Raw genomic sequence first — 70,916 nt, forward strand, 5'->3', positions numbered from 1 at the left:
TTCCATTATCCCACCGACGACGGCCAACCTCCACCAAGCACCACGGTTTACCAAGATCGTCCGCACCTAGATATAAATGGATACTCCAACATGGACGGTTAGCTTGATCTAACAAATCACCGGATCCGATTAGGATCTGGAAGCAGACAGACTCCACACTGATGCAACGATCTCTCTTTCCGTCGACGATCCCACCCCCCAATGACAACATCAACGATGTGAGTCCTCGAACCTGAACCACACCCATTAAAATCCTCTCTGGTCCGGCCACCTCCATCAAGGACACAACATCTATCATCAATGCAGACGGAAACTAGGCAGCCTCATCCGACGACAGTGCCGCTAGGGCGCGCCACCGGACAGAGGATGAGAATTTTTCGAAACCCTAGCGCTCTTGCCTCTCTCTTTTTGTCGACAAGAATATTCTGTGCTGATTGCCTCCAATTTGAAGATAGAAATATGTAAATTTTGCTTAAATTTAAAATATTTTGCAATTCATTATCCTTAATGTCAAATTTGTTTAGTTGTTTTATTTATTTAATGAGATACGCAATACTTGCTAAAATCATTATCATTTACACTTCATTTATATCTTGACCTCCTAAGATTCAAATTATGGTTCGCCACAGTTGATAAAGAACTATATACAGTTAAGTACCTCGCAAAATTAACTACGAAATGCAAGTAGTTGTAGTTGCATTATTGATGGGATGAAGGTTAATTCTGACTTCTGAGATGGTAGGCGCTTGGAGAAAGACTGAAAGAGGTGGCTCATCATAGCTTAATTTTACTATGGAAGGCACCATTTCATTGCTGTGGTCTGATTCCCCTACCATATATATACTTAGCAATTTGGTGTGAGAAACATAGGTGGGTATGTTATCGTACATGTCATATTACACAACAGTTCTGCATTACTACATGTACACTTATCTAACTGTTTTGCCGTTATGGCCCTAATTTTAAATGATCATATCTGCCATATCTCCTAGTTTTTACCCATATATGTACTTCGAATGACCCAATGTTACTACGATTTCTGTATCCATTTGACTATAGTTTTAGAGACCACAATTTCATCACTAATGCCCAAAACGTTGTCAAAATTTAAATTTTGTCACTGGAAAACTATATACGGCAATGAAGTACGCACAGCTGGCGAGATAACAGTATAAAACCAACGCCCTATTCCGCTAGGGTAATTTACAGATGTTGAGCCATGGAAGGACGTGTATCCCAATTTAGGACAGAGCCCCAGGACCTTGCTACAATATTCGCCCTAATCTAGCTAAATTAGGGTAGAGTAGGGTACTAGGTTGTATAGTTTATTATCGTAAGGTAGAACGCGTGAAGCTTCATGAACCAGGAACTTCAATCCGCAACTTTTGCAAACTCTTGTTTTAATGAGCTAATAATCAGTACTAGTTTCAACTTATACAAGCTCATTAGGGAATCGAGTTGTTAAGGGTGACCACACTACATTTTTACATGGTACTTGTGAGACAGAAATTTTTTTTTCGTACTTAATTACTTATTACTTAAAAGCTTTGAGAATCTTTATGTGATATATATACAGTTCTTATCCAGAGTTCATTCTGAAATTACAGAGTGAAGTTCCAATTTTGACACATTTTTCGGTCAATTTTTTTCACTATAAGCGATTCAATATTTAGGTATGTTATTCAAGATCATCTCTACAAAGTTTCATCCAATTTGACAATGGTTTGAGTTTTCAAAATTGAGATTTACACGAACAGTTCATATCGAACAGTTTTAATTCATTCATTGATTTAATATAATTTCAATACCTTAACGATGTCCGAATTATATGAAATTTTGTAGAGATGATCTTGAATAACATACCTAAATATTAAATCGTTTATGGTTTAAAAAATTACCGAAAATTGTGTCAAAATTGGAACTTCACTCTGTAATTTCAGAGTGAAGTTTCACTTTCGATATGGACTGATATATATATATATATATATATATTCACTAATATAATTACTTAACCGTTGCTATAATATTGTTGCTTTCATTCGTGTAGGTTCTGTTCGGACAACTATTACATTTTATAGTTATTTGGTATCTTGTCTTGTACGTAATGCAAATTAACCTTTTGACTTATTCATTACGTATGATCAAAGCTACGTACAGTCACCTATATAAAGATGCCATTTTTTTCTTTTACTATCTGATGGTCATTTTACCATGTATCATTAAGGATCAAATTGGATTAAAATCGAATTTAATCTTTTCAAAGCATATGTTAAATTTTTTTTGGTCCAACAGCATATGTTAACTTGATAGCAAAATGACAACAATTATTGAACTGTTTTTTAAAGGTAAAAATCAGTGTATTAGATAATTACCTACAAGAGGCAAAAACTAACTACACTTAAATGAGACGAAGTCTCACTTAGGCATCATCATCGTTCAATACAACAACAAAAGAAGCTCGTATTAAGCATAAGTGCATAACACTAGCCTAACACCTAAACCACCGTAACTACATCTCCTAAGACAAAGTGGAAAAAGCTTGTTAAAGGAAATAATGGCATATTTTTTTGTTTTTGCTTTGTAATTGAAGCAAGGGCAAAAACATCATTAAGTTCTGCACCCAACGGAAGTCGTTTAATCAGACTCCAGTTCAGTAAATCCCGTTCTAACTTTGCGCAACCTTAAGAACCTGAAAACCAGCTTACGTAATCATTCCGCTCCCCGTTATCTTCAACGCTCCACACCCCCAACGTGGTGGCCATTAATTAGAGGCATTTTCGGTGCTGCCCAGATCTACGTAACGGCGCCGTCAAACCCTCCGTTTTCAGATTCCCCGTCACTGTTAACGGAGTCTGGACCACCTCGTTGCCCCATTTGCCCTGCCCCCCGCACTTATATACCCTGCCAATCCCAGCCGTCCAACTAGCCCTCACCATCATCGTCATCACCACAGCTCAAACTCCCACTCAAACCTCTCTCTCTAAACAAACGACGACACAAAAGAGCGATAATATCAACACCATCTGTACAGAGATGGCGACTGAGTGATCAACACACGTCATCAGAAATCTTAACTGCAGTAGCGATCGATGGAGGCTAAGGATGCGGAAACCAGCTCAGCCAAGAAGAGGAAGCAGGTCGATGTTGCACAGTTGGTCAAGACCAAACTCGTTCAGCTCAACAAGAAGCGGAGACGTCTTGTTGTAACCGTAACCAAATCACCAGAGGAAACACAGACTATACAGTGTGCTATAAATGGTACTGTACGTGAAGCCAAGGAGGATGATGATAACGCAGTTTGCGCCAGCCCTAATAGCTCCGGCTCCGATCACATTAACGTCGACGAGACCTCTTTTTGCTCAAGTAACGGCTCGAGTGAGCTCGTGGAAGATGGAAGCAACCCCAATCTTGTAGATCTGGAGGTAGGGATTGGAAACGTTTGAATAAAATTAAGTTCGAGCTATAAATTTACTTCTCTCTCTCATCTTCTTGAATGTTTTGATTTTGTTGTCTGGAGGCTTTTATTGCAGTTTTTCGGTTGCTTCAACATCAGCAGTTTCACGTTTTGTGTGGCATCTTTTGCTTAACTGAATTTAATTTTCACAGGCTGACGATGATGATGAGAGTGACGAAGTTGAATCGCAGACGTATAATCCACTCAGAGAAAGGTTTGAATTTAATTTATATAACTCGGGACATCAAACATTTATGACTTTAATTATTCAGGGTTTCTTCACTTTCTTGTATACGATTCAAATATTCAAATATTCAAAATTTCAATTTCAAAAACGCTACCTCCCTCATCCTGAAATGTATTTATATTCGTCGCCTCCAGTGCTTAGATTGCTCAGCTTCTCACTTCGGTACGGTGTGGTTATACTATAGCAGGAGACAGATGGCGCCTTCAAGCAACCTTCAACCTCAACAAACGCCGACGGAACCTCGGCGAGGAGCCACGGCGGAGAAAATCCCTACGGAAATGGAGCTGGAAGAGTTCTTTACGGCGGCCGAGAAACACATCCAAAGTAAATTTTCAGAGAAGTAAGTTTTAGCTTAGAACTAGTTTCTTATCTTTCTTTCTTTCTGTGCTACTTTAAAGTACGAACTCTGCCAAATAGTCTAAGCATCAATTTCTGAACCGAATAATTGCAGATATAACTACGACGTTAGGAAGGACGAGCCGTTGGAAGGACGTTACGAATGGACTCGGTTAAAGCCATAATTCGATTCTCATGCATATTGTAGCCTCTCTATGTACAGCTAGCTAGCTAAAGCTCTTAAGGTTATCAAGAAGGTCGAAGAAGCTGACGAGCTTTGTTCAGAGTACGACTGGTACGACACCGAGTTCCTGCTGCAGAATTTGTAAGAAAGCAGATAGAAGAGAACAAAGAGCTAGCTTAGGTTGAACAGCAATGCTTCTAGAAAAACAATTTCTCTTTGGTGTCTCTTTCTCTATCTGTTACTGTTCTTCTCCCTCTTAGGTACTGCTCTCTGTGTTCATCAACAAACACACACACATTGCGGCCAATAATTTCAGTATGCCTCGTCGTCGATTATTTAATAAATGAGAAAAGAAAAGAAAAATATAATTCATGCAAATTCTTTTGTCTTGCACTAATACTATTATATTTTCCGTATGATTGGTTTATAATAATTGACGGCGTGTGGGTGTCGAGGGCCGAAAAGTTATGATCTTATCTCCTCCTCCATGTGCACCTAGTTTGGCCCCATCGGTTTTTCCAAATCCCGAGTTAAAAATCAAAGTGGATAACTAGTGCAGGGAATATTACTGTTTCTGGAGTAAACTCGATTTGGTGAAAATGAATTGTAGGGGTTCTGGTAACGGTTAAAACTGTTACAGAGAGAGAGAGAGAGAGAGAGAGAGAGAGAGAGAGAGAGAGAGAGAGAGGTCTGAGTTTATATGTTGTGAAGGTGACGATGGAGAAATGAGGAAAATGAGTGTTTTAATGGCACGGATTCTGCCGGAAGGGGGCCGGCTTTCTGTTTTGGTGTCATCATTTATGATTCTTGGAAATTTGTTGGTTCCAATATAGTGTAGGAATGAACCATACTGTTCAGTCCGTCACATAAGTATAGGGCCGGGATCAAAACCTCAAGATTCTTACATGAAATTATCACATTTAGGTATTGGCCAAACAACCGAATCACTCGTGTTAAGGTATGTATAATTTGAAGTGACAAAACCAAATGAGTTTATAGCCAATAATGAATTTCGGGTCCATTGACTTATCCTAACTTTAGATCTAATAATGTAGTTGATAAACACAAATCATTTGGTCACGTATTGGTGTCCGGCTAAACACCACTGTACTAGAGAAGAAGAAGAGTCAGTGGACCTGTGAAGCAAAATAGTGTGGCTGATAGATTGACTCACTTTGTTAGTCAAGATTGTTTTATCGATCTCACGTATTTGAGATGAGGTTTTGGAGTTGATGTCCTCTGTAGAGACTTTTGTAATAATATTATTAATCCGGTTCCACGTGTAATAATATTATTAATCCGGTTCCACGTATTACGTCAGTAGTGAATAAGTGATGGCTCTTTTACTTGAGAATTTGTAACCTAGAGGGGTGTATTCAATCAAGATTTTAAAAGATTTTGTTGTAATCTTGGAAATCCATGGAATAAGCTGGATTGTGCTAATTCCATGGATTGTTGTCATTTCATAAAGAGTCTATCAGATTTGATTAGATTGATTTACTAGCATTCCATTGAATTTTTAAAGTCCATGACTACTGTAATAGCAATAAACAAAACAATATATCAACCAAAACACAAATAGTACAATGATTTTCTTTCATTTGGTGGGTGGGAAAGAAACTATTCGATGTTCATACAAATGCTGAGAAACATTAGAGCTACATGGAGATGGTGATGTCAAATAGCCAGCTACTACGCAAAGTGCGATGATTTTAATCCCTTGAATTATATCAAGATCACATTAATATTTAGGGAAGAGCAGTACGATGAATAAAAAGGGCAAGCTAATCGACTAAATTTTCTAAGCTATTTTTTAAAGGTTTATATCACACAAAGTTACAAAAGATTCTTGTAAATGTAGTCTACCATAATGTCTTTGCCTTCGCTGAAATGAAATCAAGGCTTTGACAAACTTGGCCTCCCCAAAATCAAAATCAGGCTGTAGAGTTGGTATTTGAATCACAGTTTCTGTAATGAATCTGGGAGATTTGAAAAAATCACAATGACTGATATTTGAATGATTTTCCCTGTCATAACAAATCAGTTGCTTTCCAATAAGAGATATAGTTAAAACAAGATTAAGTTAGCTAGATAGATATTGAAAGAATTTAAGCACGTTGTGCATTCATCCTCAACCTTCGAGTGTTCAAATGTAAGAGCTAAAATAAGCCAATGTTGCATCCTACGGGTCATAGATCATGACTCTTTTCATATATATTGTTATACTTGAATTCACTGTCAAGTGTCCAGACATTGTAGGTACAACTCCAATGAGTGAGCACAATTTCCCACTAAAAAGGTAATTGCATGCACTTTGTATGAACCTATAACTATTTGGTCACACCCTCAAAGCTTCATATCATATTAGACATAAATACTTTCAACATATTTCCCAGATAATTTGGTAAGCAAGTGAATGCATTGATCAATACAACCATGGGCAAAGAGACAAAGGCCAACATCACTACTGACTTTGCGTCAGGTAACTAGAACAAGTCTAACAATAGGACTTCACACCAAAAAAGTACTGGAATTAAACAAGCAACAACAATGATGGAGATAAAGCAAAATCATTTATCAACAAGGAATGGCAGTGCAAATCACTCCGTGGCTCAGAGCCTCACCAGAGTTTTCATCGAAGAACCTATCGACTGAGGAGATATGGAGCTCCCATCATGTTTTGAGTACTGAGTGCCTTTCAAAATCATAGCAGAATAAAAGAATAAGATAATATAGGATTGAAATTCTATTGAGGTGAGGTACCATAACACGAAGAACCCATAACATAATAGAAGACCAAAGCTTTGCAAACTTTCTAATAAATCTGGCTATTGTTCTCAACATTTACAATCATAGCAAACAACTCATCCAGGTAAAAATTGATCGCGTTCAGGTCAAGAATGATAAGACCTAACAATGAATTGATCGCTATCATGTCATATTAACAATGAACCCTAAAACCCCAATTCAATATGATTCTGAATTACGGCAAGAAAAATCATGGAAAGAAGGCTTGAATTAACAAAAACAATATGAATGAAGAAATTTTATGGAGTGGAGGAACTACCTACGGGGTCGGTCGAGAAAAGATATCCATGTATGCTCGTCGATCTACTGAGGTGAGAGTCATGTGAAATCTCTTGAGATGTGAGCAGATTTCTGAGGAGCTTAGATACTTATACTCAGGTCTCTAGAATCCTCTAAAATCAGACATTTAATGAAATCTTTGAAATTCAATCAACTTTTGAATACCGTCAGATTTTATAGGAATCTTAAAAATCCATATTGAATACCTATGGACTTTTTAAATACAAAACAATCTCATAGAGTCTCCATTGAATACACCCCCCTTAGTTTGTACAATATTATGGAATTTCATAGCTACTCTACAAATTCAGTAACGAAAAGGAGTATAGTTGTTATGCTAAATTTATGAATGGGATCAATGCCCTGGTAAAAGGTAAATGAGATCAGAGAAAATTATTCCTATGTTGTTCTTTTCTTTCCCCATATACGTACTGAATTACTAATCATTTCAAGGTGCTCGCAGCTTCGAGCGAGCAATTGATTCGGGAACTGATCGTGGACTTGCTCCTAAATGGGGAACGAGCCTATCATTTTATTTAACTAGCCCAATGCTAATCGGTCAAGAGTCCCTCGAGCAATGAAAATGTCAATAATGAAAACAGTAGAATAAATTCGAGAGAATAATTGTAATTTTATTAATAGACGTATAACCTTATATATGGGTATTACATCAAAGATCTCGATGAATCAGGGATAAGATAACATTCTTTAACTAGCTAGGCTATACTAATTAGAACAAGATACACCAAGAATGTATAGGAGATGATTCTGCTACAACACTCTCCCTTGTATCGTGATCCTAATGTGACATAGTTCAATACTGGTGTCTCGGTTCTTATCAAAATAACACTTTTCTTGTTGGAATACTAATAATACAACCCCATATCAATGGAATCTTACAAGTGCCTAAAAATATTCTTGACACCGGTCCAATGACACATAGTTGGTGGAGAACTAAATCTTGCCAACAAGTTCACTGAGAATGCAATGTCTGGACGAGTACATTGAGGTAGATAAAGCAAAGCTCCTATAACACTCAAATATGGGTATTCAGGACCAAGTATCTCTTCATTGTCATCTTTCAGAAGGAGTGGATCTTTCTTGGTATCCAAACTTCTTACGACCATAGGAGTACTAGAAGGATGCATAACTTTGTCCATACATAAGCGTATGAGCATCTTTTGGACATATGCAGACTGGTGTACAAGGATTTCACTAACTCTATGCTCAATTTCCAAACCTAAGCAAAACTGAGACTTTTCCATGTCTTTCATCTCAAATTCTGCTTTCAAGTAGCTTATCGTCTCACCAATCTCATTAAGAGATCCAATTATGTTTATGTCATTGACATAGACAGCTACTATAGCAAAACCAGAACTATTGCGTTTGCTAAACACGCAAGGGCACAATTCATCGTTCTTGTATCCCTTCCCAATCGTTCTTGGACATATGCAGACTGGTGTACAAGGATTTCACTAATTCTATGCTCAATTTTCCAAACCTAAGCAAAACCGAGATTTTCCCATGTTTTTCATCTCAAATTTTACTTTCAAGTAGCTTATCATATCACCAATCTCATTAAGAGATCCAATTATGTTTATGTCATTGACACAGACAGCTACAATAGCAAAACCATAACTATTGCGTTTGATAAACACGGAAGGACGCAATTCATCGTTCTTGTATCCCTTCCTAATCAAGTATTCGCTTAAACATGTATTCCACATTCTACCTGATTGTTTAAGTCCATAAAGTGAGCATTGTAACCTAATGGCATAGGCAATATGTGGCTTACTTAACTTGGGTACTTGAAGTCCATCATGAACCTTCATGTATATCTTTGTACCTTGATCCCTATAAAGATACGCGGTCACCACATCTAATAGCTACATGTCTAGCATTTCATATACCACTAGACTTATCATATATCGGAAGGCAATGATATCCATAACCCGAGAATATGTCTCCTCGTAGTCAACACCAGGGCGTTGAGAGAATCCTTGAGCAACAAGTCACGCTTTATACCGCAAGATTTCACCTTTCTCATCCAGTTTACGAACAAAGACTCATTTATGTCTAACATGCTTAACATTCGGCGGTACTTCAATGGCCGAACCGAAAACTTGCCTTTTATTTAGAGAGTCTAGTTACGTCTGTATTGCTTCCTTTCATTTCAGTCAATATGTTCTTCGTTGACATTCTTCGACGACGCAGTTCCATGTCATCACCATCGATGATTTCTCGAGCGACAGAATAAGCAAACACATCATTTATCCACATGGAATTCATATCCATGACTTTTGGAGCATTTAACTCGCTCAATGAGATTTTTTTTCTCTCTGATATAAACAATGAGTCTGAAGCGTCCCTCAGATCATCATGTGTTGATTCATGGACATAGCTATTATAAGAGATAATCTCGTAGCTCGGTTTATTCGAGTCTATAATGAGTGGATCGGTTCGTACCTTAGTTTTAGCTCTTTTTCTTGGTTGTGAGTCAATGGAACCTTTCGACCTCTCTTTCCTCTTGGGAGGGGCCGAGACCGTCACCGTGCCTTCACCTAGGGTAGGCTCAGCCAAGCCTGGCCCTGGTACAGCGACATCTTGCCGAAGGTCGGGACTTCTAACCTCGTAGGACAGTTTGCAGCAGGTATACTCGATCTCGTCACTTTTGCAATATCTGTAAAGACGTCAGGCATCAAATCTGACACCGTATGTAACTACAAAATATATTGCACTTCAATCTCAGGATGAGATGTGCAAGGACCCCAATGAGACATAGTGGGGGTATTCCACGTCAATTCTCGACGTTTATCTTGAACATAAGTGTTCTTATCTCCCCCTAAATGTGGGAAGTGTGTCTCATCGAAGTAACAATCTGTAATCTAGTAGTAAAAAGACCTCATGTCTGAGAGTCAATGTAGCGGATAATCGTTGGAGAGCTATATCCAACATAAATTGTCATTCGTCTATGTGGACCCATTTTCTTACGCAGTGGAGGCGTTAGGCACATAAACCATGCAACCAAACGTGTGTAAATGTGAAATTCAAACTCATATCCAGTTACCAACTGGTACTCACTAACAAGTTGTTTGGCGGTGGGTCGGAAACGAATTAGTACAGTTGTATGCAAGATTGCATATCCCAAGCAGTTATGGGCAAGTTACAATGCATAACTAAAGCCCGATGAATTCGAGAGAATAACAGTAATTTTATTAATAAACATATGACCTTATAATATGCGTTACATCAAAAATCTCGATGAATTAGGGATAATATAACATTCTTTAACTAGTTATAATATACTAATTAGGACAAGATACACAAAGAATGCATAGGAGATGATTCTCCTACAATAGAGGGATTATAACTAGACACATATGAACCGCATTTGACTGGAAATATTATCAAGTTTATCAAGTTGATGTGGTTTGTTTATTGTTCTCAAGTTGATGTGGTTTGTTTATTGTTCTCAACTTTGCTTCAATCTATTCCTCACCGTAAAATGTTTTGGAAAGTAGATACCCGTGGCTTTCCAATGACATAAAGTTCACAACCTAATCCGATCGGAGAAGTTCACAGTGCTCTGTCGAAGTTGACTGACTTGCAAATTTCCGGACATGACTGTCCTATTTTGCTAAAACGGCCATAACTCAATCAATATAATAACTATGAGCAAATGGTTGGTGTCCCTGGAAAGTAGATACATAGACCTTTCCAACAGTACCAATTTCACCATAGTTCATTGAGCGAGCTGTCTTATAGGTCTCGTTGAAGTTGACCTATGAAACTGGACAGATTCTGATTTGTCACATTCAATGTGTCTTTTGCAAAAAGAATGGGGGAATGGACCAATAAATGACTGATTTTGGTCTGAAGCGGAACCGTACGTATCCTTGACGCTACCAATGTCGACTGCTACACCAAGGCGTACGTTGATGTTGCTGGAGCTGCTGGCAACGTTGGTGTGGATAGGATTTGTGTTGGTTCACTAAGTGTAGAACTAAATCCATGTCAAAAAAGTAATGCAAGTCTAATGACGATGCATAGGCGCATAGTTAATCACATCATAATGAAAGTAATAGTGTCCCAACAACACTTACATATATGAATCTATTGCTCATTGAATCTCTTCATCATCTATACTTAGACGGAATAGAGAATCAAGAATTAGCTTTCATATAAACACATATGGGTATGAGTTCTTGCAACTGATTATACTACGTTCTCTTGAACGTTGCAATCTGATTACATAAGCTCTCCGTAGTCTGGAGGCATTTAAAGTCCCTCGGGCACTCTCATATCTGCGTCCAGATCCCTTTACAGATATTCTATGACCACTATCATATGCTGCAAATCAGTTTTCATGGACACTACTACTGATCAAGTAGCGGAAAGCAATTATGTCCATAATGAGAGAATATAAATCATCGTAGTCAATATTAGGATAATGAGACAATCTTTGCGCCATCAGTCTTGTATATATCGCATGACTTCATCTTTCTCATTACACTTATGAACAATGACCAACATAACAAGTCTAGTTCAGCCTGTATTGATTCTTTCCACTTCGGTCAAGTTGCTCATCGTTGATGCTTTACAACGGAATAAGAGCATAAGTGAATACATCATCAATCATGGGAGATCAATCCATTAAACACGCACGCGCTGTATACGATCAATTTGTGAGATTTCTATTCTTCTCTAACATCAACAAAAGGAGTCTGTAGCGTCCCACATAAACTTAGTTGATACACATGTTTAGAGAATATCTCTTGATGATGAGCGAAATACTTGTGCCTACGCACTTCGCTTCTTTCTAGTTTTGATTCCAGAGAATAATGGTCTCCCCCTCATCTAGGTAGGAGCCAAGACCGAAGCTATGACCCTTACTAGTCCATCTTTGCGTTTGCCGCCCTTGTTTTGTGGTGCAATACCACGAGCGCCGACAACACCACAGAGTACGATGGTGCCATCGTCGGCTTCCTTCCCACTGTCAGGGAGGGTGCCAACGGTGCTAGGACCAGGTCATATGAAATTCTCTCATATTTTGAGAGTTCCAACCTTACCGGCACATCACATCATTTATGTGCGATCTCGTCACTTTCGCAATATCAGTAAAGTCATTGAGCATCGAATCTTTGACTTTTTGGAGGTAGATAATGCGTTGCACATTTGCTCACTTTGAGTAGTGCGGGATCTTAATGAGACATAGTGCCACACCACGACAATTCCTGGCGTTAAAACCGGAATGGGAGCATTCCATATCTCCCCCTAACGACGAAAAGTATGTCTCATCAAAGTGACCATCTGCTAATATCGCAGGATAGAGATCAACGGTTGTAGATTGGAAATAGCGGACAAGTGTTGGTGATTCATAAAACATAACCAACCAGAATACTTAATCGTTTCAAGTAGACCCATTAAGATAACTACAATAGAAGCACATAAACAACTTTAACCAAATAGGCGTTTAATGAAAAGAACGTTGTGATCGTATCCAGTAAACATCTGGTACGCACTAAACGCTTGGCAAATTGTGGGTTTAAAACGAATAAGTGTCGCTGCATGTAACATCATTACATATCTCCATGCAAAAATCGGTAGGTTAGTACCCATAACCAAGTCCGAGCTCTGCTAGATCGTGCAGTGAATGAACATGAGGAATAATATGTTCAACGACGATCCCAGTAGATATGTAAAACGAAATCATCAAAGTCGTAGAGGTGAACTCTCCAACAATATCCAATCAAATAGATTTGAGAGAATGGGAAAGGTGGTGAGCCCTTAGTATGATGATCATAGCTAAAAACTTAGCAAATGCAGCGTTCCTTGTGGAAAGCAAAGCGATGTGTGACCAACGCGTCGATGCTCTTGACCTATACCATAAAAATACCGAAAAAACGTCCGCATTCGGTTGGATATGGTCCACTAATGTCACCTTAAATACTTTGTAAGAATGAAATGTTCTCGGTTAGAGCCTTAGCAAATAAGGACTTCCTTGAAATCTAGCAAGATAACAAGCTTTGTAAAATGAGCGATGGGCATCAGAGATTCTTATGGAGGCATTAGAAAACGCGGGAGGCATCACAAGCTCTTGTGAAGGAGGGGATGCCGCCACCGGCGGCCTTAATGCCATGGAGCCGCCGGGAGGGGCTGGCTCGGCCTCACCGTACATGGCACGGATAAGCACGGGTGAGGTGGTCCTCCAATCGCTTCGTGAACATGAAAAATAGATGATCATGTGAATTTCAAAGAACTCGAATCATCATATTTCGTTCAAAATGACCAAAAAATGATCATGTCAAAACCGAGGAGACAGCAAAACCGAACCCATGATTCAAAGAATCTTGAGTTTCGTAAAGCTACTACTGCATGCAAGCAAAGCTATGTGTGCAGGCTAAAAAAACTACTGTCGAAGCTTGTAAAATCTACTGTCAATGAAATCTGACAGATTTATTCCTCTCAATTCTTAACACAAATATCAAGATGAAAATCCATCATTGGCATGTATGGCCTTTAAAACTTAGTAAGGCACGAAGATACAAAACACAATCTCCGCACGGGATCCGTAAAGTAACTACCTACGCCGTAGGACAGTGTGGGTGGTAACGCAATTAGCAAGACACTCGATTTCACGGCGGGACATGCTCAAAATAAAATTAAGAGAGTCAACAACGCGGTGAACTTCTCTAGACAATACGCGGTAGGATATTGTAAGAGGGGGATTGAAACAAATGGCAATCCCATCGAATGTATCACATGGCAATAGAACTACATTCTTCAACTTAAGAGTTGAAAAAATATGGTATTGGAGCAGTTGAATACCAAACAATTTGGGTGAAAAACAATCCATTTGGTGTGGGTGGTCACCAATAATAATAAAATCGTTTAAGCTATGAAACGACTTGGGGAAAACCGGAAAATTAACCGGAAAACTATGTCAAAAGAACTCAAAACCGGGTGAAATTTGAACTGGGAAAATGTGGCAGTAAAAACTGCGGGAAATATGCCGAAAAAATGACGAGAAACGATGAAAAAATAGTCGAAAACTCGCCGGAACCGGCCGGCGGCAGTCGGAGCTGGCCGGCAAGGAGGCCAGGGCTGTTGTCTGACAGGGGACGCCAGCAGGAACCGGATGGTGGCGCCGGAAACACCGGAAAGTGGTCGGAAGGCGGACAATACGCCGGAAAAATGTTCCGGAAACGCCGGAACAGTAACCGGAAAAAAGACGTGAATTTTGACGTTCCGATGTCCGTTTTCTAAATTTTAATGTCCAAATTCACATTGTAGTACTATTGGGGTCCCATGTAACCTAAAAGCGGCCAATTTAAAAACCACGTGAGTTCCAAACGTTGATCATTCATGCTAGGTTTAAGACAAATAAAATTCTCACGAGTTCATCTAAGAAAGACGAGAAATTTTATTGAATATGTCAATATTTAATACAACACAAACAAGCTTCCAATTCCAAACTAAAGCTAAAGTCGAGCAAGAATCATGGCAATGCCAACGTCATACTTGAAAAATAGTAAGTAAAAAACATAATCAAAATAGATTGACTAATTAAAAGTCCGTAGCAACAAAATCTTGCATATCGGATTGGGCGGAGCCTTACCTTGAGGTTAAAAAATGTGCTTACTTGAGAATGGAAGAATGTTACGTTTCCATCTCCAAAATTCCCTCAAGAAATAAATACAAGTGTCAAAAATGACATGTGTTTCTCAGATGTGGAGCATGCTTCAAGGTCAACTCTGGTAATACAACTTCATAGACGTTTATTGAATCAGTTTAAGTGTGTCCCATAGAATGTGTTATTTTTGGGATCTTTTGTCAGCAAATAGTGCTGCTTCAGAGTACTGAATTTCAACTCAAATAAATGAGTACGTAGACCTTGAGATTATCGTTTATAGACATGAGTTTAAGATAACTCAAACATTCAAATAACAGTCGTGATGGCGACGCATCCATGAGAAAACGAGGGTTGTATAGGTTTCGAATAATCGAAACTAATCAAGTATGTAACCGAAATTAGAAGGGTTGTGATGTATATGGTCACAAAATAATCGATGCATATCGGCGATACTCATGATCGCACCCAAAACTGCGGTACACTCAGGCGACCACACGAAATTGATATATTCCCTTTTAAATAATAACGTGACTCCCCCAGGACCGTCACACGAAAAACGTCGACCAAGAGGGGAATCATATCCCTCTTTGGTCTCATCGGCGTAATAAGATAGCCGGAAAAGAAGACATGAAAAAGGCTAATAGCGCTCGATAATTTATATATATATGTTCAAAAGCAGCAACTTTAAGAAAAATATACTTGTTGGTCTGCCCAAATATACCGCATATAATTAAATTTCTCTGCAAATCGATCGTCATGCATGAAGTTGCTTGATGAATTCATTTTCGATCTTCGTCCGATGACATAAAAATCTTGAGAGGATACGATCGAAATCGTATGTAGATGACAAAAGTATCATCCATCTCGGCATGAATGTCATCACCATAATACGACGAGCAATGATTTTACCTATACGAGCACATGAAATATCGTTAGAAATAAAAACGTGCCAATGAACATTTAAATAATGAAATAGAAAAAAGGAAAAGGAAAATAAAATATAGTATGAAGCCGAAAGGGCTATTGTGCTCGGCATGCCATAGGCCCAAAAAGGTAGAGAAGACGGGAGTAGCTTTTCTTGAGCGAAGAGTTTGCTTGTGAAGTTCACGTTTCTTGCGTAGATATGCGGGATGAGCAATTTTGAATCCTTTCATGCGGGGTCTTGCGGGAAAAAAAGTTGTTTTTGCGGAGGAGACCCTGCGGGGTTGCGTGCGGAGCTGGCTGCAGGGGCTGCGTGCGTGCGTGCAGGGACTGCGATGCGGGGGCTGCAGGGGTCGCGTGTAGGGCTTGCAGGGCTGCGGGAGTAGCAGCCGGGGGGGGGGGGGGCTGCAGCAACGGCGAGGAGATGCCGGAGGTCGGAGACGACGGCGGCCGGCGGAGGAGAAGAGAAGAAAAAAATATTTCTTGGGCTCTAAAAGTTCAGGGTTTTAGGGCAAAGTGCGTGATAACGTGTTTTAGGATGAAATAATTGTGTATTATTGAATGATAAGGGGGCCTATATATAGGCATTACAAAACCACAATCCCGTAGGATTCGGAGTCCTAATCTATTACGGAGATGCTAATCTATTTCCTAACAGGAAACCTATTATGCTAAGACACACAATAAGAGTAGAATAGTAATTCTCCCGGAACAATATGTATATAACTATATAAATAATAATAATAATAATAATAATAATAATCTCACTATATCCCTTTCTCTATTTGAAGAAAATGGTCTATACAAACTCACTATATATATATATATATATATATATATATATATATATATACTAGGACATATGTTAAATATATACTATCACATCAAATATAATTGAATGAGAGAAGTGAGAGCCAATAATAATTTTAATTAAAATGTATAATTAAATTATCATAACTAAGCCCATTTCTTAATTATGAAAAAAACTTATAAACTTGAAATAAGAATCTAATACAAAATTATAGTACATAAACATATAATAAAAATCTCAAATCTTAAAATACAATTTAGGGCTAAAAATATAGCCTTATGGGTGGAAGACGGTTGATGTCACATTGATGAATAGTTCAACTTTTCAGGGTTAGAATTTTAATCTTAAACCTATTTTAGCCTTTTCGGTTGGAGATGGTCTTAGTGCTGCTACGGTTGTTTGAAATTTAAAATTTCAAAGTTTCTCAAAATATATGATTCATTGGACTCAAATCAAAGCTCATAAGATAAGAAACAACTTTGTAGTTTAAATCTTCTCTAAAATGTCGACGGTTTAGTGGAAAAACTTGAATTTATCGAAAATAATTAAAAAACAGGAGAGAGAAATAAACTTGTCGGTTAGTAACGTGATAGCATGATAATTTTTGAGAAATCAGTGGTATTTTAGACATTTAAACATCAATTAATTAGTTAGTTTAGGAACCACATAATTTTTGACATGAGCTTATGTCCTTATTTGTTTACATTTTTTATGGGGTGAGTTTTTTGTTTTTCTATCTTAATTTTATTTGGTAGTACAATATCATTTTCTAATATATTTTCAAGATGAATAACACAAAAGTTCTTCTACACTCAAAGTTTTGGTATTTTGTCATGTTAACATCAATTTTCAACTGTTAAATTTTAATTTTTAATGATAGTCAACGGTCATAATGTCAACACGTTAAAATACCGATATTTTAAGCATATAAGACGTTGTCATAATTAACATGTAAAACCTATAGTCTTTTTATAATATATAAAAAAGATAAACATGGGAAAGAGAAAAATAAACTAAAACCCAAGGTATTAGCTAGCTTCCAGGTCAATTGGTTGAATCAACAACTCGTTTAGTCAAATCCATATCTTTCACATGGCAAATAAATATATATGAAGGGTGTATGTACAGATTTATCATCAAAATTAGCAACTAATGGAATTTAGATCAAAACCAAATTTAAAACATATCCACATTAGAGGATGTGCGGTGGGTATCCTTTATTTGCTTGTCAAGTAGTCTTATAAATTTGAGCTTACGATCTTATACACTCGATAAGATCATTTGTATAAACTATATGTAAACTTAAATATTTTTATCAGGAAAAAAAATAAAATATGGGGAGTCATAATCTTGTGCACTATTACAAAGTTCCCATTAGCACCTCCTTAAACAGTTGATCTGTGTGAAATTACTCCTTGAACAGTATATCAGTGTGAAATTGCACCCCTCATTATTAGGGGTGGCAATGGTATATAAAACCATCATAACCAATTAGTATACCAACTGTACTACATACGTTGGTATACCAAATACTCGGTATATGGTATATGGTACAGTATACCGTACCAACATTAAAAATACGGTAGATAAGTGGTATAGATTTTCCATATACCATGGTATATCGTACATACCAATTTATATTATATTAAATTATTTAATTAAAAAATATATTTTTAAATTTCAACCGTATATTTATTAAAAAATAAATCCAAATCGTATAAATCTACTAACCTTAATCTAATTTCTCTGAGTTTCTTTCTCAAGTACACTCTTTTTCTCGTCTTCAATTTCTCTATTTAATTATGAATGAATCGATTCAATCGAATTCTCAAGTACAAATGCTTAGACGTATCAGTAGCATCATCACTGCTTACAACATGTCAACATATATTGCATTTAAACCTAACATTTATTTTTTCAATTGTTTTGAGAATTCATAAGTACTTTAACAGTTTGACTATTCAGACTTTTGCCTTTCTATTTATAACTTTGTATTTGATAATTTGGTTGAAGTTATATAAGACTTTGGAATTTTATTGCTATTTTACTTATTTGGATTAAGTCTTTAAATTTTTAAGCCTTAAATATGTTGGTACAAGCTCATTACCAACCGTACCAACCGAGTACCAACCGTACCACTTAATTGGTATACCAACGTTATTAGTTGGTATAAATTGTGGATTTTTCATACCAAATATATATTTATTGATATATGATATTGGAATATTAAGACTGGTATACCAACCAATCCGGCCATACTCATTATCCACCCCCAAGACATCAGTGGCAAATGGAAACAATATAACACTGTTAGAACAAGTCGGTGGGTCCAATTTACTAATATCAGTGTGTACGGAGTAACAGTAAATGACAGATGTATATATATATATATAATTGTAAATACGCATGAAAGGGGCCTCTTATTTGCATTATTACGCAAGGAGCACGTGGGCTGAGACTGATCCACTATATAACAAGGTCCGTAGGTAACCGTCGGATTAAAATAAGTGATCTAACGTCAAACAAAGCTCCCCCACCTCCTCAATCCCCCAAACTCTCTCTAGTTCTGTAGAATCATCTGTGAAACATTTTTTCACGAAACCTATATCTATTTCTCTTCTCTCCTCCCTTCTCTCTCGAATGGGGTCGCGCAAAGAGTTTATTCAACACTCACATCTAGGTCTCATCATTTAGCCCGCGGCGACTTTCAAACCCAATAAATTTTTATCTGGTCCGTGAGAAAACCCGTTAAACTCCGCTAAACTCTGCTTCTGTGGATAGAGGGCCGGACTTAGTTTAGAGGTGTGAAACCCGGCCCAGTCCGTGAGTCCGGCATGCCAAAAGCCCGTAAGGCCCGGTCCGTAAAAATCCGTCAAGAAATAAAATATTATACATGCATATAATATATTATATATAAATCAATTATATGTCTTTTTTGTTAATAATTATACATAAAATATTATATATGTTAATAATACTAGATTTAAATTTTTATATATATATTTTTTGAAATGATATTTATTTATATTATAACTTTATACTAGATTTAAAATAAAATTGTAGCATTATGAAGCAACTATATGAAGTAAATTTATCGGGATTAATCGACATCAACTGATGTTATCGGTACTAATATTTAAGGACTCTGTTAAAACTTCATCTAGTACTGTTGACGTTGACACATCAGTGACCTCGTCTCACAGTCAGAATTTCCGGTAAACTGAAAAAACAACTAATATGCCCTAAGAAATGACCCTTGACCAGTATGTGTACGTTGAAAACCGTTTGCATATATGGAAATCATCTAATTTTTACCACCGATCGTGCGCGGTTGCACCGAGGACACTCATTTGAAAAAGCCTGGGTCAATGAGGTCTTAATATGTCAAAATGCATTTTTTTTGTTGACCGTAGGTACGGACGGTCAAACTATGTCTAAAACGGACAAAATTTTTACAAGACCCTAAATATATATACATATCACATATGCTGGTGTCGATCGACCGTATTTAAAATCAAAGTTGTCAATCGCCGAAGTGTCCACTAATGTATCATAACCTTTATACTAGGTTTTAAAAAAACATCGCATTATGAAGTGACTATATGAAGGAAACTTCTCAGAATTAATCGACACCAGCCGATGTGATTGGTACTTATATTTAGTGACCCTGTAAACATTTCATTCAATTCGGACCTCGTTTGACCGTTAGAATTTTTAGTAAACCGAAAACACCACTAATATGCCCTAAGAGATAACCCATTACAAAGATGCGAACGTCGAAAGTTGTTTGCATATCTGAAATCACCTAATTTTTGTTACCTATCGTGCGCGGTCGCACTGAAGAAACTCATATGGAAAAACCTCGGTCAATAGGGTTTCAATATGTCAAAATGCATCTTTTTTTGTTGACCGTAGGTACGAACGGTCAAACCATGTCCAAAACGAACGAAATTTTTACGAGATTCCTAAATATATATAGTGATCACATTTGCTGGTGTCGATTGACCATATTTCGAATTGGAGCTGTCGATCGCCTAAGTGTCCACTAATGTTTCATGACCTTTATATTCGTTTTAGAATAAAACTATCGCATTATGAGGCGACTATATGAAAGAAACTTCTCGGGATCAATCGACACCAGCCGATGTGATCGCTATATATATTTAGTGACAATGTAAAAATTTCATCTAATTCAGACCTCATTTGACCGTCAGAATTTCCAGTAAATCAAAAACACCGCTAATATGTCATAAGGGAAGACTTATTACCAAGATGCGAACACCAAAAACTGTTTGTATATATGAAATTACTTAATTTTTGTTACCGATCGTGCGCGGTCGCACCGATGAAACCCATTTGGCAAAACCCTAGTCAATATGAGTTTTAATATGTCAAAACATCTTTTTTTGTTGACCGTAGGTACGGACGGTCAAACCATGTCCAAAACGGATGAAATTTTTACAGGTTCCCTAAATATATATACCGATCATATCTGCTGGTGTCGATTGACCATATTTCGAACTGGAGTCGTCGATCGCCGAAGTGTCTACTAATGTATCATAACTTTTATATTAGGTTTATAATAAAACTATCGCATTATGAAGTGACTATATGAAGGAAACTTCTCGAAATCGATTGACATCATCCGATGCAATCAGTATATATATTTAGTGACCATATTTAGAATGTTTTATAATAATTCTTTTATTGTTCCAATCCCTTAAATAAGAGTATTATGTTTTTTTTTCTAATATAAGTCTGTAATATTCGGCCCGCAAAAACTAACTTTAGATGAACGAGGTTAAATCTTTATATTTGTGAAAATATCCGGTCCGACCCGTCATTTATTTATATATAATAAGACCCGGCTGGAACTCGCCACTCATGGGCCGGACCGGGCTGCCCGTTGACGAGCCCCAGCAACACCCGATCCTTGAACCCTCGACAACAGTTGAACCCAATCCAGATTTCTCTCTCCCCGTACAGTTCAAACTTCAGATCTTGTTGTCTTCTAGATCGGTTGCCTGCTCCAGAGCAGCCAACACAGCGGCCGCCGGAACCAAAAAGCTCTCTTGCGTTTTCAATAAAACAAGTCCCTTGATCATCTCTTTCTCTCACTCTCGCAGCAATCAGTTAGCAAGAGAGAGGTCATGGCTATGAAATTAGAAATAGGGTTTCCGTACTGGAGATCCCTCCGTCGTAATTTTAGCTTTCGATCAGCTTATTACTATTTCGTCAATACCTATATCTATTCTCCTCTCTCTTCTCTCCTCCTTTATCTCTCGAATGGGGTCACGCAAATGGATCTCTTGTAGCAAATAAGTTCAGGCTGGGACGAAAGATCGGTCTCCCAAATGGTGATTCTGATATATTATGTTCCATGTCTCAAATTAGGATTTGGGTATTTCATTGAGGTGCTTAATTAAGCTGGTGTATTGTAGGTACGAGCCTAGCACCAAGGAGATGTAGTGAAGGAGCTCCTGGTTTTTACCACCAAGGGAGCACTTACATGAAGAATCGGCTATGGTCAAGGCTACTTAGGTAACAATAAACTTCAGTTCTCTTTTATATCATCTTTTGTTGATTTTAGTTATCTTTATTCTTGTCAAAGTTTGAAATAGAATACTTTCGTTGACATATACATACAAACTTGTAATGCTTCTTGTTTACTAGCAATTGTGATCCTGCATGTTCCCTCTATATGAATTTTCTATATTTACATCTTTTCTTAATTTATGTCATCGTACTCACACTAGAATTGGAATCGAGTTGCTGTTATTTGAAAGTTGATTGACTTGGTGTTTGCATGAATAAAAGACATGACATCTAGTCAATTTCAAATTCATGGTACAATTCCTACCCTAAGTTTGGTTTTCCCTGGACAGCCATTTAGAAATTTGCTTGTTTGTTGTCAGTTGTCACCTGATTTATGACAGTTGCTTTGCTAAACTAACTGACTATGTTTTTCACTTAAAGATGATGAATTTCAGAGTCAGCTTCAATCTGAGAATCAATTTTGATCATGTTGCATGTTGTGGTTGTTTGTAATTTGCTTATTCTATCAGTACGGGAGCAACATGTGTGGACATGGTATGTCCTCATCAACATGCTAGAACAGTATCAGTTCTGTCCTCACTGTCAAGGGAGTACTAACTGATTAGGACATCTGTTCTGTTTGTATTGTTGCTATTATATTTTTGACTTGCAATCTTACTGTAGGTGATAATTATATGGTGGGGTGGTCTAATGAGAGGTGCCATGTCTATAATGCTTGCTTATAATCAGGCAAGTTGTGGGGCAAAATTATTTCTTTAGATATGTTGTAGGTTTAAAAATTAAAACTACTCAAGTATGTTAAGGGAGGAAACAAATGAGCAATCTTGTTAGTTACAGTATCGTCTAATCAGCATCTACTGTATACCAACGTGTAGGTCGCATCTTCATGGGAGAGGGTTGAATAGAATCTGGTGCCCTCACTCATTGATGTTCTCTAGCATTATCTCTTTTATGGAATTCAGGAAGTCTCTATGCTCTGCTAGACCAGCTTTTATGTGTATCCACCTGCTGGTAAGTAAAGTGCTGCCTTTTGTTTCCATAGAAACTATTGATCAGGTCTGTGGAACAAACCTTGTAATAAACACGATCAATGATATAGTAGAAACTGAGATTGTGTATAGCCACTTGATCCCACTTAGATTTTATAGGCAAGTGTTATATGTAAAACTAGAGAATTTCCCTTGCTTTTAGCATATCTGTTTGAAAGTTGTGTGTTAATGAAATGGTCATACTTGTACCACGTTCATGATTGCATGCTGAATTTTTAACAAATATCATTTGCAATATAATTTAATTATCTAAGAAAAGTGGTGTTTCAAAGACAGCTGGAGACCTGGGAAGAGTTTTATCATTTCTTCATTTCTTATGTTTAGATTTTGAGGGTTATGTATATTTGTTATTGTTTTAGATTCTGGTTGTATTGTATAACACTGTAAGAATTTAGAGAGGTGCCTATTGGCACCTTTTTTTTAAAAATAAATCATTGTTACTTTGCCAATGATGACAGTGTCATTTTTGAAGCACAATCACACTGATGTTAGTGGCTAGGCACTGTTTTTGATGGAACCTGTTATGGTTAAAGCATGCCACTGTAAAATTATTAGTGTAATACCCCATTAGCACCTCTTACATAGGGCACTGATAATTTATTAGTGGCTGCAGGGTTGCTAATGAGATTACACGCTGATATCAGTATGTATTGCTCCCATTTACCCCCAATAGATACTGATTTGCATCAGTGTGCATTGGGGAACTTTGTAGTAGTGGTGGTTGTTCGTCATAATCTTTAAAGAGGCTCTAGATGAAGTGAGCAATACTGTGTGTCACCTTGTTGCAACAAATTCGTGGCATATCTGAAACATGCAAGAACAGCTTGATCGAGAAGAATTACTGTGCAAAAGCAAGGTTCATGTGAAACCCAGAATTGAGGATGTTTGTCTGTTATTCCAAGAGCTACCATGAGTATCTTTCCATATCTTCTAGAAAATGTTGTTGTCCATGACCTTACGCGTTGTACTTTTTCTCTCCAACCATTTTGGAGAATAATTTGTCTCACAATCGTACTTAATTGACTGATTAGTATAAGTAATTAACAAAATCTGTTTTCTGGAAAATAAAATTCAGTGACGTAACTATTATTTTTCATCTTTGGTTTTATAATCAGAACAGAATGTGCATATAGCATATACCGTACTGGTTATTGGATGGGGATGAGATTTTTGATTACTTGATTTAGGTGAATGGGTGCCGGAAAGTATTAGAATGTCTAAATAGGATCGATGATATATAAGGTGTCATAATTCTGAGTTGTATTTACTATCTGAAGCACTGTCTTTGTTATTTCCTGTGGGAAAATGTGGGCACTATTTATTTGGATAGGTGCTAGCTCTAGTTCTTATCCATACTTATGACATAATGCATCACTATCTCACTACCGGAAAACAAATTTACGCCGACCAAGGGGAAAGAATGACGAGGCGTTTCTAAAGAAAACACAAATGGATTTATACTTTACCTGAACTTCTGTTATGCTTTTCACTTCTGGGCCGACCGCCGAAGGCAGACACTTCAGATGGTTTCATACTTTCACAATTTCACTTTTGTAGCCAGCTTCATAGTTTTCATGCCATATTTCCGTTAAGTTTTTCTGATTGTTTGGATGAAGCTCTCAAGTCTTAATGCATAGATGAACTTTGCTAAATGCATGAGCTGGATGCATAAACGTCTTCTCCCGGTATAATACCGTAGCGTTCCAACTAGCTTTTGTTTCATGAACACCACTCATTAACTTCATGAGACTAGATATATTGGATGAAAACAAATTTTCTTTCCACTGAGATTTCTAAGCAGTATTGCTTGTTCTCGCTTTATTACAGGGAATATAAATAATGAAAATCTGAATAGGTGGGTGTCATATTTTAGTTCTTTTTTGTTGGAGCATCTATGGCACTTGTGACTCCTGAAAATTAAGTTAGAAATTTGTAATACTATTCGGAATTTTTGATACGTAGTTATACATCATCTAATGATGTCGATTCAATGGAACTGGATGTGATGCATGGCACTCTCTTTTTGCACGGAATATCTAATATTACGGCCATCAAAACTAGGCTAGCTGAATCTCTTCCTTCCGTATGGAATTTTCTGAGAGTTCTATTCATCCTACAAAAATACATTCGCCTGTTCAAAACATAAGTATTCCTTATAGGGCCTTTTCTTTTTTACATGCATTAGCAATTCAGTATAACCGAGTGCTATAGTGGATTCCTACCAAATCAACAGTACACTTATGCAGAAGCTTTTCAAACACTTCAAACCTTCTGCACACTGCTAAGCATATTCGAGGTAAACATGTGGAATTGAGTGAGAATGTTTTGGCATTAGTAATGGATTTTCTCGATGAAGAAACTTCTGCCTCTTACGAAACATACACGTACTGTTTTCAGTCCATATCTTCTCTAACTGATCTTGAATTGGCATAAGCACTGAGGTCACTGAGGTGCATCCATATCTGCAGAACTGTGAGTTCACCCCGATCTAGCCGCCTGCATTTCTGGGACAGAAAGCCATGATGGGTGAGACTTCAGATATGTTTCTTTCCGGAAATTGGCGCCTCTCTAAGATATAGGCAGCCGTTTTGTCTATGGAGCAAACTCCGCAACCATTGCAATAACATAGGGCACGCCTCTCTTGACTGATCCCCCTTCATCTACAAATGATTGAAACAAGCAAAGTTTCAGTTATCATTAAAACGAAAACAGGGATAAAGAGTAAAAAAGGCGGTATATATTTGAATTAGCTAACCCGATAATCAGCCTCTTCAAGCAATGGACCTTGTCAATCCATGTGATAGAAAATCAGTCGATACCATCCCTTAGCCAGAAGGACTCTTCAGTCTTCACCAAAGCAATGACAGAGTACAGGGGAATATCCACCATTAGCCCCTTTACAGCAACTATACTCCATGATGGGACAAAAATCAACCCACAGGAAACTCATCTGATGTGAGAATAAGTGAGATTACATATAGGCTCTCCATCATATACATCACTATAGTATGAATCAAATCCTGTAAAGTTACTTAACCCTGCTTCTGCTTCTGATTCTGATTCTACCAGATCGTGTACAGAAGCAAATTCCACTATGCAGGATGGAGTGAAATACGCATAGGAAAAACAGTGACATTAGATCCTAACTGATAAGCAAAGTTAATTCAAGACTAAATGGTCATTAGATACCAACTGATAGACAAGTTTATTTATCAAAGGGGTCATGAAATTTGACATTAGATCCAAACTGATAAGCAAGTTCATTCCAGAATCCAAATTGAATGGTATGAAATAATGAATCATATGATCCCATCTGCTATAACATAGTCAAAGAAAGGAAATTAGTCCATAACAACGGGAACCCGTTGCCACTAGCCAATGCAAATCTTTTCACATCGACCACAATCCAGAGCACACACAGACACACAAGTCTCATTTGGTTCTGCCAACAGTTTCCAAATAACTCCACTATTCTACACATTATTCTAATTTGCTGAATAATAACCTATACTTGAAACTGAGATATGGAACTCATTCTACATAAAATACTAATAAACAATGTATCATTCAAGCTCCTCCTACAATCTAACTCACAGCAATTCTGCTGGATTTACACATTTTTAACACTACCTCAGGGGTTTGAAAATCACCCAATTAAGCTGGGTATGCCATCCTTACAATCTAATACCAAACAACCTTCTACAATGTCAACGATAGCCAAGTTGCTAACTCTCCAACTCATCCATCTTATCAATCTGAATCAAAGTAAGGTCAGACTCATATTTACAGAACACAGCATCAATCAAAACAACAATTGAGTAAGAGAGTGAGCTCACCGGCCAGGTCAACCGTTATCCCACCATCTCGCGGCGCCACGTGTCCAGACTCCGGAGGGGTAGCCGGGGCGGCTCCTCTTTTCGGCGATGATGAACATTTCCATGGCTTTGCCGCACGTGCGAGCCATTTCCCTCACACGTGCTGAAAGCTACAGAGCCCCCGCTTCAACTTTCCCTCTTCCAAACTTGGTCTCTTTCCTTTCGCCACTATATAAAGCTCAGACCCTGCCAAAAAATTCAAATCTCAAAATCGCGGTCATAAACCCAAACCCTAACCACCGCCACAAACCATGTCATTGGAGGCGATTGTGCTCCTCATCCTCTTCATCCTAGTCGCCGCTCTGCTCCTCTACTACTACATCCGCCACCGCCACCGCCTCCCATCACCACTGCCTCTCCAGACTTCAAACTCTCTCCGCCGGCAAATCTCTCCCGACGCTTCCTCCTCCTCCGCCGTCCTCCGCCGTCCTCCGCCGGCCTCCGACTACATCCTCTCCCTCACTCCGCCGCGGCGCCCCTCCACAGCTCAAGCTCTCGCCGCCGGCAAGTCTCTCCCGCACCTCCCTCCTCCTCCGCCGGCCTCCCCCTCCCGCGGTTCAAGTTCTCCGACTTGACTCGCCCCGGCTCCGTCACCGTCACCGGAGACTGCGCGATCTGCCTATCGGAGTTCGAGCCGGACGACGACCTCCGCCTCCTCCCGCTCTGCCTACACGCCTTCCACGTCGAGTGCATCGACACCTGGCTCGCCGGCGAGTCGCGGATCTGTCCGATTTGCCGCGCCGAGATTTTCCGGTCCGACTCGGACCTCTTCCGCGCTACCGCCTCCGGCGGAAGCTTCCGGCTGGAGATCGGCAACGTCAGCCGCGGACGGCGGCCTGACACGGCGGCGTTTTCGAGCTCGCGAGTCCACTCGCTTAGCGGAGGCGAGTTGGAGTACATTGTGGATCAGGAGTGGGAGCTTCTGATGTTGCCGGTTCCCGACGGCGGAGAGGAGGGGGAGAACGTTGCCGTCGTAATCGATGGCCAAGCTCCGTCGGCGGACACGTCGGAGTATCAGGGTGGCCACGGCATGGTTTTTACAGGTAGCAGCCGTCGGTGGACGGATTTGTCGGCGGTATTTGAGGCACTTTCACGGTGGCTGTCCTGATTTGAGTCAAACGACTGGTCGTTTCCACTTCACTACGACGTGCGTTTAGACAACTGAGAAGTGAAGGGAAAATGAAAAGTAAATACGTAGGTCTATCCAAAAAACAAAAACAATACGTAGGAATTATTGAGGATTGTGAAAATGCGACTGTGTGATTAGCTCTCTATTATTGTTCACTAAGTAGCTGTAGCTTCGTAAAAATCAGTAAAAACGTTAAGTTAGATCAAAGCTCTAGTATTGTTCGTGATCCGAGTTGATGAATCAATGGAGTGACATCTTGTAATCGGTAGAGATCGAGTTGGATAGCGATTCTGTTCTGCAATATTACATAGTACTTAGTCTTCCGGTGAATCATGTTGTGTATTTGATTGAATGCCTTTCATTCCCAACTGTGCAGGACCATCTTGTTTTTGCTAAACAAACTAGTGATATTTTAATTAACAAGCTAAGATACAGTACCTGGGAATTTAATTGCAATGAAGTTCCATATGGTACTGTAAAGAAGAAAGCTACATTACAGAAAACAAGTTCAGCTTCGTGCTAAACATCTTCAATGGAGGTAGATTCAATGGAGCCGGGTGGAATGGTAGCCTCTTTCTGTATGGAATATGTGATCAAGTTCTTCACAACTTGGTGAAATCTCCTCCTATAAGTGGGAAGTTTCGAGACACCTTTCATCATCCCAGTCATCCTACAAATGCATTCACCAATTCAAAACATGAAAGTGAAGAATCACAAAAAGGATACAAGCAAAACTTCATACCTTCTACTAATGCCTTGGACTTGAGCAGCTCTTAGAACATCTTGAGGTACTAAACTTGCATTATCCCAAGCCTCCATGCGCTGTCTGATGCTTCCGAAAAGTAGTACTTTCTCCAGAAATCTCACCTCGCCCTCTTCCAATTTTATGACCTTGACCTGTTCCTTCAGGACCATTATAGGATTGAAGAACCAGTCCGTCAGTTTGTCATGTGGTCTGTTCAAATAGGTAACCTCAACATCATCAAGCAGCAGCAAACCGGGTGAGTTTGATCTGATGGAGCAGAGAATTGTGTGCAGGAACGAATAACTAGGCAAGCCAACACTAATAATGGACCCTTCATTGCTCTTCTCGGATTTCAACCATTCATAGAGATCACTCGGGGTTATTGCTTCCTCATCCAACAGTTGCTTACCCCTCAGTTCACAGGATCTCATCATATGTCCCCATATCTGTTGCATTTGATCGAGTAAAAGAAGTGGGAGCGCTTCTAATCACTTTTCGCATAACATTCGGATGAAAAATTAACATTATTTTGCATAATTTGACGTCTGATCATGATTGACCGATCTTGTCAAAGTTTTTTATTTCAACATATATATTGATATCAGTTAAGCATGAATCAAGGAGCTAGTTGAACCAAAACTTGGGAATCTGATTAGATATCAGAGGGACTTAATAATATGACTATTCTAGAAACTATTGATCGATAACAAGGAGGTAAATGTGTGCATTTGAGCTTCATAACCTGTGTTGACTGTTGACTATGAAGGAGAATTGAACTTTCAAAGCATACCTGCACCATTTTTACTTCATGTATAGATTCCTTGACTGATCTGGAATTGGCCAAACTTGGCATATGCATTGCAGGTGCCTCCATCGTAGCAGAACTGAGCTTACCTTCAGCCGCTTGCCTTCCTCGGACAGAAAGCTCTGATAATTGAGAGACAGCTCTTTTTCGATATTGGGGCCTGGCTGCGCAAAATGTGATCGATACTGTTAATATTAACAAAGGAAAAGGCACCAAATCTAGCGAGCTATAGCATTGCTTTCCCAACAGCATTAGCTTTTATAATGAAGTAAAATTTACTGACTTCGGAAAGATTGTGCCCTCTGGAAGATATAACCAGTCATTTGTGTACTCATCAAACTCAGCAACCATTGCGATCACGTAGGTCACACCTCTCTTGAAAGATCTTTCCTTCATTCATCAATTGTTAGAGAATACATCATTTCAGTAATCGTGGAAGGCAAAAGAGAGAGCAAAACAAGGTCATAGTATGCTAAGAGCTAGCAAACCTGATATACTACAACTGCTGCATATAATCCAACAAAAATACTGGAGACAACTGTCAGTATGATGCTTCCAACAACCACAATTGGCCACATAAGGATTGTCAAACCAGCAATTGGGATGCAAGCTACTTCAAGAAATGGTCCTTCTCGACTAATCATATCGTGGATCAGTCGATACCAGCCCTTAAACAGCATATATGGACTCTTCACAACAGCAATTGCAGTGTAAAGAGGAATCTCCACCATTAGCCCCAAAACACCAACTAGTATACATGCTGGTATATGAATCAGCCTACAAGACAACTCCTAAGAAAACCACTTAGCCTATCTGAGATTACATAAGTCTCTACTCTAGTCATTTTCTCCAGCATGCATCACCAGAGTACTAATACAAAGACGATTACCTTAAAGTTCGAACTTCTTCTGAAGCAGGGGATTCGCGCAACTCCTTCAAGTAGAGTGGATACGAATGGTAACACAAGTCTGCAAAGTCTCTAACTACAGTGCAGCTTCCTTCAACAGTTCCCCAAGTTCCATCCTATGTGTATTAATTAAGGAAGCACAGTGAGTGATAATATTACTAAATCAGATACCGAAACAAACGAAACAAAGAGAGAACCAAATTTAAGACTTTACCACAACACAATGTTTGAACTTGTTCAACTCATTTCCATGCCTGAAAGCCTCAAAGGTAGAAACCCAAGGAGTGAAGAACCCATAGCCCACGCCCACAAGAACACTCCCAGCTACGCTCAAACCCAACCAGATACCAAGTAGAGCAGGCAAGCCAAACAAGATTGCAACTTTAAGTGGTATATCAAATCGATCAATCCTGCGATTGCCAAAAACATTTGTATATATTTAAATACAAACATGCAAGAGTTGACATACTAAAAGAGTTTAAAGGGGAAGTCATTTTGGCGAAAATACTCACTTTACAAGAGTATAGATTGTCCAGGCAATATGTGCAGGAAACAATCCCACAATGATTCCCACGTTCCCTACAATCAGTATTAGAGCAGAAACAGGACCAACAATAACAGCTGCAACAATGATCAAAATTCATTGAAAACTCCAAAAACCCACCATCAAATATTCCTCTGAAGCTTAGAAGAACATGTAATTAGTCCAATAACCAAACCCAATCTGGAACAGAACACAAGGATCACCTTTGAGAAAACCCAGAAAGAGAGCAGAGCAGAAAGCAAACACCACGTAGAGACCTTTCAGCCCAGGGCTCCAAGTTTGTGACAACTCCATAGCAGCTACAAGAAGGCCACCTTGCTTACAGAAGTTATATATATAAACAGCTTCTGCAATACGATTACAGATTTTTATTCTCTATAAGGAAAAGGCCAATAACACATAGATAGTTATAATATTACCAAGTGTCAGATAGGGAGACGTGTGCGGCAAGAAGAAGACAAAGAATGAGAGGGAGAAGTGTACAAGAATACCTATGTTCCAACCAAAATCAATCAATCCAACATATTAGGAACAAAAAGATATGACTCAAATTAAAGTTGTCATATATGGAGTTATGTATGAGCTATCATGAAGCTCATATATTCCGTGACAATGGTACTAATGCCACTCTCATATTTTCGCTTCTATCGGGCATTGACACCATTGAGTGAGTTCTATAGGGAAGCACATATTTACAAGTTACAAATTATGAAATTCGAATTAAATTGCTAGTTTTATTCAAGATTGAAGAAATTACCGTAGGAGAAAGACAATTTGAACTCATACCCTGAACAGAGATTTGAAGTTGGACTTGGTTGTGGGACAAATATTGTCAATGCAAATTAAACCCTCATCACATACATCATCCTTTCACTTTCATTATTGAAGCAAGCAATATATAATTTACAATCCCTTATTCCATTGCTCAGAATACTAATGTTTATGCAGCGTGGAAGACAATCTACTTAGAACTAGGCAACTAGCAAGCTGCTTGCCCCTTGGACATAATTCCATCGTTTATGCTGCTATAGATACATTATTATTATTATTATACATTATAGATTTCCATGACTGCTATGTATGCATGCATGCGCATGCACCCACTTCATTTCGTGCTTGATTATATGCATGTTGAGGAATAAACAAGTAATCGCAAGTGAAAAGGCATTTGATGTCCTTGGACTTGGTTTCGATAAAATGAAATTTAGCTTGATTCAATAATCGGAAGAAGCATCCGTTCTTGGTTTTGGTCACTAACCCTATGTCTATTTTTTTCAAGGATGGCCTATCGGCATATATATGTCTATATAACTATCCTTTTAATGTATACAAGTTCTTTAAATAAGTTATTGACATTCTTATCAACCCATCTTAAACAAAGTGCATGAAACATATTAACATGAAGAAGAAGAAGATCAATGGAGGGTGTGTCCCTTAGAGTTTAGATTTGAAAAGAAGTCTAACATGCATTAACATGCATAACACATATGCTACAGCCTACAAGACTTGAAAAACAAGAAGATCAACATGAATGAAGCAAAATTATGACGAAATGTTTAATGTTTACAGCTTACAAATTACAAGACCCTTTTTATTATTATTATTTTTAAGAGTTATGGACTAAAAAATCGAAAATCGTTCGATTTTTCGGAGTAGAGATATATCATTCACATACTATTGTAATTTCAGTCGATATTTTGGAAATTTCCACGATATATCGCGATATTATCGATATTTTGGATACATCCGCGATATAATCACTCCTTACGCCATGTGTCATTCACATACTATTGTAATTTCGGTCGATATTTTGGAAATTTCCACGATATATCACAGTATTTTGAATATATCCGCGATATAATCACTCATTCCGCCACGTGTCGCCACCAGAAATTGGAATCGAACCATGGTCATTCATTTGCAAGCAAAGATGTGTAGCCAACTCTACCAAGCATAGTTATTATTCTATATGGCTATTTTTAATATATATTTCATTCTATGTTTCAAATAAAATTCAAATAAAACCTAACATGTTGTTGAGGGGAATCGAACCATGTTCACCTCAATAGAAAATGAATCACTTAGCCAACTCTACTAAGTCAATTTGTGTTATATTTTGACATTTTATGTGTAATAAATTTGATAAACAAAGAAAATTGGTTATATGTCCAATCCCAACTAACTTCATCACATTATTTACCTACAATTCAATTTTTAACTACTTTTCAAATTAAAACTTTATAACACTATAAATACATTAGGATGTTAGTCCTTGGTTGCACACTTGCATCACTACTCAACTCTATTCTATTTCAAGTTCTAAATATATTAGCATCAAATTCCAAATATATTAGTGAGTGAAGCTTTGTTGATATTCTCTTTTCTTCCTTGTTGGTAAGTATATTAATATTATTAAGTTCTAATTTGTACCTCATAGATCCTCTATGTGGTTCTAAATCACTTATGTAATTTCATATTTAATGTATCGTATGTATATAAGGCGTGATGGCCTAGCCTCCTTTTGGGTTTCCAGCCATTAAAAAAATTAAAATAAATTTTTAATAATTCTCGACGATTGTTTTACCTTAAATTACTATAACTCATTATAGACTAATAGTTATATAATAATTTCTTATGAAATATAGTAGATGATTGATCAAATAAACATTTCTCAAAATTTCATTCAAAATTTTCATGTTTTTATTTAAATTTCCATCAATTTACTCAATTATTTTTTAAAATCGATATTTCTTCGATATTTCTAATTTTTGGACCCTCCATATTTCCGTTCTCGTCGATATTTTAGTCATTGGGTACAACTTACAAGACCAGGACGCTCGGAAAACAGAGAAAAAGCCAAAAAGGAAGAAAGAAAGATGAAAGGGTGTCGTTTACTCGTTTCGAACTCAGGACCTTAGGTTATTCGAAGATGCAAAGCTGTTTACCGTGTTAAATTCAGATTCGAAAAGAGTTTGGGAAACCGAAGGCGTTACTGTGTTGGGGAATCTGGAGATACGAAACAGCAGCTATGTTTTGGCAGAGAAGAGTGAGTAGAGTCATCATGGGTTGTCTACAAAACGTTTATCTGGTTAAATATGGAATTGTTGTGTGAGGTTTTTCATTCTTTGCTACTTGGGTTGCTAGAAATGGCGTAGTAGTAGTAGTAGTGGTCTGATTTCAATCTTGTGCTCTCATTCTGCTTGTGGGTTCTGGTTCTTATTTACCCATTTCCAGAACCAATGGCTGAACCAAATAGCAAGGTAAAACCACCATCTTCATGTTGCATTGTTTTTCTTTCTGTAATATATGTATTCGGGTGCCGTTAAATTCAAATTGTTATTGGGTTTATGGGAATCAAGCTATTGCAAAGCAGCATCTTTCTTGATTCCTTGTATTTGGTTTTTGCATGGTTTTTCCTTCTGTTAATATATTTGGGTGGAATGAAATTCAATTTGGTATTGTGTTTTCTGGTTTTGATTTTGTATCATTAAATTTCGATCGTTATTTCTGTCATGATTTAGGAAACAGGATACTTTGGTGGTTTTTTATTAACTGTTGGGTTGATTCATAGGGTGGTTACAACTTGAGAAAAAGAAAGAAGAAAGATGTTGCAGACGGCATGGTTGACATAATTATTGGATTGCCGGATGAGATTCTGGTTTAGTGTGTTGTCTCTATTGCCCCTAAAGGAAGCTCAAGCTACGTGTGTTCTTTCTAGGAGGTGGCATCATGTGTGGGCTTATTGTACCAATCTCAACTTCGTTGACGAAAAACTATTAGTCAGACTTCACGAGCACAAGCACAGGCACTGTTATGATCAAATCAAGCTGGAAGAAAGTATGTATGTTGATTGGGTTGATACGGTGTTGAAACAACATAGAGTCCCAAACATTGAGCGATTCAGGATTGCCTTTGATCTTGGTCCTAGAAGTTGTATTGATAAATGGATTCAATTTGCAATGACGAAAGGAGTTCAGATTCTTGAGTTGGACTTATCTGCTAAATTGTATCCGAGTGGTAACTACTACAAATTTAGCAACAGAGTGTTGGGTATAAGAGAAACTTATACTTTTAAGCCCTTGTGTTCTAAAATACATTGGTTTTAAGTTCCTCAAAGCTCTTGTTTTTAAAGCTGTTGATGTGGATGAAGATACTCTTGAGTACTTCATTTCCAACTGTCCAGTTCTCGAACGACTTGTTGTGTGTGATTCCTCTTCACTGGTTAGTCTTAGAGTTGTTGGTCCATCTATTGCATTGAAGTACTTGGAGATAGAAAGCTGTGACCAAATTAAAAGCATAGAGATACGTGAAGCAAACCTTGTTTCATTTACTTATGATATGGATATGGAAGGGCACATGAAAAACTTGCTTTTTAGGAATCTACCGCTTCTTGTTGAGGTATCTCTTTCTGGACATCAGGACGAGATTGACTTCAGTTACCTTTCCTGTTGTCTGTCTCGACTGAAGATTCTCAAACTCCATTTTGCGTATCTGGTTAGTGCATACATGTTATTTATAAGTTACATGTCTTTCCTGTTGTTCTTGATTTTGTTGGTGCCTTACTTGATGTTTCTTTTTTCCAGTTGGAATCGGATCCTGTAATTCCTCCATTACCTACTCTCAAGTACTTGGAATTATCTTTTGACGGATATAATAAGTTTGCTCTTTTCCATCTTGCATCTTTCATCTAGCAATCACCTCACTTGCATACTCTGGTATTGAAGGTTCGTATAATAAATAACATATTATGTACTTGAACCTATTGATTGTTTTATTTTTCTGATATACAAATAAAGAGTAAGTACTTGGTTGGAATTTTTTAGATCTTGTAATTAATATAGTCTAGGCTCTGGGGTATAACAGAACGGCAAGGTTCAGTTATCTAATTATCTTTTACTTGAATACATGGGTTTGTTAGATTACAAATACTATTTCACTTCATCTGTTCATCCTATTTCCCATTTCATAGGAAAAAGAAAAGAAAAGCATGTACAAACTAGAGAAACAACTGGGGTGAACTTTGCTGTCTTACAGTTGATTCTTCTTTGGGGATTTTATTGTCCTTCGATTCAAATGATGAGTTTGATTCCAATTTTATCCGATTTTTGTAAATGATACTTTTATTTTATATTTATTTTTATTATTATTCAGTATGCATATTCTTTTTATAAAAAAGACATATTGTGAACTGGCATGGGATAAAATTTTGGAATGACATACTGAGTCTCATCATCAGAGGTGGAAATTCTTGGTCACCTTATATACTGACTTACTTGAGTTAAAGTGTACATATAAAAAATGTGTTATTTATTTTCTTTGGTGCAGTTACATCAGTTAAGATTTAGGGTTTTAGAGAGTCCCTTTGCCAAGAAGAGAGCCACAAATTGCTCCCATGATTGTTTGAAAGTTGTGGAAATCTACTGTTACTCTGGCCATAGCCGTCAGATCGAACTTGTTAAGTACTTGACACAAATTGCAAGTAATCTGGAGAAAATTATTTTTGTTTCTGTTGATCGTTGGTGTTCTAGATCTTACAGACTAAATAAGCAGTCTGAACTGGAGCAGGAAGAAATGTCCAGAGCCCAGGCTCGTCAGCTTAAAGAAAAATTGCCTCCAACTATGGAAGTTGTGTGCCTGTAGCTACTACAGGAAACAACATTGCTATACTATATGTGTTGATGAATGCTTCCATATAATATTGTTAATCTGAAAGTAGCATCTCAATTTGCAGTTGAATATTAAATTGTTTTAATTCACTGCAATGCTATACTTATTTGGAGATAGTACTGTTTTGCCAAGTTGCCCTCCTGTTCGAATTTTCATAATGCCAAAAACGAGAAGATGGAGATTCGCATTGAATACAATGAATAATCACTTTTTCTAGTTGAAGAAGCAATATTGGTAATTGGACTATAAGTTTGCAATACACATACAGAAGGACTTCCTAACTGAACTGGGACTCTGGGAGTCCACTAGGGTTATTCCCACAAAAAGACCAAATGGTGCAGGTTCTGGTTTCGAACATGGGATTTACAATTTTACAGTAAAGTAATAGCTGGTCTTGGGGGACAAAACCGAATGGTGGTGATTACATAAAACTGGGTTATCTATTTATTTTTTCTTTGAAAAGCACTAAATTGCGTCTTAGTGCAGTTAAGTTCGTCTGCTAAAAAAAGTCCCTTGGCCAAGAAGAGAGGTGCAAGGATAAAGTCTAAAAGTGGTGGAAATAGATACGCCTTAATCGTCAGATTGAACTCGTGAAGTATTTGACAATAATTGCAAGTAACCTGGAGAAAATTATTTATTCATCCTGTTGTTCATGATCATGAGCAGTCAAGCGTTTACAGACTACTATATCCCTCTGTGATGAAGTCTGAATTAAGAACTGTCAAGAGCTCAGGCTCGGCAGCTTAAAGAAAAATGGCCTGCAACTTTTAGATGTTGTGTGCCTCTAGCTATTACCACCTTGTAGCAAACTACAATATTGCTATATTTTTTGTATTAACTAAATGAATATTCGATTAATCCTAAACTACAACCTCAATTTGCAGCTGATTAATGAATGTAAACTATAAGGCCGGGCTAAAATTATTTGGAGATGACGTTTTGCTAAGTTCTCCCCCTGTTCTTCTTTATTTTCACATAGCCAAAAAACAAGGAGATGTAGATTGTCATTGAATAATCAATGTTTTAGTTGAAGAACCAATGTGGCAAAACGATTGATTATAGTGAAGTAAGTCATTAGCCCAGAAAAAGAAGATAGTATTGAACGACATTGGAACGACAAAGAAAAAAAAATGAACTAAGCTGTGCTTCGAACACAGGACCTCAAGATCATTATATGTATGACGAGGTTTATTGGCGAAGATAAAAAAGGGTAAGTAAAAAGTAAAATCTGGTTCTTAATTTATAAAGATTTTGGGGAGCAAAACCGTAAAAAGTGGTGATTTACACACCGAGCGGTTAGAAAGAGCAGCCATTCTGATTCTCTATGAGGTATGAGACTATACATGAGTTCTCTCGTTATGGTACTTTCATTCTTTGCTAATTTGAAGTTGGGTTTTCTCAATGGAGTTACTTGTTGAAAAGACATAGACTCAATTGTATTGAGCAACCTAACTGCAATTCATGTGTGTTTTTGTCTTCAATGTTATTGATGGGTTGGTGATTTTCTATGTTAGTGGTCTAAGAGCTATGTTCGGTATCTGAGATTATTATAGCTTCTGGGTTCTGGTTCTTCTTTACCCATTTCAGGACCAATGCCCAAACGAAGTAGGAAGGTACAGCTTTATCTAAATACAGTATTGCTTGTCAGATCATGTTTTTAGATATTTGATTAAATGATATCTTTCATTGCATATTTTACTTGTCATTCATCCATTTGGTTTGGTTTTCTGAGTTTTGGATTCTTATATGTCAATTGGAGGGAAATATTGTGATAACCTGTTGATACTTTATACATAGTTTCAACCTTTCATAACATTATTGTTTCTTGGGCCTGTTCATACTTCATAGGTTGATTTGGTTTTGAGAAAAAGAAGGAAACAATGTGGTAAAGAAAACTTGGTAGACAGAATCAGTGCGTTGCCTGATGATATTCTTGTTATCATACTGTCTGGCTTGCCTGTAAGGGATGCACAAGCTACTAGTATCCTTTCTAGGAGATGGCGGTATTTGTGGACCGACATTACCACTCTCGACTTTAATGATGAGAAAAATCTATGCAGATTGTACGAGCTGAGCAAATTTTCTCAAGAGGGGAAGGAGTTGAAGAAGGTTAGGAATGTTGATAGGGTGGACGATGTGTTAAAACTGCATAGAGCCCCATACATTGAGCGATTCAGGGTTTCTTTTGATATTGGTCCGAGAAAGTCTATTGATGAATGGATTCAATTTGTAATGGAAGGGGAGTTCAAATGCTTGAGTTGGACTTCTTGGAATATCCTGCTTACATTCAATCCAGTAGACCCGTGCGCTATGCACTTAGCCAAAATGTTTTAGGTATTGAAAAAGGTTCTGGTTTGAATCCATCGTGTTCTGATATACCACGTGAACATATTAGTAAATATATCGGGTTTAAGTCGCTAAAAGTTCTTGATTTGAAATCAGTTGATGTGACTGGAAATGTTCTTGAGAGACTTTCCATCTCTGATTCCTCAAAGTTGGATAACATCAAAATTATCTATCCCTCAACTTCATTGAAGTACTTGGTGATACAACAATGTTACAACATTAACAGAATTGAGATTTCTGATGCTAATCTCATTTCATTCATTTACGATGCAGACAAGGCATTCATTTATGACCCAGTTGAGGTAGAGTTGTTTCTTAAGAATCTACCGCTTCTTGTTGAGGTGTCCCTTGGTGCAATCCATTCAATTGATTTCATAGAGGTTGCCCCTCACATTTCTTGCTGCCTTTCACAACAAGAGATTCTCAAACTGAGTAATTTGAGGCCGGTCAGTAATGTTTGTCATATGTGACTTTAATTTTAGTTTTATTCTTTTGGGATTATCTGTGCCTTACTCCTTCATTTTTCAGAGCTACAAGTGGGATTCATTATATCCTACACTATCTAATCTCAAGCATTTGGAATTAGCATTTGATGAAAAGGATGATTGTGGTCTTCTTCAATTAGCTTCCTTCATTTCGGCATCTCCTTTATTGGAAACACTTGTGCTGCAGGTACTTGGTAGGCCACAAAGTAGACCAGGGTAGTAGTCTGTGTATATGTATGGTTTTCATTGGTAATTTTTTGTTCTGTTTGTTAGATTCACGTACTGATAATTTTAATGTTTTGTGATGATAAGACAATAACAGGATTCTACAATCCTTGAACTTAATTGCCAATGGTTAATTGAAATTGTAGGCATTTCATTTCGTGTTTTCAACTTTCTATGGTCATGACTTTCTGGTGAATTCTTTGTTTGTTCGGTTCACATACCGATAATTTCAATGTTTAGTGATGATAAGATGATAATAGGATTCTATAATCCTTGAACTTAATTACCAATGGTCAATCAAAATTGTAGGCACATCATTTCGTGTTTTTAACTTTCTCTGGTCACGACATTCTGTTGAATTCTTTGTTTGTTCGGTTAGTTAGATAATTTGCTTTTACAAGTTGGCTATTATTTGGCTGTGATGAGGTTAATTCAGATCTTTGTAGTGGCATGTCTATATATATAACTAGTTGATCAATTTTATCTAGTGGGCTGTGAGGCTGGCTAGCATTTTTTTTTCTCTGATTTTTATTATTGGTTTCTGTATAAAAACTGTTAGACTTGTCGATAATCTGCCATTTTCTTTCCTGAAAACTAGAGGTCAATTTGGTGGTGATATGAGCTTCATCATCTACTCACTCCCTTACCAATTCTGATAAAACTGATTAGATCAAAGAAAAAACAGCAATTTGAACGCCATGCTGGTTGATCTTGAGTCCATATATGTTCCTGATCTTGCTTTGATCCCAATGATGATCCTCAGTGCGTCCATTGATCCCTTATTAACGTAGAGGAAAATATCTATACATGTACACTTTGTTTTACTCTTTCAGTAATGATCAATCACTAAAAATGAAGCATTGACGTACATCTATTTCAAATATAAACTCGCAGCCTTGTATTCAGATTAATTTTGAGCCCGAATGATAGTTTGCTATAGACACTATTCGAAAACAATAATATAATTAAGTGATTAATTTGTTGTAAGTACCCGTACACTGGGATATTATGCTGTCCATATTTTTATTTCTTAGGGTATACTTCTCTTTGGCCACTATACTGGTTCCCATATATGGAGACATGTTAGCTGTAGACTTGATATTTGATTATTTGGTTGTTGTTCTGTTACATGCCGGGCTAATTTTAATTATATTCTTCTAATTTGGTACAGTTAGACTGCCTTTCTTCTTCATTGACAAGGAAAGGACCCTTTCCCCACAAGAAAGCAGCAAAGTGCTACCATCAGAACATCAAGGTGGTAGAAATTATAAGATATGGTGGTACCACACGCCAGATTGATCTCGTGAAGTACGTGACGAAAACTGCATTTAGTCTTGAATAGTTGAATTTCTCTAGTGATAGCAGTTCATGGATTTGTGTTTATAAATGTGTGCCGGCCCCCTTTTTAGTCTTGAATAGTTGAATTTCTCTACTCTCAAGCCTTCCGGTATCACTGCATATTGGTTTGCCTGCTGCAGGTATGATTCTTATAAGAAAGAGTAGTACTCCACTGCTTTTCAGTGATGATGATGATCAAGTACCCAGGACTTCAACATCATGCTCTAGTAGAAAGAGCAAGTGAAAGTCAGGGATTAGTTGAGACTTCTGTCAAAGAAGAAATACACTTGTGATGTACCATCAAAATGAACACTCGTCGGATTAATGTCGATCATATCCAACAAGGCAGTTACTAAGGAAAATTTGACGGCATTAACACTTTGCCGTCGAAGGCAGTGATTAAAAGTTTTTATTTACTATTTTACTACCGGTTGTTCCTTGTTATCTTAGTTACTGCGATATATTGTCCATAAATGTTAAGAGTAGTCTGCTTAAGATCGAGTTTAAGAGATGAGATGTTATAAATTTGAGATCACACCTAAATTCTTACTAACTCGACCATCATGTTGGTTTGTTATCAAAATTAAGCGTTGAATGAAACTAAAATTCTCAGTAACCGATATTATTAAGCGTGTTTATCTAAGTTGTTTTTCTTTTCTTAATTCTTTGAAAAATGAGTGTTTGAAAGAGTTTTTGAAAATCCTACATGGCCCCAACAGATTGCATGGCAAAAGCGACGTACCAGTCCACCGCGGAGTTCGGGGTGGCGGGAAACAGGGAGGGGCACGTGTCGGAGAGAAAGAGAGCTCCACATTCCGGTTATTCACCGGCTAAAACAGACGGAAAACTTCGTGCAACCACAGCTCAACCACCTGAGCAGGCTATTTACTTTGGACCTTTACAACAAACAAGAGAAAAAGAAAACAAAAACAAAAACAAAAACAAAAAAACAAATATGTGAACCAGAAAAAAGAAACGGAAAGAAACTAGGCAAGGAGGCAGGCGAGGAAAGAAAGGAGGAGGAAGAGGAAGACAGAGGTAGCATCAAGGGCGCGCCTCATGCAAAGCCAGCCATATGTGGCTTTTGTTGTCTCTCTTCTTTCTTTTCTTAGGCTCCGAGACACCTCCGTCGGTTTCTTCTGAAGAACTCAATCTCATGGGTCCGAATATTAGAAAAGGAACCCCACAACGAGCGGAGAAGAGAGAGATTAATAAACCTAAGACCCCGCCGTCCAAAGCTAAATCAAAGTCCACCAAGCGTGCTTCCACTCCGCCGGTGAGACCCCATCTCGATCTTCTCTTGTGCAGTTGTGCCTCTTCATCATGTTGGGAATTGGGGTGTTGTGTTTGTTTCTTGAAAATTTCTGATGCTGAGTTTGGTGCATTGTTCATAGGGTCTTCAGAAGAAGACAAACAAGCCGAACGAGAATGAAGTAGAGCATTCCTTGCCCATGAAGGAGCTTTCCAATACCCAGGTTAATAAGGCAAGGCCTCTCCCCTCTTTTGTGATTTTTGTTGTCGATATTTTCATATGCATGTTGGCAAAATTTGGGGATCAATGGGGGAAAAGGAAAGCTAGGGTTTAAATCACATAAACACATTGAAAGACGATCACCCTTTATAATACTTATATGCTAACTTGAAGAGTTATGATTGATCAATTCCAAATTTCCAATGTAGAACAAAATAATACAATACATTAGTCTCAAAGTAGGCAACAATTAGGCTATCGATTCATCAGTGTAATACATTATTGTTTTCACTTGGTTATCAGTTATTCATTTGCCATCTTCATAACACTGATGCACCTAGTTCCGTGAAATATAATAGTTGTTAAGATGAAATGGCAGTTTTTGTTATGTGATGTAGTGACGTAATTATTGATTTACTTTTCATTTTCATTATAGATGCTTGAGCAAGCTGCATTGGGTCATACAGGGAAGTCCACTCCTTCAAGGTTAGTGAATTTATTGAGTGGTTCCAGCATCTTATGTATTTAGACAGTGCTTGTATTCTCTTGTATAGTTGCTTCATGACAATAGTATGTTTGTCTATTTTGATCTAAAGCAATACACAATATGATTTTCCGATTGAGGGCTCACCCTCACGTGGTCAAGCCAAGTCATCTGCGATCATTCGAGCACAAGAAGTCCGATCAAAACTGGATCCTCGATTGCCTAGCTTCGTGAAATCACTCCTTCGATCTCATGTAGCTAGTTGTTTTTGGATGGTATATTCTCTTCAACTACCTAGAAGGAGTCGCATCACTCGCATGTATATCTATCCTTCACTCTTTTTCCCTTGTGTTTATTTACATCCATTTTCTATAATAGGGGCTTCCTTCAATGTTTTGCAAATCACACTTACCAGAAAAGGATATTACGATGACTCTGGAAGATGAAGGTGGAAGACAGTTCCAATCTAAATACATTGCATGCAAAACCGGACTGAGTGCTGGTTGGAGACAGTTTGCTGCTTCACATAAATTGCTGGAGGGAGATGTTCTGGTCTTCCAATTAGTTGAACCAGCCAAATTTAAGGTAATGCATATTGTGTAATAATATCACACAAATGATAGCGAACATCATGTTAATTTCTTTCCACTTACTATGATAGTAAATTAATGATACTAACTTTTTCACTAAAATAGTATATACAAATATACTGTATATATTCATAAAAATATCATATGACTAGTAGCATTCATTGACACACAACTCAGAGAGCAAACATCATGTGACTTTCATTTTACTTGCAATGATATCGACATGTATTGTTATTATTTTTGGCGCTTTTTCTTTTGTTTTGATACACTTGTGCTAGCTTGATTAAATACCCGCCCACTCATGTCAGTAGTTACATGCAATAATATTCACTTGTCATGCTCGTTAAACTGTGATGAGAAAAGATAAGCAATTGTATTTCAATTGAGGTTTGGAATTTAAGATAGAGTACAGTGTTGTGTTGCTTTGCTTTCCATCTATAGAGAACTTGAGCCATCGTATCTTCCTGTTGCAGGTTCACATAATAAGATCAAATGATTTTACTGAAGTTGATGGGGCTCTTGGGCTTCTACATTTGGATGCTCAAACAAAACATAATGATGCAGGTATGTTCATTATGTCTCTGTTTGTTTCTTCATTATATCCTTAATCCTTTGTAAGCCTAGAAGTAAATTTATATTATTATTGACTAATTGTGTTAACAAATCTATCGTCTCTTGGATGTTGCACTCAGATAAAGATAACGCAGAAACAGTTGCAGTGACTCGTAATGAGTCCAACAGGAAACGCACACAGTCTCCTCCTGAAGTTGTTCAAAAGAAGAAAAAGATTCACTTGCCCGTTGAACAACACTCTGAAATTGATAGTGAGGAAGATGATTCAGAAATTGTGGAAAGTTCCAGGTTACCTGGTACAGCTCTTCAATTTGAGGACATCAAAAGTTATGAGAACTTCAGCATTCTTGTAAATGGGTTGGCTGTAGATTCTGAGTTTCCCGAAGATATACGGAGAAAGTACTACAAGCTCTGCTGCAGTCAGAAAGCATTTCTCCATGAAAATGTTATGAAGGCAACAGATTATAAGTTGATTGTAGGAGCTATAGCTGAAACCGTACATATTGTCGACGCCATTAAAACTTGCCAGATTACCACGACTCAAGATGATTTTGTGTGTTGGGACAAATACTTGAGGGCCTTTGAGTTGTTGGGAATGAATGTTGGATTCATACGTGAGAGGTTATGCCGGCTTGCAAACCTTGCCTTTGACTCGGAAGATGCTATGGATGCGAAGACATATAAAGAAGCTAGAAAAGAACGTGCTCGAGCAGGACTAGGACTAAGAAGTATTGAGACCAAAATTAAGGAGTTGAGAGAGGCATGCCATGATTTTAGTTGTGCTATCGAGAGTCTGAGGTCCAAAGCCGAAGTCTACAATCACAGGTTCCAGGATGAGCTGACTGCTCCTTGGTGAGGCTTCTCTTGCAAACAATAATTTCTTATATGTCTGTTTTATTGGTAGTCTGACACTCTGACTAGTCTCCTCCTCAATCTGTAACCAAAAAGATGGTTATCATTGCTAGTAGTAAGTTTAGCAGGGCTGAAATGCTTAATATGACTTGCTTGGAAGTTGGAACTTGGTCATCAATGTGGCACTAATTGATCCTCATCTTCAAGCTTGGGTTTGGGGCCTCTAGCTTTGGTTTATCTGTTGGATCAAGGTCATGTAGGATTATGAAGAACCAATCTCTTGTATGCCCATGAATTTTGGGCTTCAGTAAAATTTCTAGGACTTTACAGTTAAAACAGGTATGAACAAATTCTTGTATTGATTGTTTGATATTGATTGATCCATCTAGATATAAGTCTAACTATTTATAGGAAATGAATTGGACAATTGCATTGCTGTTAGCACTATTTCTAATGATGAATCTAGCTGTTCTACCACCATGTTTGTTGCTTTACACAGCTGACACACATCTCACTCACGCTAACACTCCCTCTCAAGTTGGCGCATACACATCAACCATGCCCAACTTGCAAAGTGAGTCATAAAAAACATTCTTGGACACTCATTTGGTGAGTATATATGTAAGTTGCTCTTCTGTAGGAACAAACGGAAAACAAATGATCTTAGCGTCTAACTTCTCTTTTTATAAAGTGACGATCAACCTCTACATGTTTTGTACGATCATGCTGCACAAGATTCTGTAAAATATCAATAGTTGTCTTGTTGTCACAGTACAACTGTATAGCACACTTATGTTTAACACCCAAATATTGTAGTAAATTCCTAAGCCACAACAACTCGCACACTCCCTGAGCCATACCTCTGTATTCTGCTTCAGCACTAGATCAAGCTACCACATTTTGTTTCTTACTCCTCAACGTAACAAGATTACCTCCAACAAAGGTAAAATACCCTGATGTGGACCTCCGATCTGTAATATTTCCAGCCCGGTCTGCATCTGTGAAGCCACAAACCTCAAGGATATTGTTGTGATTAGAAAATATTACTCCTCTCCCTGGAGCTGACTTCAAGTACCTCAAAATCCTCACAACAGCATCCATGTGATCCTCATTGGGATTATGCATGAACTGACTCACTACACTTACTGCATACACAACATCTGGCATAGTATGTGATAAATAAATCAAGCGTCCAACTAGCCTCTGATAACGAGTTTTGTCAGTAGACACTTGATCTGGGTACTCTGCTAACCGATGGTTCTACTCAATTGGAGTATCAATTGGAGTGCAATCAAACATACATGTCTCTGTTAGTAGATCAAGGATGTACTTCCTCTGACAAAAATAGATACCATCACTCCCCCTGGCTACCTCAATGCCCAAGAAGTACTTGAGTGTACCTAGGTCTTTCATCTCAAACTCTGTGGCTAGTTGCTTCTGTAATCTATCCATCTCAATAGTATCATTACCAGTAACTACCATATCATCAACATATATAATAATGACTACTACCTTCCCTTGATGATGCTTGAGAAACAGGGTATGATCTGAATTACTTTGTTTGTAACCAATCTTCCGCATGGACTGTGAGAACCTCCCAAACCAAGCACGAGGTGACGTTTGAGGCCATATAAAGACTTTCTCAATTTGCACACAAAATCACCAGAAGAGGTAGTTACATACCCTGGAGGAAGACTCATATACACCTCTTCAGCTAACTCGCCATGAAGAAATGCATTCTTGACGTCAAACTGTCGGAGTGGCCAGTTCAAACTGGCAGCACACGAAAGGAGAACTCGAACAGTGTTCATCTTTGCAACAGGGGCAAAAGTCTCATCATAATCAATACCATAGGTTTGAGTAAATCCCTTCGCAACAAGGCGTGCTTTTATACCGGTTGATTGATCCATCCGCATTATGCTTCACAGTGAACACCCAACGACACCTTACAACTTTCTTGCCATGTGGTGGAGGCACAAGTTCCCATGTATCATTCTTCTGCAATGCCTCCATCTCTTCCTCCATTGCTTTCCTCCACTTTGGATCTCTCAATGCATCCTACACTTTTTAGGTACTGATACAGCAGATATTTGATTCACAAAAGATTCATATGACTTTGATAATCTCTTAGTGGACATATAGTTGGCTACTGGATATTTGGATTTGGCATGTAAACTTGGTTCATATCTTTTTGGGGGTTGACCTCTAGTAGACCTGTTTGGTAACTCATATTGCCTACTATCAGACTCACAACTAGTACCAGTGGATGGACATACCTCAGATGAGTGACCTTCTGCACCAGGAAGTTGTTGGTCAGGGGTTTGAGTGATGACAGGAGGGGCAGTTGTGCTTTCCACTATTGGTTCTCTTTCTGGAACCTAGATGTCTGAGGCATCTCTCTCTTGTGGAGTGTCTGATACTACTGGATTCTGGCCATTTAAAGCTTGAGCTTCAACTACTGGGGTCCTAGTATCAACCTCAGAATGAGCTTCTGCTATTGGAGTCAAAGTATCTCCAACAATGACTTTACCTGATTCCTCCCCTTCACTATGATACAACTCTTCAAAGAATGAATTCTCCCCCTGAAAAGCTGTATCAGAAGAGGTAAAATAACTCATATCCTCAAAGAAGGTGACATCCATAGTCACATAGTACTTTTTGGTGGGTGGATGATAACACTTGTATCCCTTCTGACTGCTTTCATAACAAACAAACACACACTTGATCGTCCGAGGATCCAACTTAGACTTTTGCTGACTTTTAGAAACATGAACAAAAGCCACGCAACCAAAAACACGGGCATGTATGTTGTGAAAAGAAGGAATGAGAACATGAGATGTAAGAACCTGAACATGGATTTTCCCTTGAAGGACATTGGATGAGAGACAATTGATAAGGTAAGCTGAAGCCTCTACAGCATCACCCCAAAGATATCTAGGCACATGAGCACTAAAAAGAATGGAACGAGCCATTTCAAGAAGATGACGATTTTTTCTTTCAGATACCCCATTTTGTTCTGGTGTTCGTGGACATGTGGTTTGATGAACAATCCCATGATTTTTACAAAACTGTTGGAAGATACGGTTGACATACTCCCCCCCCCCCATTATCAGAATGAAGAACTCTAATGGTGCTATTATAATGTGTTTGGACATGAGTATGAAAAGCTTGGAAAGCAGGAAAAACCTCATCTTTGGTCTGAAGGAGAACAATCCAAGACACCCTAGTGCAATCATCAATAAACGACACGTAGTACCTCATACCCTTGGTTGTAGGCTCTTTTGAAGGTCCCCAAACATCAGAATGAATTAATTCAAAAGGGATATGACTCTTAGAAAGACTTGGAGAATATGTAGAACGATGACTCTTAGCAAGTACACATGTTTCACAACGCAAAGAGGACACATCAACACCAATAAACAGGGAAGGCATGCTTTTTTTTTCATAACATGGAAAGATAAATGCCCCAATCGGCGATGCCACAACCAAATTAGAACTTGCAGTCAAGGCAGTGCATAGCTGGGCTCTTGGTTTAGCTCCTGCATATGTCTGATCCAAGTGAAACAATCTGCCCCTCAAATCCCCCCGACCGATTATCTCCCTGGTGAGAAGATCCTGGAAAATCACATACATGAGAAAAAATGTTACAGAACACCGAGACTCAGTGTTCAACTGGGGAACAGATAACAAGTGATGTGATAAGTCAGGTACATATAGAACATTATGAAGTTCTAAAATAGGAGTGATACGAATTGACCCTCTCCCTAACACAGGAAAAACCTCACCATTGGTATTGGTAACATAAGACACTGGTGGAGAAGACAACTTAGTATTAAAGTAAGATTTATCATAAGTCATATGATCAGATGCACCAGAATCAATAATCCAAGTATCAGAACCAACAAAGTTAGAAACTTTTAAAGCTATACCAATCTTTCCACGTGCTCGAGGTTTTGTAGTAGCAGAAATATTACCATTAGTGCAGAATTGTCCCACAGCATGTCTAGAATCGTGTGAGAACTCAACTCTCCAACCATTCTTACCATTTAACTGTCGAATAGCAACCTCCGCATCTCTAATATGAACAAAATCAATGAAAGCATATCTCGGTGGTTTCTTTGTAACCCATACTCTTCTAATACTTCCAAACTTACGAATCTTAATCTCAAGCTCCCATTCTGAAAAACGAGAATCAAGATTCCCGACATACAAACGAACCATTTTTTTTTCTGTGTTCGGGTGTACTGATCAAATTTGTGGGTATGTATACAAATCAGTCGACCGGGTCGGGTCGGAAGCCGGGTCGGGTCAGACAGTGGGCCGGGTCGGACACTGATCCTCCTTCTTCCCTTGCTCGTCCCCAATTCCCCTTCTTTCCCAAAAAAACACACTGTGCTTTTTAGAGAGGGATTGAAATCGGGTGTGGGTGTTCCTCTGCCTTTGGGTTTTTAGGGTTTCTTGATCTGTGGTGTGAGGATGAGTGAGAGGCAGACCGGAACGATGAAGTGGTTCAATGACCAGAAAGGGTTCGGCTTCATCACCCCGGAGAACGACGGCGATGATCTCTTCGTCCACCAGTCCTCGATCCGAACCGAAGGCTTCCACACTCTCGGCGACGGCGAGTCCGTCGAGTTCCAGATCGAGACCGACAACGATGGCCGCACCAAGGCCGTCAACGTGACCGGCCCCGAGGAAGGTCCCGTCCAGGGACGCGGATCCGGCGGAGGCCGTGGCGGTAGGAGAGACGGTCGTGGAGGAGAAATTAAAGGGTTGGAGCGTCGGAGCCGTGAGGGAGCACCAGGACACGACGCCGATCGGAACACCAGCGCATCATCGGGACTGCGTGCGGCGTCGAGTGGGGTTTGTGATGTCGGACAAGCGCTTCAGAAACGTCGTCGGAGGAAGGAGGTGGCGTCGGAGGCAGAGGCAGCATTGGAGGCAGAGGCGGCGTCAGAGGACAGCGGGAGATCGGGCCGGGACCGACTGATTGCATCGGAAAAAAAAAAAGAGACAAAGTCCTTTCGGATCTTTGCGCTGATACCAAGTTAAAACAAGTATGAACAAATTCTTGTATTGATTGTTTGATATTGATTGATTCATCTGGATACAAGTCTAGCTATTTATAGGAAATGAATTGGACACTTATATTGCTGTTAGCACTATCTCTAATGATGAATCTAACTGTTCTACCACATGTTTGATATTTTACACAGCTCACTCACGCTAACATTTATTTGGCTCTGATGCTCTGAAGTATTACATTTTAATCATGTCAAACTAACTCTCGCTTCAAGTTCTTGCTTTCCTTGACTCGATTGATATAAATCAAACAAGATATAAAAGAGAACAACAGGAATTGGAGGCTGAAGGATTTACAAAGTGAGGAATGACATTTCACAAACAAGAATCTGATATTGTGTTAGACGATCATTCTAAATAACGGAATTACATAAAGCCGTTTTTTTGGGTCAATTACATAAAGCCGTTAGAAAATGACTAATACGAACCAAATGTCTTCGAGTTTCCATGCCACACATTTGGTGTACTATATAGCTAGGGTGTTCCTACCAGTCCAGCAGAGAGAGAAGAGGCCCGGGTGGCAGTAAGATCAGCAAACAGTGTTGTGTATTAAGAATCAAGAAGGGTTAGGTACCTTTTAATGCCTCTTCAAGTACAGGAAGAGTCTTCTATTGACTATCAATTCAAACAGAACCTTGTAAACTCTGTTCTTGTTTTGACCAACATCTTATTTTGGCCACTCCTTTACTTCCTTGACTTCCATCAGTCCTTTGCATGTGGCATACATCCAGCCTTGGCCTCAGCCTCAGCCTAGGAGAATTCATTCCCACAGCTATTCATGCCTTTGCTTCACATTTATAGTACCCAGCTGCCTGCAGTTGCAGAAGTAGCATCTGCTCTCTAAACTTAATAATTTCATTTTCATTTACTACCACCACCACCTCCTTCTTTTTTTTTTTTGGTCTGAAGCCACCACCACCTCCTACTCCTTGGTAATTCTTGTGTATCACATTTGTTGCATTTTATGCATTTGAAATTTGAATGCACTAGAACTTCGTTTGGTGTGCTGATTAGAGGCTTAGCAATACATCTGGTTCGTTTTTTCGAGAAGTAGCGTATCAATTCTGCATATCTAAGGGAACCTAAAGTTGTTTGGCTTATAAATGTTGCAATACTTGATGTTGAAGTATTGAAGCACAGTCTGTTCTAGAAATTTGCCTTACAAAGGTTGAATCTTTGATACTTGATATTGAAGTATAGAGGCACATGAGTGGTGGACTAGATCCAGTGAGGATTAACAGGCTGGATAGATCTGATCAATTTAAAAACAAGTTAAGAAGGATAAGATCATCTTTGCCAGAAGAATATCCAATAATTATACATACATGAATACTCAGCAAAGTGTAGGAGTACCCTAAAATAATAACAGAGAAACTTAATTAGCATTGCACAGGTTCTTCAGCTGCAAACATTTTTGTACAGTGAACAGCCAAAAGAACCAAGTCCAATCCAGAAATTTTGAAAATAAATTACAACACAGAAACTTTATCACCTATTTCCCACAGAAATCATCACAACCTCTAAGTTTACTCAAAATCCCTGACCTTAAGAAAAAATACAGGATTAATAATTGATCATCCTGTTTTTCTAGCCTCCAGAATCCAATTAAAAAGATACATTACGCCCACACCTCTACAAATTCATTAGCACACCCTAACATTACTCATTGCCACCATTATATTCCAATCTCAAACCCCCTCCAACTTGACCCTCCTTCATTCAACACCTCCTGCAACAGTTTACAAGAACACAACTTTAATCATACAAATTCCCAATTCGATATTAATAGTAAACAAAAGATCAAAATGGGGTGAATTTTCTAACCTGTGATGAACTCTCATGCACAAGACCAGACCTCCTTTCTTCTTTAGAAGACCCTTCACTAGCTTTCTCTGCTCTCTTGGAACCAATGTGGGCAGTCCTCTTCCGGCCCAGAAGCCCCTTCCACCTCGTGGAAGACCCCTTGGGCGGCTTAGGAGACGACAAGTCGTCCTCCCGATCCTCCACAAGAAGCTCATCTCTAAGAGTGGTAGTAGCACCCCTCTGCACCTGGCACTTGTTGCTGCCCTTGTAAGGCAGCAACCTCCCCTTGGAGAAAAGCTCATCAGCGCTCATCATGGAGTAGTTGCTCACTGAGAACTCAAAGTCTGAAGACACTGGTGCCTCCCTTGAGCTCCTCTCATACTTGATCACATGTTGTGCATCAGCAAAATCATTAGAGAATGAAATCCTAGGGCTCATTGGAGCACCACCACCACTACTGCCACCATTGCAGTACTGACCCTTGTGCTCTGAGTTGTACATTGTGTGTAAACAGGCCATATGGGTTTTGAGAATGAAAAGAGAAAACAAGGAAGGAGGAGGAGGAGGAGGAGGCTAGAAGGACCTTTGTATTCACAACAAGCCCACCATGTGTTTGTATTTATACCCAAAATAAGGGACAGACTCACAAAAAGATTAGAAATTTAAGCCTATGCGTGCATAAGAGGAGTGATTTGATGTTTTGTCATGACATGATAAATTGGGGCATTCAATGGCTTGATGATGGAGGTAGATTACAGTCTTCAAAGATTCACTGTTTTCCTTGGATGTGGGTGAAGTTGCCAAGAACCGCTCTTTATTTTCTGATTCCCAGTTGGATAAAAGAAGCTCACTACTTAGTATCAAAGAAGGTTCTGAGAAACTGTCTTGGGTTAAAAAATAAATCCTAATTAAAAAATCAGTAATATAAAATTGCTTCTGCACAGCTTCAAATTGTACGTGCAATTTATGTACTCTGCTATATGATAAGTACTGAAGCAGCTCTGCAGCTGGTGTAATAATGATCATCTTAATTGGGTTTAGAAGTTGCTTGACTTTCTTTCACAAGATGGGATATGGGTAGTGATAATTTGAGCCATGCATGCAATTTTTACCAAAACCAATCCAAAATGTGAAAAAACAATTATGAAACCAGAAAATAATGAAGCACAGGGAAAGTGAAGAAAATGGGGCCAAGTGAGAAAGAGAGAGCATCAGAATGGGGGAGGATGGTGACATTGATCCCCAGAAGTCCAGAACTACTGCAGAGAAAGCAACAGAAGCTAGCATTCTTCTTCTTCTGTAGTGGAAATGGAGTTTAGTTCCCTTTTTTTTTGTTGGATGAAAAAATGGGGTTTAATTTGAGGAAATGCAAAAGCTTTATTATTGAGATTTAGGGAACACCACAGTCACAGTGAAGCAGAGTAACAGAGTGTGTACCCAGAACAGAGTTGACTGAGGGTGTGAGCTGGCGACATCGACTGGTCAAAAGGGACCACGTGACCAGGAGGGCCTGTTATAGCATTTGCCTCCCTTCAATTTTCTTCACGAAAAATAAAAATTCATGAAAACTTGTAGAAATTAGAAAAATAAAATTGGAAATGGAGGAACTATATTGGGGTGCTCTCACTCACCTACAGAAATTGATGTTACTTTGTGAATACTGGAAGAGATCACGTGAGAACGTGCAGAGCTGGATTTCCTTTCCTAAGATGGTGGCCTAGTTTTGCTGTTTGCCACTGACACTAATTTCTTTTCCAGAATCCATTATTTGATTTTTTGTTTGGTGAAGAAAAACAAGAAGGAAACGAATAAGATAGAGGAAACTACAACCAATTTTTGTTGTTCGAATATGGAATGATAGCAAAGTGCATGAGCAGTCAGAAAGATGCTAATGCACAGTGTTGAATTTGAGAGAGATGTGAGACATGTATCTGCAATGGACTTAATGATATTATGATCGATGTTCTGATACATTAATTTCTAATATATGAGGTGACAATTGTTCTACATTATTATTGTCTTTATAATTTTTGTTTTCAGTCTAATCTTCATTTTCGTTATATCGATGAACAATTACGTGTCTACTTCTTTAAATATGTGAGAAAAACACAGGCACAATATTTGTTACTGACTATTGCATATACTTTCTCTGACTATGCACGTTTTTTTATATACAAAAACAAAAATTTACATTTATATACGAAAATAAAAACTTATAGGAAAGACCTTCTAGAACAACTTGCTTCAAAGAGGTCAAAATTAATGGCAGAGCAAACACTATTAGAATACGAGGAATCCCAACATATAGGAGAAGACACATTTTGGCCAAGACAGGCTAAGACATTCAACAAAGAGATTATTGCAAAATCGATTGAAAGATATGGATATAGAGTATATAATTTAAATATCACTTATTTAGTTGGCAAAGTCATAAATATGTAAACCACGCCAAGCTTTATGTAAAACAGCCAACAAGAAGAAAAGCTAGCTAGACTTTTGATTCATCTACTTAATAGTTGACATAAAAGACGAGGAAATTCTTCAGCTATATATGGCTTTTAAATTCAGGGATGTGGTTACTTTAAGATATAATATGGGGGTACTTTCAATTACGATCAAGAAGAAGAAAATTATAGTTCTGATTACTCAAGGAATATGATATGTTATCCGTGCAGGTGAATCTCCTAGTCTATCTTGGTGTTATTTGATCATCAACCTGTGTTTTATATGACAAATCCCAGCCAACACACGCGTACTGATTAATGGTTTGGACTTTGGACTTTGGACTATTTATAATATAAAAAAATTCACATCTCCTTCCTTCATTTCAAAACCTTCCATTCCCTCCTCCGCCTCCCCTCTCGTTTGGCCTCTTCCTTCTTCCCAATAGCTGGCTATTCAAAACCCTCCATTTCCCGGCATCCTCCTCCTCCGATCCCCCTCGATCTTAGTTTGGCCTAGGCTTCATCATTTAGCCCGCGGACCCGAAAAGTCCGCGGAGGCCCGCAAGTCTGATGGGCTTTTACCCGGCCCGGCCCGCGAGAAAGCCCGTCAAAGCCCGCTTCCGTGGGTAGAGGGCCGGGCTTAAATTATAGGTGTGAAACCCGGCCCGGCCCGTGGGCCTGGCCTGCTAAAAGCCCGCAAGGCCCGTGAGGCCCGGCCCGCCAAAAGCCCGCAAGGCCCGGCCCGTAAAAGCCCGCCAAATAATAAAATATTATACATACATATTTTATTAGGTTTAGAATAAAACTATTGCATTATGAAGCAACTATATTAAGAAAACTTCTTGGGATCGATCGACACCAGTAGATATGATCGTTATCTATATTTAGTGACCCTGTAAAAATTTCATCCAATTCGGAACTCGTTTGACCGTCGGAATTTCCGGTAAACCGAAAACAACACTAATATGTCATAAGGGAAGACCCATTACCAAAATGCGAACACCAAAAGTCGTTTGCATATCTTGAATCACCTAATTTTTGTCACCGATTGTGTGTGGTCGTACCAAAGAAACCAATTTGGCAAAGCCCGGTCAAAGAGGATTTTAATATGTCAAAACGTCTTTTTCTTTGTTAACCGTAGGTACGGACGGTCAAACAATATCCAAAACGGACGAAATTTTTACGGGTTCCCTAAATATATATACCGATCACATCTACTGGTGTCGATCGACCATATTTTCAACTAGGGTTATTGATCGCCGAAACGTCAACTAATGTATCATACCCTTTATATTAGGTTTATATTAAAACTAACGCATTATGAAGCGACTATATGAAGGAAACTTCTCGGAATCGATCGACACCATCTGATGTGATCAATATATATATTTAATGATCATTTTAAAATTTCATGCAATTCGGACCTCGTTTAACCGTCGGAATTTCCAGTAAACCAAAAACACTAATATGCCCTAAGAGGGGACTAATTACCAAGATGCGAATGTGGAAATTTGTTTACATATTTGAAATCACCTAATTTTTGTTACCTATCGTGCGCGGTCGAATTGAAGAAATCTATTTGGCAAAGCCCCGGTCAATGAGGTTGAAATATGTCAAAATGCCTTTTTTTTAGTTGACCGTTGGTACGAACGGTCAAACCATGTCCAAAACGGACGAAATTTTTACGGGTTCCCTAAATATATATACCGATCACATCTACTGGTGTCGATCGACCATATTTTAAATTGGAGTTGTCGATCGCCGAAGTGTCCACTAATGTATTATAACCTTATATTAGGTTTATAATAAAACTATCACATTATGAAGAGACTATATGAAGGAAACTTCTCGGAATCGATCGACACCATCCGATGTGATCAATATATATATTCAATGATCATTTTAAAATTTCATACAATTCGGACCTCGTTTAACCGTTGGAATTTCCGGTAAACTAAAAACAACAGTAATATGCCCTAAGGGGGGGACCAATTACCAAGATGCGAATGTGGAAATTTGTTTATATATTTAAAATCACCTAATTTTTGTTACCTATCGTGCGCGGTCGAACTGAAGAAATCTATTTGGCAAAGCCCCGGTCAATGAGGTTTAAATATGTCAAAACGCCTCTTTTTTAGTTGACAGTTGGTACGAACGGTCAAACCATGTCCAAAATGGACGAAATTTTTACGGGTTCCCTAAATATATATACCGATCACATCTACTGGTGTCGATCGACCATATTTTGAATTGGAGTTGTCGATCGCCGAAGTGTCCACTAATGTATTATAACCTTATACTAGGTTTATAATAAAACTATCACATTATGAAGCGACTATATGAAGGAAACTTCTCGGAATCGATCGACACCATCCGATGTGATCAATATATATATTTAATGATCATTTTAAAATTTCATGCAATTCGGACCTCGTTTAACCGTTGGAATTTCCGGTAAACCAAAAACAACACTAATATGCCCTAAGGGGGGACCAATTACCAAGATGCGAATGTGGAAATTTGTTTATATATTTAAAATCACCTAATTTTTGTTACCTATCGTGCGCGGTCGAACTGAAGAAATCTATTTGGCAAAGCCCCGGTCAATGAGATTTTATTATGTGAAAACGCCTCTTTTTTTTGTTGACCGAAAATTCTGACGGTTAAACGAGGTCCGAATTGGATGAAATTTTTACACGGTCCCTAAATATATATATCGATAACATCTATTGGTGTCGATCGATAATATTTCGAAACTAGAATTTATTTGTGACTTTTGTTTTAGAATGTTTTCTAACAATTCTTTTATTGTTTCAAACCTTTAAATTAGAGTATTATATTGTTTTTCTAATACAAGCCCGTAAGGCCCGGCCTGGCCCGGCCCGCAAAAGCCCGCAAGGCCCGCCTTAGGTGGGCGGGCTTGGATCTTCGTATTTTTGAAAATACCCGGCCCAGCCCAGCCCGTCACTTATTTAAATTTATTAAGGCCCGGCCCGTAGACGAGCCCTAGTTTGGCCTCTTCCTTCTTCTCAATAGTTGATTATATATTCAAAACCTTATATTCCCTCCTCCCCCTCCGCCGACCGTACCTCCCCCTCTTAGTTTGGTCTCTTCCTTCTTCTCAATAGCTGTTTATTCAAAACCATTCTCTATACATGGTATTACTAATTACTATTATCATAATGCACATCCAGATTGAAGATCTCCGTCACATATTATAAAGAAAAAAATTCACCATCAGTACCTAAACTCTAGTGGCAGGGTTAATGTGGTACTCAGACTCACAAAACTATTAATATTGATACCCAGACTCTTATTTTGCTATCAACGACGTACTTCCGTCAAATTGTTTTGACAGTTATGTTAAAAAAGTGACGTGGCACACATTGTCGGAATAAAAAATACCCTCTTTTTCACCATCAGTACCTGAACTCTAGTGGTAAGGTCAATGTGATACCCAAACTCACAAAACTATCAATGTGATACCCAGACTCTTATTTTGCTATCAACGACGTACTTCCGTCAAATTTCTTTGACGACTTTGTTAAAGAAGTGGCGTGGCACACCTGGTGGGAATAAAAAAGTCCCTCTTTTAATTAATCACTGACTTAAATTAATTCTTTTTATTTTATTCCTTTTATTTTCTTTAATTTATTTCTCTTTCATGTCCTCATTCTATTTCACTCTCTCTCTATTTCACCCCCAATTCCCCACCTGCATTAATCTCTCTGGTGACTTCCTCTCCCTTCCAAACGTCACCGTTTTGGCCTTGAATCACAATCTGATTTCCCATGACCGAAACGATGTCGTCACTCGAGTGCGCTTCGCGAGAGCCCAGCGCTCTCTTGAATCTCGAAGAACCATCAACCAAGGTATTTTTCATTTTCTTCAAATCAAATCTCAGGCCGAGATAGCCGACGTCATGATCCGATTGAAGAACATGAGAAACAACAAGTGCTTGAAAAAGGCGTGATCTTCCCCATAAGGCACTCTCATGATCTTCTCCTGCATTCAAAAAACACCAAAAATTATTGGGCTCTCCCGGAGCGTCGTCGAGTGATGATATCATTTCGGTCATAGGAAACCCGATTGTGATTCGAGGTCAAAACGGTGACGTTCGGAAGGGAGAGGAAGTCACCGGAGATATTAATCAGGTGGGGAATTGGGGGTGAAATAGAGAGAGTAAAATAGAATGAGGAGATGAAAGAGAAATAAAGAAAAAAAAAATTAATTTAGGTCTGTGGTTAATAAAAAGATGGACTTTTTTATTCCAACCAGGTGTGTCATGTCACTTTTTTAACATAGTCATCAAAGAAATTTGACGGATTTACGTCGTTGATAACAAATAAGAGTCTGTGTATCACATTGATAGTTTTGTGACTTTGGGTACCACCCTTGATCTTGCCACTAGAATTTAGGTACTGATGGTGAAAAAGATGGCATTTTTTATTCCGACAAAGTGTGTCATGTCCCTTTTTTAACAGAGTCGTCAAAGAAATTTGACAGAAGTACGTTGTTGATAGTTTTGTGAGTCTGAGTATCACATTGACCTTGCCACCAAAGTTCATGTACTGATGGTGAATTTTTTTCTTTATAATATGCGATAGAGATTTTCAATCGGGATGTGCATTATGATAATAGTAATTAGTAAGACCATGTATAGAGAATGGTTTGAATAACCAGCTATTGAGAAGAAGGAAGAGATCAAACTAAGAGGGGGAGGTACGGTCGGCAGAGGGGGAGGAGGGAATAGAAGGTTTTGAATATATAATTGTCGTAGCGTAGATAAGCGTTACGCGTAGGACGTCTTGAGCCCTCTTAGGCGTAGTCTCTCACTTTTTGGCAAGGAAAGAATTTCTGACTCCGTGATGTCTGAGTGTTGTGTGATGAAACAGTCTGCATAAGGAATTTAATTGTCTCTCTTGAACAATGGTTAGAAAAATTCCTAGTTTCATTAGCACAATCAAGTTTGACATTGAAGTGTGTGCGTCACACATTCTCTAAGCATATAAGATATGGCTAAGTGCCATTGCTAGCTAACTCTACAAAGTGTTGTAGGCAATGCGTGAAAGCCATGCGTGCATGCATATCATGTGCGGTATGTTGTAGGCATGCATATCAAGTGCGGTATGTTGTAGGTATGCTTCATAGCGTAATAAAATCAACTCTACAGTAGGAGTAGGGAGGCATAGCATTTTACTTATCTTATGCCGATGTGGAGTGGAGTTGCGCTCTATGCAAGTACCAAAATTATGTTGGAGGTGTCCAAGCATGACGCTCACTTGCGCGGGGAATGATTGCAAGTAGCCACTATGGCTTTGCGTGAGGAGATGTCTGGTTTGAAGAGATTTTCCTTTCAATTCTCTATGTTATGGTAGTGTTTTGTTGCGGGTTGGTTGGCTTTACAAGCAAGTCCCGTAGTTCTTTGTGCAATGATTTCTTTTCTCTGGCGACTACGGAGAGCTGCGAAGGTCAACCGTGGAGCAGGACCGTGAAAGTCGACTGTGGAGTAGGACCATGGAGGTCAACTGTGGAGTTCCACCGTGGAATTATGGGAGCATCAGTCATGGGACTGATAACAATCATGGGACTACGGGAGCAGCCGTGCACCGCGCTAGTAGTCATGGGACTATGATAGCAGTTGTGGGACTACGGGAGCAGGACCGTGGATTGTGTTAGCAGTCGTGTACTACGCTAGCAGTCATGGGACTACGATAGCAGTCGTTAGACTACAGGAGTAGCCGTGCACCGTGCTAGCAGTCGCGTACTACGCTAGCAGGCATGGGACTATGATAGCAGTCGTGGGACACGGGAGTAGCCGTGCACCGTGCTAGCAGTCGCATACTACGCTAGTAGTCATGAGACTACGATAGCAGTCGTTAGACTACGGGAGTAGCCGTGCACCGTGCTAGCAGTCGCGTACTACGCTAGCAGGCATGGGACTACGATAGCAGTCGTGGGACTACGATAGCAGCCGTGCACCGTGCTAGCAGTCGTGTACTACGCTAGCAGTCATGAGACTACGATAGCAGTCGTGGGACAACGGGAGTAGCCTTTCACCGTGCTAACAGTCATGGGACTACGATAACAGTCGTGGGACTACGGGAGTAGCCGTGCACCGTGCTAGCAGTCGCGTACTACGCTAGCAGTCATGAGACTACGATAGCAGTCGTGTGACTACGGGAGTAGCCGTACACCGTGCTAGCAATCGCGTACTACGCTAGCAGTCATGGGACTACGGGAGTAGCCGAGCACCGTGCTAGCAGTCGCGTACTACGCTAGCAGTCGCGTACTACGCTAGCAGTCATGAGACTACGATATCAGTCTTGCACCGTGCTAGCAGTCGTGGGACTACAGGAGTAGCCGTGCACCGTGCTAGCAGTCGCCTACTACGCTAGCAGTCATGGGACTACGATAGCAATCTTGCACCGTGCTAACAGTCATGGGACTACAATAGCAGTCGCGGGGCTACGATACAATTTGTGCAAAATGCTAGCCGTCACGTGCTACTCTAGCAGGAGCATGGAAGAACGTCCACCATGCTAGCAGGAGCGTGGAAGAACGTGACCGTGGAAGGCATGGACCACGGGAGGGTCAGTATTTTTTTTTTTTAAGATCTGACTGCGCCATAGTGAGCTCATACACTGCGGGATGTGGGGGGCCATGGGAGGTCTGTTGGTGGTGAGCGACAAAGCTAATTGTCAGCTTCCCACAGACGGCGCCAATGTTAACGTTGTGATTACTTGATGGGTGGCTGATCGCACATTTAGCTATTAGTGAGTGTTAGTTTGACACGAGAAGTATAATGGTTCACATCCCTCTTTTGGGGTAGGTTATGTCCACTTGAATCCACTAGTATAGGCGAAAAGCCTTAAGTTATACATGTAGTGATCCCCTTTCTAAGTGGGATGAGGGGTCTCTTTTATAGGTGAGGGAACCCTCTCATTTACATATTCTTCAATGTGGGACAAGTGCCCCTCTAGGTTTACTATGGAGCCATTTTGATGAGGTCGGAAAGGTGACTTCCCGGTGGTGTCTTGATGAGTTCCGACTATCATTGGAAAGTTTGTATAACGAGGTATGCTATGAATATCATGGTTGAGCCACATAGTGACTCGTAGATCCACCTAGAGAGTGATGCTTATGCTCAGTGGCATGCCATACTAGCTCTGTGCTAGTAGGGGTGCCAACAATAATCAACTATTGAGAAGAAGGAAGATGCCAAACTAAGATCGAGGGGGATCGGAGGAGGAGGATGCCGGGAACGGGAGGGTTTTGAATAGCCAGCTATTGGGAAGAAGGAAGAGGTCAAACGAGAGGGGGAGGCGGCGGAGGGAATGGAAGGTTTTGAAATAAAGCTCAATGGATCGATCAAGTTGCACGCTAAGGACATGGCTGTCACTCACATGGTTTAACATGTTCTTCTGGTTCCATGACAATAAACAACAGAGCTTTTTCTCCCAAGGGGTCAATCCAAATCGGGCAATGACACGTAGTTTGATTCCTTTGGACAAGCAAGTGCATTCGAGTCTAGACAAATGAACAAGAAAATAACTGAGCAGGGTGCATGCTAGGGTTTTGACCTGGGATAAATTTCAGATCAATACATGGCCCCTGAGGACCGTGGCTCAGCGGCCAGAACTCCAGACCGTTATCTTCAGCAGCTTCGTTGTAGCTGGCAACAACTTGGTGCATGAGGGATCTTATGATTTTCACTCCATTGCAACAAGATTAAGGCTCGGAAGCGTGTTTTTACTATGTGGCAAGGCGATTTTACAGTTTTACTTATTCGTGTCCCAGCGGCCGGCCTTTAGAACAAGCATGCATGCATGCACAAATATCTTGCACCACAGAGAACTTAGGCATTTTTATTAAAAAGGGTCATTCAAAAAGATGAAAATGTTAATTAAAAATTATAGTTTAGCAATTGATAAAAATGGTTCCAATTAAAGGGTGTGAATGATAAAAATTGATTTATTAAATGATAAAAATGGGTTATTTCATATTTTCACTATGACTTTTATACTCTTTTATCTAATTTCACTCCTAAGTCCTAATTAACCTGATTTTTTTCATTCTCTCTCTCTCTCTCTCTCTCTCTCTCTCTCTCTCTCTCTCTCTCTCTCTCTCTCTCTCTCTCTCTCTCTCTCTCTCTCTCTCTCTCTCTCTCTCTCTCCCCTCTTCTTTCACTCTCTCGATTGAAACTTTCACTCTCTCTAGATCAAAACTCTATGCTTAGATCGAAACTCTCTCTCTATCTCTATTGAAGACGTTGAAGAAGACAAATAGGAATAGGAATCTGACTTGGTCACTCCTTCTCCATCTGCAAATTCGTCATTGAAGCTTCTCTTTTGATTTCTCAGGTAATCACCGTTGTTTGATTATAATCCTCATATATTCTAATGCCCTAAAACATGAAATTCTATGTGCTTAATTTAATAGACTAATTTATTTCCATGTTTTGTAGAATATCTTGACAAGAAGAGAAAAATGACAAGTCCCGGCAATTTTCTGAGCACCACCACTTTTAGCGGCACTATTATGGCGGAGCACCACCACTTTTGGTAGTGACATGCATTTTCTGACTAATTTTATGGAGGAGCAACACATTGTTTTATCACAACTAGATCTCATCTTTTTAGTTGAGATTTAACTACACTTTTCTCTCTTTCTCATAAAAATAATGGCTCCCCATTGTCCGAAAATCCACACTTATATTACATGAAAAAAAAATCTGATTTAATTTTGAGTATAATCATCATCTCTAGGTCCATCATTACCTAGTCATACACTCACTTCTTCCATGATCACCCACTTCCTCCATGATCACCAACTTCTTTATCACCCACTTCTTTATCACCCGCTTCCTTCTTTTATCACCTACTTCTTCTCTGTGCCTTCATTTATCACTCATTTCCTCCATGATCACCTACTTCCTTTTTTATCACCCACTTCCTTCCTTTATCACATACTTTTTTCATGTTCCTTCTTTTATCACCCACTTCCTTCATGATCACTTACTTCATTCCATAATCACCCACTTCTTTATCACTCACTTCTTTCCCTTATCACCCACTTCTTCAATGTTCCTTCTTTTACCACCCACTTTCTCCATGACCACCCCACTCACTACACCATCATCTCTCACTTTTATCTACTTTTTCCACCACCATTCTCCTCTATAAAAACCTTCATCACCACTATCTCCAAACACACCATTTTCCACCACCAAAACCAAGAGAAAGAGAGGAAGATAACATTTACATCTACCAATCTCATTCTAAAAACACCAAGTTTCATCACTTCATTTGAGGATCTCCATCACCACCATGTCAAGATCTCCATGAGTTCATTCACATCATCCTCAACTTGAGATTCACTAGTCACCTCTCTACTCTCTCTTTACTTTGATGTTCAAAAACATGTTGAACCTTGTGTATTTGGTTATGAGTGAGTAGTTAATTTGTTGGGGCTAGGGTGAAAGCCCTAGTCAATCTTGTATGACATTGATCTAAATATTTTATTTGATGCACTTTTCATTAGCACTCTAATATGCTAGTTCAAAAGTTGAACATTCATGCTTAGACTTAATCAATTTGTGTATGATTGTTTGCCATGACATGATGAATGATTAAGACTTGATTAACCTTAGTTGTTTGAAGCATGATAGCATATCATATGTGCATGTTAGAGTTGTGAACTACAATCACTTAGAGATAAGCGTGGTTGGTTTGCATGATTTCTTCATCTCCAAACTTTATGCACTTAGGATAATGCATTTGATACTTAACCGAATTCATATGCATGACTTGAGTAGTTAAGTACTACACCCGAGATGGGTTGCTTGATACCAACAAAGGAAATTGTCCTTTGTCATACCCGAGAGGGATACAATGAGAGAAATTAGCTAGTTAGAGTGACATCATTCAATTTAGTAGCATCATTGTTCACAAGAGAAGCATATGTGGAAACCTTAAGTCCTGACTTTCATCCATTTCATCACATCTAGTTTATATTTTAAGTGGTCATTTAGTTTTTAGAAGTAACTCCACATCCGAAACAAATTTAAATCACTACACCATCTTGCATATATCCACCATGAATTTGGGTGCACTTGTGAGCCTTGATTTGTGACTTGTACATTTTCATATTTTTCTAGCATCTCTTAGGTTCTCCTAGCTAGAGAGAGTTTTTCCAATCCCTTGGGTACGACATCCCCTACTCACAATCCCACAATACTATAACTTGACCCTTATACTTGAGGGTGACCTTTCAGTCGACAACCGCATCGATCAATTTCTCCTCACCTTGTTCATCGTTTTCTCATGTGATTTCATAATTTGGTTATTTGATTTCAAATTATTATTCAAATCATCATAGTTTATTGGGCTTTGGGTTGTTTGATGTTTAAATAGGTTTCTAGTGTTGTTAGATTATACATTGCTTGAAATGCTATAGCGTTTTGGTCTTTGATTCGTGGTTACATTGATTTCCAGCTCGTATAGTTACTTGTATAGTTACTGATGTTGTGACAGTTACTTGTATAGTTATTGATGTTATTAAAGGTTCAATAACTAGTTGCACTGATTGTATAGTTATTTATCTTAGTTTTACAAGCGCACAGTGGAAGAGAATGAGGAGGAGGAGGATGATGATGAGATTAGGCTATGGTTTCAGCTTTCAGATTTGACAACAACTTAACAATCTAAATCTCGTCGTTAGAGCTCGGCGGATCTCATTGATGGCAACGGCTTGACCTCAGCCTCAACAGATCTAGTGAATTTTTTGTGCTTGTTGGGTGCTATGTGGTTAATATGTAGTTTAAAATGGGTAAAGTGGTGGATGACTATAAGGTGTTTGATAGAATGCGTGAGACAAAATCAATTTTGTGTGGATAGTTGTTGGATATTTTTGGGTTGATGAGGAGATATAGATGGTTACTGAGCCAGTTAACAAACAATTATTAACATAATTACGGTCACACCCTCAACTAGGATCGAAAGTATGAAGACCTTGAAATCACTAGTGCATGTATGTGTTGTTTTCTTATCAAGGATGTACTCCTTAGTTAACGAATAACAAATATTACGATATCACGTATATTCCAATCTAAGTCAGGTTTCTGTAATAAACACTTCGATACATATTCATACTTAATTATTAGCTCATTTCCCTCAAAAAAATTATTAGCTCATTAATTTGAGGACAAAGCTTTCTATTCAGTAATCAATCAGTTGCTCCAATGTAGATTTTGCTTTGTTCTCTTCCTTGATTGAGCATCGACATTGCGACCAAAGTTATGTATGTTCACCTCATATTTTAATTTCTATGTCGGCTAGCTTGTGACCTTGCATATCATATGCTTTGAATATCCTTATACTCCTATTGGGAAAAAAAATTGAAAGATCTTCATTCTTAATTTTAGCTGGAGAAAGTTTCAATTTTCTTGTCTGTATACTTGTGCTTGGTAAATTTGATCCAACATATATGTAATTTGAAGTATATTGCATGTGAAGCCAAGTTTTTATATCTTTCAACTTAATATAAACACGCAAGAAATCAGGCACAAGTTTCTGTTATCAGGATTTAAGTCGACTGTAGCTGAACATACAAATTAAGAAAAGATGCATCATGCATGACGAGAAAAGGAGAATATTGCAGTATTACAATTATTTCATTTAAGGAAATACAATGCCCACAAAGTATAAACACAAACATATATATGCATCTGTTCTGGATCGATCACCATCCATTACCTTCGTAGATCTTCATGTGTAAATTTTGCTGAGCATAGTTTACCAGCTTTTCGAATTCCTTGGCGTTGTCGATCTGGCCATCTCTATTGGAGTCTGCTTGCTTCATTACTCGACAACTTTTCCACCACCCGAACCAAATCCCCAAGCTGTGAAGAGCTTCTTTTAGCTCCTCCCGGCTGATCTGTCCATTGTGATCATTGTCGAACCGGCGCAGCCACGCTTTGAACTCGTCCACTGTCAACTCCTGGTGAGGCTGCACCTGAATACAACACATTATGGCCATATCGAGTTTTTGCTCTATCTGCTTGGAATTTGAAGAGAACTTGAAGAGATGCTAGGAAAATTGTAGATGATCAAAAGGTTAAATTGATTGGGAATGGATTGGATTAGTATTGCATAGGTAGGATATAAAACATACTTGTATAGTGGAGAATCGAATCAATTGGGATATGATCAACTCTTTTGGTCGATGGCATCTTTTACTACAATTAGTACCATTACTTCTTTTAAGCTATGCCATTCAATACTACGCTTGCAAATCAGGCATGTTATTCTCTGTAATAAAATAATGGTCGGTCCAATCAAGTCTCAAGTGCCTTGGGAGAGAATACTGTATTGTGGTAGATATGATAGAATTATAATAAAAGTTGAACACTACAAACATGGGAAGAGAACATCCGTGGACATGCATGTATATAGTTATAAACTTATGAGACAAAGCTCGATCAATGAGACAATGACTTATGCAGTAATTTAATTTCTTACCAAACTACCATTATTCATTTTCTAATGCAGTCATTTGTGTTATTTGCATTGCAGGCTTAATTTGTTGAAGTTTTGAAGATCATTGTCTGTATAGAACATTCGCGACCGGACTTTATATGATGATAATACTATTTGATCTTATCCATAGACATATTGAAAATTTTCATTCAAGAGCCACCCATACCAGTGGCAGAACTAGAATTTTACCTAGAGGGCCAAATATTTAATATTTTATTATTAAAAAATTACTAGAAAATCCAATCTATACATACGTGTTCATATAACAAAAGATAAACTTGTTATTGTCAAAGCTATATTAATGTTCTCATTTAAATGCCTTACTAATTTTACTGAATTCTAAGGTAATTTAAGACAATTAATCAAGAAAATTTATTACAATTTTGTGTTTATAGTGAACCATAAATGTAGAAATTTCAATTTGAAGGGGCCAAAATCATAACTTTGGCCTTAAATACCTCTTAATTATCAAAAAATATTGGTGAAATCTAGTGTCTTAATGCACTTTCCAAAAATCTTGTGGGGGCTAGGGCCGAAGGGGCCCTAATGTAGTTCCGCCGGTGCCCATAATTGTCAGCTAGGACTGGATAGTGGGAGAGTGCATGCATTTAACACTGACAAGAGATCGAAATCGTAATTGGGAACATTATTTTTGCATTGCTCTAATATAGAACGTACTCATCAACACAGGATTTTGATCTATGTATAAATCGGTGAATTCTCATTTGAAATCCTCAAGTTTCTTATGTATGCAGTACATACCAGATGATACTGAAGCAACTCCACCCAAATTTGTGCCATGTATTTAATTTACAATGTATGGTAAATTACATACATGCGCTCGATCTTAATATATTTAACGTGCATGGTATTAAGAAATGCTTAGAAGTGGCTCGACAGTCGACACAAATGTAGATGGAGTTCATCTTAATTACATCGGGAAGTAGACACAACAATCTGCAATATATATGTTGATGATCAACTTATTATATTTAGACAAAGTAAATCAAGTGGATGCTAAGTAGTAAGTACTATCCGACCTAGAGATATCGATCACAAAGCTCCAATTTGTTCACGGGATCAAGAATGGTCACATTATCAGAAGCAATTATTTCCCTTGTGCTTGTGAGTATCAGAAGCAAGAGTACGTATACATAGAACAAAAAAACTTGAGCCCTCCAGGGATAGTTGATCGAGTACCGAATGATCAAGAATGTATCTCTTTTCAAGTACTCGGGTTCTTGAAGCCTCCCATCATTTTGGTAAATTCATTTATATCTATCAAACCATCACCATCCATATCCACTCCTTTCACCATTTTCTTACAAGCCCCAAGGCTGCAATTCTCTCCCAGCTTCTTGAGAACAAGAGACAACTCCTCTGCGCTTATCTTCCCATTTCCATCCAAATCAAACATCCGAAAAGCTCCTTCGATGTCGGCTTTTTTTGCATCGTCAGCTCCCATGTTGAACATCTCCACAAACTCCTTCCAGTCTATGGACCCGTCTCCGTCAGAATCAAGGGCCTTGAATGTCTTGGCAATCTCAGCTTCTGTCATTTCTTTGTCGAGGGTCTTCAACGCCGACTTGTACTCCTCCCGGCTTATCTTCCCATCTTTGTTGGTGTCAAATTTATCAAACACCCATCTCATCTCTTCCATTTTTGGCTGGGATGAAGATTTGGTTGACACGCTAGACCTCTGCCTCTCGTTGGAGACATTAGTACGCAATCGGGGTGTTGGTTTATTATCAGATTTTCTCAGAGTGAAAGAGCCATACTGAAACCCTAGAAAGCTGAAACGAGACATTTGGATTTGATTTGATGATCGTCGATCGATCAGATGGTTCAAAGCTAGTATGATACAACGAGAACAAGTAACTATCTTATATAAGTTTCAGCTTCGTGTTAGCTTCTTCTTATCGTCTGAGGAATAATATAATCTACGAATGATAAGAGGCGCGACTGTAACATCAATTAATTCTGATTCAAAGCTTCAGAAAATGGAGCGCACCATACGTACGTGATACTATCTTCTTGTAATATTCTTATTCTTCAGGTCACTTTACTAAAGCATGTAGTTGGGGCAATGTGATTCCAATTACATTGAAGAAATGTCAAAACAGTGAACGAAAAACGCGTCCGAGTTATTGTACCACTGATGCTTGCTCAGAATATTGTGAGTTGTGACCATTATTCCTTATTCATATTCCTACACTCAATTTCCGTTTGCCATGACGTAACTAAAGTGTAGATTCTTGTGAATCTTTATTTATATCCATTTCGCATCTTATCATTATGCATTTGCAAATTGTTAGTGTTTTATCATGTCACAATAACATTTTTGGGAAAAGTATCTATACTCCTATAATGTATGACCAGCCACATGCACGGTAACGCCACCGGATCGGAGAGAACAATTTTCAGCTTAGTAGTAACTAGCTTGTGCATTATACAGTAGTTTTTGATTTAATAGGCCGGAAATAGCCTATTTTAGAATGCTCCATCATCAATTTTGAGCAATTTATAATTAGAAATGATCTAGTCATAACTAATTGTGAATTTGTGATTGTGCGTTTGTGGTGATTGGTGAAGATTATTAATACGATTATAAATCTAATTAAGATCTGTTTTACAATACTATTAAGACATACAATACATACATGTTGATTGGAAAAAAAAAACAGCATATGACGGTACACATGTAGCATGATGGGACTAAGACCTGTTTTACAAGTTTCAACATACTCGATCAAGGAGCTTGATCTAACTCCCTCAAGGGATCTACAAAACTTATTTTACAACTAGTACAACATACATATTACATTTCTAACCAAAAAAAAAAAACATACATATTACACTCTTCGGCTTGCAGATAGTACACATGGTTTGATTGTTAAACAAGCACTACCATAGCAAAGCTTACCATAACAAAGAGGGATTAAGCATAGAATGCACCCGACGATTTGTAACTCGTCTAGCTCACAACCAAAACTGGAGATGTCGGTTCTTCCTTGCTTGTTTCATTCTCTTCTTCTCCCGGATAGCCACATCAATACAATTCAACTTGGCATCAGAGTCACTTTTTCTTCTCCTTTGTCGTGCTCTGTTTTTTCTCCTTTTTTTTTGTCGGTCGCCGCCGCTGCCCCGCTGCTCCGGTCTGCGCCCCACTGCCCTCCGACGGTCCCAGACGTCGTCGCTCCGATCTCCGCACTGTCGCTGCCCTTCTGAAGTCGCCGTCTGACGCCCATGCTGCCCTTCTGATGTCGTTGTCCGGCGTTGCTGCTGCTGCCCTCTGACGTCGCTCCTCCGATGTGTCTTCCTCTTCGACGCGTCTGTCTCGCCCTAATGGCCCTCCGACGCCGCCATCTCTCTCTCCGCTGTTTTGCAGCTTTTTCGGCGTCCGACCCGGATTCAATCGACCCGGCCCGACCCGGATTCAATCGATCCGAACCGGTAGATCCGACCCGATCTGGCCCGGCTCAGATTAACCCGGCCAGGCCCAGATTCAGCAGCCTTGCTGACAGTGCAGGTGCACCGACGCCAGATTTTTCACCAGTTTTTTGTGTTTTTGCTGCATAATTCCTGATTTTTTACATTGTTTTTCATTGGGTTCTGGAAACGAAGCAGAGAGTTCTCAGATCCCTGATGTTCCGACATTTGAAGTCTCTGTCAAGGGTTCTGATAGTGGTTCTTTTACGGGTGCCAAACTCAACAAAATTAATTTCCGTAAATGGAAG

The 70,916-nt window shown here is 38.7% G+C and overlaps 8 protein-coding genes, 1 long non-coding RNA gene and 1 pseudogene across 10 annotated transcripts; 7 read left to right on the top strand and 3 right to left on the bottom strand.

The window, feature by feature from the left end:
- The first annotated feature begins 2,973 nt into the window (after positions 1-2,973).
- On the top strand, positions 2,974-4,484 carry LOC126792319 (cyclin-dependent kinase inhibitor 7). 2 transcript variants are annotated; one of them, XM_050518773.1, is made up of 4 exons: positions 2,974-3,422; positions 3,607-3,668; positions 3,886-4,041; positions 4,153-4,484. In XM_050518773.1, exons 1-4 carry the CDS (start codon positions 3,090-3,092, stop codon positions 4,220-4,222), a joined length of 621 nt encoding a protein of 206 aa, XP_050374730.1. In that variant the 5' UTR covers positions 2,974-3,089; the 3' UTR covers positions 4,223-4,484. The 2 variants fall into 2 exon arrangements, with proteins under 2 accessions (XP_050374730.1, XP_050374736.1); XM_050518779.1 differs by having other exon boundaries at positions 3,889-4,041.
- Positions 4,485-21,612: 17,128 nt separating this feature from the next.
- Positions 21,613-24,355, top strand: LOC126790727 (uncharacterized). Its single transcript, XR_007671760.1, has 4 exons — positions 21,613-22,030; positions 22,115-22,214; positions 23,105-23,240; positions 23,892-24,355. It is a non-coding gene; the product is annotated as an uncharacterized LOC126790727 (long non-coding RNA).
- A 3,049-nt stretch (positions 24,356-27,404) lies between these two features.
- LOC126797262 (E3 ubiquitin-protein ligase ATL4-like) lies at positions 27,405-28,261 on the top strand. The gene is made up of 2 exons (XM_050523919.1): positions 27,405-27,478; positions 27,595-28,261. The coding sequence occupies exons 1-2, from the start codon at positions 27,405-27,407 to the stop codon at positions 28,259-28,261; spliced, it is 741 nt and encodes a 246-aa protein (XP_050379876.1).
- Positions 28,262-28,762: 501 nt separating this feature from the next.
- On the bottom strand, positions 28,763-31,577 carry LOC126793684 (uncharacterized membrane protein At3g27390). The gene is made up of 9 exons (XM_050520283.1): positions 31,487-31,577; positions 31,252-31,360; positions 30,954-31,149; positions 30,722-30,855; positions 30,321-30,609; positions 30,116-30,222; positions 29,818-29,992; positions 29,025-29,473; positions 28,763-28,952 (listed from the first exon to the last, which is right to left on the bottom strand). The coding sequence occupies exons 1-9, from the start codon at positions 31,575-31,577 to the stop codon at positions 28,802-28,804; spliced, it is 1,701 nt and encodes a 566-aa protein (XP_050376240.1). The 3' UTR covers positions 28,763-28,801.
- A 2,718-nt stretch (positions 31,578-34,295) lies between these two features.
- LOC126800998 (F-box protein At4g09920-like) lies at positions 34,296-37,115 on the top strand (annotated as a pseudogene).
- A 1,217-nt stretch (positions 37,116-38,332) lies between these two features.
- On the top strand, positions 38,333-41,348 carry LOC126801006 (uncharacterized). The gene is made up of 4 exons (XM_050528446.1): positions 38,333-38,563; positions 38,799-39,742; positions 39,825-39,968; positions 41,178-41,348. The coding sequence occupies exons 2-4, from the start codon at positions 39,167-39,169 to the stop codon at positions 41,346-41,348; spliced, it is 891 nt and encodes a 296-aa protein (XP_050384403.1). The 5' UTR covers positions 38,333-38,563; positions 38,799-39,166.
- A 1,071-nt stretch (positions 41,349-42,419) lies between these two features.
- On the top strand, positions 42,420-45,318 carry LOC126797386 (B3 domain-containing protein Os01g0234100-like). The gene is made up of 7 exons (XM_050524027.1): positions 42,420-42,620; positions 42,748-42,828; positions 43,252-43,301; positions 43,412-43,574; positions 43,678-43,884; positions 44,363-44,453; positions 44,582-45,318. Exons 1-7 carry the CDS (start codon positions 42,420-42,422, stop codon positions 45,316-45,318), a joined length of 1,530 nt encoding a protein of 509 aa, XP_050379984.1.
- A 4,496-nt stretch (positions 45,319-49,814) lies between these two features.
- Positions 49,815-50,363, top strand: LOC126801015 (glycine-rich protein 2-like). The gene has a single exon (XM_050528458.1). It carries the CDS (start codon positions 49,815-49,817, stop codon positions 50,361-50,363), a length of 549 nt encoding a protein of 182 aa, XP_050384415.1.
- Positions 50,364-51,988: 1,625 nt separating this feature from the next.
- Positions 51,989-52,744, bottom strand: LOC126797573 (uncharacterized). The gene is made up of 2 exons (XM_050524227.1): positions 52,218-52,744; positions 51,989-52,122 (listed from the first exon to the last, which is right to left on the bottom strand). Exons 1-2 carry the CDS (start codon positions 52,713-52,715, stop codon positions 52,069-52,071), a joined length of 552 nt encoding a protein of 183 aa, XP_050380184.1. The 5' UTR covers positions 52,716-52,744; the 3' UTR covers positions 51,989-52,068.
- Positions 52,745-68,137: 15,393 nt separating this feature from the next.
- On the bottom strand, positions 68,138-69,052 carry LOC126795325 (calmodulin-like protein 30). Its single transcript, XM_050522172.1, has one exon. The coding sequence runs from the start codon at positions 68,984-68,986 to the stop codon at positions 68,405-68,407; it is 582 nt and encodes a 193-aa protein (XP_050378129.1). The 5' UTR covers positions 68,987-69,052; the 3' UTR covers positions 68,138-68,404.
- Positions 69,053-70,916: the final 1,864 nt, after the last annotated feature.

This window comes from Argentina anserina, chromosome 1, assembly GCF_933775445.1.
Source record: "Argentina anserina chromosome 1, drPotAnse1.1, whole genome shotgun sequence".
Classification (NCBI taxonomy): domain Eukaryota; kingdom Viridiplantae; phylum Streptophyta; class Magnoliopsida; order Rosales; family Rosaceae; genus Argentina; species Argentina anserina.

Excerpts from the sequence above, each read along its gene's own strand:
- LOC126797262 (XM_050523919.1), top strand. The coding sequence starts at position 27,405 with ATGTCATTGGAGGCGATTGTGCTCCTCATCCTCTTCATCCTAGTCGCC. Across the intron at positions 27,479-27,594 it reads CTCCTCTACTACTACATCCG|CCGACTACATCCTCTCCCTC; the intron begins CCACCGCCACCG and ends CTCCGCCGGCCT.
- LOC126797573 (XM_050524227.1), bottom strand. The coding sequence starts at position 52,715 with ATGGCCTGTTTACACACAATGTACAACTCAGAGCACAAGGGTCAGTAC. Across the intron at positions 52,123-52,217 it reads TGCATGAGAGTTCATCACAG|GAGGTGTTGAATGAAGGAGG; the intron begins GTTAGAAAATTC and ends AAACTGTTGCAG.
- LOC126793684 (XM_050520283.1), bottom strand. The coding sequence starts at position 31,577 with ATGGAGTTGTCACAAACTTGGAGCCCTGGGCTGAAAGGTCTCTACGTG. Across the intron at positions 31,150-31,251 it reads ACAATCTATACTCTTGTAAA|GATTGATCGATTTGATATAC; the intron begins GTGAGTATTTTC and ends TGGCAATCGCAG. Across the intron at positions 30,856-30,953 it reads AGTTCAAACATTGTGTTGTG|GATGGAACTTGGGGAACTGT; the intron begins GTAAAGTCTTAA and ends TAATACACATAG.
- LOC126801015 (XM_050528458.1), top strand. The coding sequence starts at position 49,815 with ATGAAGTGGTTCAATGACCAGAAAGGGTTCGGCTTCATCACCCCGGAG.
- LOC126792319 (XM_050518773.1), top strand. The coding sequence starts at position 3,090 with ATGGAGGCTAAGGATGCGGAAACCAGCTCAGCCAAGAAGAGGAAGCAG. Across the intron at positions 3,423-3,606 it reads CCAATCTTGTAGATCTGGAG|GCTGACGATGATGATGAGAG; the intron begins GTAGGGATTGGA and ends TAATTTTCACAG. Across the intron at positions 4,042-4,152 it reads CAAAGTAAATTTTCAGAGAA|ATATAACTACGACGTTAGGA; the intron begins GTAAGTTTTAGC and ends GAATAATTGCAG.
- LOC126801006 (XM_050528446.1), top strand. The coding sequence starts at position 39,167 with ATGGATTCAATTTGTAATGGAAGGGGAGTTCAAATGCTTGAGTTGGAC. Across the intron at positions 39,743-39,824 it reads AACTGAGTAATTTGAGGCCG|AGCTACAAGTGGGATTCATT; the intron begins GTCAGTAATGTT and ends TTCATTTTTCAG. Across the intron at positions 39,969-41,177 it reads TGGAAACACTTGTGCTGCAG|TTAGACTGCCTTTCTTCTTC; the intron begins GTACTTGGTAGG and ends AATTTGGTACAG.
- LOC126797386 (XM_050524027.1), top strand. The coding sequence starts at position 42,420 with ATGTGGCTTTTGTTGTCTCTCTTCTTTCTTTTCTTAGGCTCCGAGACA. Across the intron at positions 42,621-42,747 it reads AGCGTGCTTCCACTCCGCCG|AAGAAGACAAACAAGCCGAA; the intron begins GTGAGACCCCAT and ends TAGGGTCTTCAG. Across the intron at positions 43,302-43,411 it reads GGGAAGTCCACTCCTTCAAG|CAATACACAATATGATTTTC; the intron begins GTTAGTGAATTT and ends TTTGATCTAAAG.
- LOC126795325 (XM_050522172.1), bottom strand. The coding sequence starts at position 68,986 with ATGTCTCGTTTCAGCTTTCTAGGGTTTCAGTATGGCTCTTTCACTCTG.